The sequence below is a fragment of the Phycodurus eques genome, unplaced genomic scaffold (genome assembly GCF_024500275.1).
Source record: "Phycodurus eques isolate BA_2022a unplaced genomic scaffold, UOR_Pequ_1.1 contig_135, whole genome shotgun sequence".
Lineage (NCBI taxonomy): Eukaryota > Metazoa > Chordata > Actinopteri > Syngnathiformes > Syngnathidae > Phycodurus > Phycodurus eques.
In genome coordinates, this window is record NW_026904132.1 from 12472 (window position 1) to 84560 (window position 72089).

General features: G+C 43.1%; 3 non-coding genes and 1 pseudogene across 3 annotated transcripts; 1 reads left to right on the forward strand and 3 right to left on the reverse strand.

Moving 5' to 3' along the window:
* Positions 1-23962: 23962 nt before the first annotated feature.
* On the forward strand, positions 23963-24034 carry trnae-cuc (transfer RNA glutamic acid (anticodon CUC)). Its single transcript has one exon. It is a non-coding gene; the product is annotated as a tRNA-Glu (tRNA).
* A 12416-nt stretch (positions 24035-36450) lies between these two features.
* trnag-ucc (transfer RNA glycine (anticodon UCC)) lies at positions 36451-36522 on the reverse strand. The gene has a single exon. It is a non-coding gene; the product is annotated as a tRNA-Gly (tRNA).
* A 5645-nt stretch (positions 36523-42167) lies between these two features.
* Positions 42168-42239, reverse strand: trnae-cuc (transfer RNA glutamic acid (anticodon CUC)). Its single transcript has one exon. It is a non-coding gene; the product is annotated as a tRNA-Glu (tRNA).
* A 5192-nt stretch (positions 42240-47431) lies between these two features.
* Positions 47432-48243, reverse strand: LOC133398426 (programmed cell death 1 ligand 1-like; annotated as a pseudogene).
* Positions 48244-72089: the final 23846 nt, after the last annotated feature.

Below are 72089 nucleotides of genomic sequence, written 5' to 3' on the forward strand. Positions count from 1 at the left end.
CTGGGGTTTGATTCCACGAAGGGGAGTTGACATCAGGTGGTCTTTCGCTTTTCGTGGGACTCTTCTTTGTGGGTGTGCGACACCATAGGGCGAAGGCTCATGTTTCCATATCCACTACCAAAACAGCAATAGAAACAGCTGCAACTTACCGAGAGTTGTTTTCTCAAGTTAGAAGTGGGCTGAAATATCCCAGTTTTAGCGGTCACAATTTAAGAGCTGCATGACAAAGCTGTTGTTTTTTTTGGAGTCTGTAAAGTAAACATACTTGCGGGGCTGTTTCCTCCCCACGCCCCAAAAAATTAGTCATTTTGATTGGATCACGAAGGCTACTGTGCGGTCATGTGACTGCCTTGAGTCATCATCTGATTGGTGAATTGGAGTCAAATGACACTCGTGATCACGTTGGATAGGAGCAAAAACGCCCTATGAGGAAGTTGAAGATGGACTCTAAAAATAGACACGCACACGCAGGAATGGATAAATAAAGGTAGCGAACGGCATGTCGATCATTGTAACGGAGTAAAAGTATCGATCCTTCTTCACATACATACTCAAGTAATTGAGTTACCCATCAATTTCTTGTCTATGTGTAATAATATGATAAGGCGATTAAACATTGATATGGTTTTACAATCATAATGGCCCTGAGGAAAACCGTATCTAGTTTGACACCACTGCCTTACGGAAACAGCACAATATATACATTTTCCATGACTCCAAGATAATTAGCACGGCCAGTTAGCGAAGTATAATAATAGATCCGTGACGAATATTTTATAAAACATACGGTTAGAGCGTCAGCCTCACAGTTCTGAGGACCCGGGTTCAATCCCCTGGCCCGCCTGTGTGGAGTTTGCATGTTCTCCCCATGCCTGCGTGGGTTTTTGTCAGGTTCAAGACACCTAAAACAATTGTAAAAAAAACAAGACAGACACCGAGGCAGTTCAGTTTTCAGACTTGCAAGGAGAAACTGACGAGAGTGTGTTTGTCATGGTCTGTATTTTGGTTTGGGTTGTGTTTAGTTTTGTTCCATGTTTTCCTGTGTTCCATGTTTGTCGTGTGCTCATTAAGTTGTTGTGTCCACCTGTTCTCGTCTGCTTTGTGTCGACCAATCAGCTCTCTCCAGCCACTCGTGTCTTGTCGAGGTGTTCCTCGTTGTCTCGTCTATCTGGTCTCGTCTATCTGTTTGTATTTAGTTCCCTGGTTTCTTTCAGTTCTTGTCGGTTCATTGTCGTTGTCACATGTCTTTGCCATGTCATAGTCGTCAGTTGTCTTTATCATTGTGGTATGTCATTGTCAGGTGTCATTTTCCCTTTCTATTCCACGTCTTACTCACAGGTCATAGTTTGTTTCCAGTTTTAGATATTCGAGTGTTTCTTTGTTACTTTGATTTGATTGGTATCTGTTGTGGGACTTTGTTCAGTTTTCCCTTTTCTAAGATTAAATATTATTTTGAGACTCCCGCACTCCTGCCTTGCCTCCCTGCTTCCCTGCAATTGGGTCCACCATGTTCTTACCTTGTGTTACTCGCCCTCGCCCTAACCACGTACGTGACAGTGTTTAGTTACAGTCTCTATACCGCTCTGAGTTCACTCTGTCCGTCCCCTCTCTTTTTATTTCCTTTTGGGCAGTTCCTAGTTACAGAGCTGTTGCTGCTATAAAGTTGGGGGAGCACATAGCAGCATCGTAAACAATCACATATATGACTCTTTGTGGATATGTGTTCTTCCTCAGGGTTGATTGCTTCAACCTTTGACTTCTGACCGCAAAGCCGCTATCTTTGTGATGAGGGCCCAGTCCTCTTCACGGACATCAACTTTTATGATACAATCAACATACTGCTAAATGCATGCTTTGAAAATACTATAAGAGTAAATATGGGATAACAATGTACTTTTATTCTAATATTTCCCTCCTGTTTATCACATATTTGCTCAAATTCTCATATCACCATACAACAGTAACTTCAGTAAGATTTTTTTTTTACTGTCAGATGATTTTTATGAAAACACATACATTTACTCTCAGAGGCAATGTTAATCTTTATTCATAGCCACCTGGATCTGAAAATAAATCAGGCAGGTCATAATGCACGTCATTATCATCATCACTGTCACTACCTTCAGAGTCAGGGCCAAGTAAAGGATACATTTGAGCCATCCGGGGTCTCCATGGGTGAGATTGATGTTGTTATCAATCTATTAATGAGAGAACACAGACAAGGAATACAACAACATCCACACAAGGTCTAAATTCCTGTAAAAACAGCGATTGTTACCAAAATTTAGGACACCACGGCTTTGTATTTTCCAAAGGCATTCATCCAGGAGTTCCACACGGAGGTGTCAACACAATTTTACCATTAAGGGATCGGAGTCCCTCTATGGCCTTGGTGAGACTGCCATCCGTAGCTGTGTTAATGTGCGGTATTGTCCTCCTGAACATACCACATACTCCTCCTCTCTCAACCAACAACATGTCAACAGTTTTGGAATGCCATAAGTGATGTGACTGATAGCTGTTCATGTGCAGCTTCAAACCCACTCTGTGTCCAATTGTTTTGTTTTTTTACATTGTAATGGATGTAGTTGATTCAGTCTACGTTTTTGTTGGTTGTGCACCACCAACAGATCGAGGACTCAAATCCTGCAGCTATTTGATTCTCGAATTTGTACTCACTTGAAACACCATGGGGAACAGCAACGGCGTCAATGTATGTTGGACCATTTTGGTCCTGCCAATCTGCTACTCTTTTCTCTGATGTCGCCAACGTTCTGGCATGACAGTAGATAACCTAGCTGTTAACTCTTATACAGACATAGGATGTGCTGATACCGGTAACAACAAGTTCACTAGAGCACGGAGACCTGTTACATTCTTTTGCAATTCATCAAATAGCATAGCATCTCCACACCACCACCAGATGTTACCTCTTGGCTACGGATTGAAGTTAATTTCTATCACTATTGATACTGTAGGAACCTGAATTTTATCATCACCTATTACTCTCGAGGTTCCGTGAGTGTTCTTTTTCCTGAAAGAGCTACAATTTTAACGACGCGTTAAAATTCAACCAATTTATACCTAACATAGGAGTCTATACATTTTACAGAGTTCTGGGTCCGCAGCTACGCTTATCCTTGCCTCATCAAAGACAGCGCAGACTGAACAAAGCTATCTGTTCTTGTATGGAATCGCCGTCATCTGATTTGTCCATGTTCCCATCTGACGTCCTCATTGTCCTGTAGAATGATGACAATTTGCAGCTTGCTCCAGGCGCGGTCTTGCACAGTGGCTCCTTGCAGCCACTTCCTCTCCGACATCTGTCCTTCATGGTCTTCACATGTAGCCTGGTGGGGGCTTTCCTGCAATAAAATCCTACACCCTTATCTGATTTCCACTTGATACTATACTGCAATAAACACCCTTGTTTACTCCCAGACCTTTTTGGAAAACAAGTTCGTGCTTATCAACTGTAGTCACAGGAAACACGCTGTCCCAACTCATATATGTAATTCCTAGGATAAGTATTATTCATAACATCAATGACACAATTTGGCGGAATGATGGCTGGTATTATCTGTAATAATGGTCTAGGGCCCATGCACACTACACAGTCCTTGTAGGTCACATTAGCAGCTTGTTCTACCATAAGCAACCAATTATTATTCTGTCCTGAAACTCCTGTAATGGACTGAATTTCCCAATCAAAATCACTTTGTGATATTCGTTTTACTACCACCCTTGCTTGGTTGGTGTACTGACTCACTTGGGGGTTCTCTAATAGAGTCATAGTTTTATTTTCGCAAATTATTATTGGGAAATAGGGGTCTGTTCTCGTAGAACATGCCCACAAGAGAAAGCCCCAAAAGGATGTATTGAAAACAGCTGCGTTAGGCGGTCTAAGAGGGTCACTTCCCATGGTCACTTTCATATTTAACATTGATCCTTGTTTTCCAAGTGTTATCTTTTTATGAAAGTACTTAGCCTCGTGACTTTGATCCTATGGACCAATAGTCACCCTCTTGGGTCGTAATTAGAGAATTCCAACTCAAATCTAATGCATGTCCTGTAAGGTACCACCAATACGTCTCATAACCTTTTCCAGTTATCTGTTTGGTGTTTGCAAATCCCTTAAAGTTAGTAATTTGGAGCCTCAATTTAGTTGTTGTGTTTGGTGCTATTGTTACCCTAATTGAATTATTATATGCCCATGAGACTATCCAGGGAATGACAGGAATTGGTGTTCCTGACTGTCCGCTACTATGTCTAACCCTATGTAAGAGTAAGGGTTTAGTGGTTACTTTATGGTCCGCTCGTTTAACCTTGGGTGATTCCCACAAATACTATACTAACATAAAAATCAAATAAACAGATAGCATTGACATCCAACACCCCATAGCTGATTTTAAAGACTTAGGGGTCATTCTGGTTAAAATATCTCCTCTACCTTAGTTTGGTGTCTTATAAAAATCTTCACTGACTTTCAGGTCTTCCCAGATTCTAAACGTCTGAGACCACCCTATTGTCAGACTTTTGCTCACCTCCCTTGTCGGAGTTTTCAACCAAAATTACCTTTTTACAATGTGTCAAATGAATCCAAGTTGACCTCTCTGCTATCTTTACAGCTATGGGGGTTGTCAACAATACTTGAAATGGGCCTTAATTTAGTCATTGTTTTGCTAACATTTTCTGCATGTAGTCTGCTAAATTAGCTTCATCATTTGTTTCCCATTGCTTCTTAAATTGAGGTAGTTTATAAAGCCTTCCAAACAATGTTTCATAGGCTGTTAGTCCTGAAATACTTATTTTTATATACTGCTTTACTAATTCCAAACACTGTGTCCACAGCCTTTCTGTTTCTTCAATGCACTTTTTTAGTGTGTTTTTTATTTTATTTTTCCATTCATCCTTTCCACTAATCCAGCAGTTTGAGGATGGTAAGCACAATGATTCGTTATATGTGAAACATTACTCCTATCTTTTTCACAATTTGGTTAACAAAATGGGTACCGTTATCACTGTATATTTTTTCAGGAATATCATATCTTGGAATGATATCCTTACAAAGTGCTTTTTCCACTGTCAATGCGTCTGGATATTTGGTTTGAAGATTTCTATCAATTTTCAAAAGGTGTCTATGATGACCAAACAATATTTTTTCCTCACTTTGGTTTAATTCAACAAAGTCCATATGGATAATTTGAAACGGGTTTTGAGGTGAGGTTTTGTTTTTTAACAGTTTTCTCCGGGCACTCCGGTTTACTCCCACATCCCTAAAACATGCATTAATTGGAGACTCTAAATTGCCCGTAGGTGTGAATGTGAGTGCGGATGGTTGTTTGTTTATATGTGCTCTGCGATTGGCTGGCAACCAGTTCAGGGTGTACCCCGCCTCCTGCCCGATGACAGCTGGGATAGGCTCCAGCACGCCCGCAACCCTAGGGAGGAGAAGCGGCTCAGAAAATGGATGGATGGATGGACGTTGCATCCCCCACCCTCTCCTACCTGCTAGCTTCAGACAACAGAGGTTGACTAATGTTTTTTTATAGTCTCACCGGTAATATCCTCACGACTCGGTACACACATGGGCTTGATTATCCTTGCCAGGAGCTCAACAGCAATTAGTGAGCCATGACTTCCCTAAGTACGGTACTCCTTTCATGGAACAATATTTGGGCACCCCATGCGTTGTTTCTGGTCGAAATCTTGCAGTATTTTGGTATGCAGTATGGCATTATCACTCTCCATACCTCTTGGATGTTGAATAAACTTCTCGTCTGCCAGGCAGGAGTCAACACAAATCATGTCCCTTCCGGTGGATGGTGCAAAATGTATCCGAACTGTATGTCAAAAATGTTGCTGTAAAAGTAAAATAAATCAATATGGTGGTCTATTTGTATGCTCTTACGGGCTTTGGCCAGCTGAACTAATTAATTACTTCCTATGAAGCCATAATTTTAAGGACAGTGTCCCTTTAAGGCTGAAAGAAAATCATTTATGTGGAAATTCCTTCCATGATTTTTTTTTTTTAAAGTTTGTGGAGTTGTTTTTTTCCCAGAAGCACAATCTTTTCTTCATCTCATGTATTTTCTTAATTTCCCACATTTTCTCTTCTTTTAAATAATCTCTTTTGCTACGAGAAAGACACCTAACCCCGCATTGTTTTTATTTATACATTAATTGAAAATTTTGTCAAAGTAATCCCGCTCATTTGTTCACGTCAAATAATATGTGTCACTGAATTGCTTAAACTGTAAATGTCGTCGCTAGCTGGCATTGCTTATGCATTCCGGTGAAATGAAGTGGGCAAAAGACTCCCCATTAGTATAGTGGAGAGTATCTCCGCCTGTCATGTGGAAGACTGGGGTTTGATAACACGAAGGGGAGTTGACTTCATGTGGTCTTTCGCTTTTGGTGGGACTCTCTTTGCGGGAAAATAAAAAAGTCCATCGGCCTCGTTTCCAAAGAGGGACCATACGTGTGTTCGGCGAACAGAACCACTGCACGACTGAAATTGTTACGCTCATGCTATCTGTCAGCAGAACCAGCCAACTGCCTCGCGAGCTGGCATTACCCATGCGTTCAGGTGCATGGAGGTGTGCTTGATGCTCAGTGACTGTTGGGCAACAGACTCCTCGTTAGTATAGTGGACAGTATCTCCGCCTGTCAAGCGGAAAACCGGGGTTCGATTCCCCGACGGGTAGTTGGTTTCATGTGGTCTTTAGCTTTTAGTGGGGCTCTTCTTTGCGGGAAAACAAAAAAGCCAAACAGCCTCGTTTCCAAAGAGGGACCTTACGCGTGTTCGGCGAACATAATGACTGAAACTGTTACGCTCATGCTATCTGTCAGCAGAACCAGCCAACTGCCTCGCAAGCTGGCATTACCAATGCGTTCAGGTGCATTGACGTGTGCTTGACACGTGGTGAAGGTAAGGTAAAGGACTCCTTGTTATTATAGTGGACAGTATCTCCGCTTGTCACGCAGAAGACCGGGATTTGATTCCCCGATGGAGAGTTGAGTTCATGTGGTCTTTAGGTTTTTGTGGGGCTCTTCTTTGCGGGAAAACAAAAAAGCCCATCAGCCTCGTTTCCAAACAGGGACAAGACGCGTTTGGCAAACAAAACAACGACTGAAACTGTTCCTCTCATGCTATCTGTTAGCAGGACCAGGAAACCGCATCGCGAGCTGTCATTGGCGTTCAGGTTCATTGAGGTGTGCTCGACACTCAGTGACTGGTGGGCAAAAGACTCCTCGTTAGTATAGTGGACAGTATCTCTGCCTGTCATGCGGAAGACCGGTGTTTAATTCCCTGATGGGTGTTGAGTTCATTTGGTCTTTGGCTTTTCTTTGGGCTCTTCTTTGTGGGAAAACAAAAAATCCCATCAGCCTCGTTGCCAAAGAGGGACCTTACACGTGTTCGGCGAACATAACAACCAATAGTGTTTAGACACTACCAAAGCATCCCACCGCACCCCTCATCAGTAACACCGCCTTGCGCATTTCCCACATCCTGTCCAGACCTTTTCTGTCCTCTCTTGTCCTATTGCTTAGTTGTTGTATGTCCTCACCAGGTGCCCCACTGTCCACAAATAAGAACACAATTTGAGTTTTGTAACGTTACTTGTGGTCAAATATCTAGACTGTCGAACGATTTTCTTTGACTGGCAATAAGTCTTTCACATCACTGTGGAGATATTTTGGCCCAGTCTTCCTTGCAGAATTGTTTGAATTCAGCAAAAATGAAGGGTTTTCAACCATGAACACCATTTTCTAAGGTCATGCCACTGCATTTCAATCTGATTCAAATCTGGACTTTGACAAGGCCACTCAAAAACCTTCATTTTGTCGTTTTATGCCATTCAGAAGTTGATTGGGTGGTGTGTCTCGGATCGTTATCCTGCTGCAGCCGTTTTTGCTCAGTCTATTCCTGATTGTGGTGGCACGGTGGACGACTGGTTAGAGCGTCTGCCTCACAGTTCTGAGGACTGGGGTTCAATCCCAGGCCCCGCCTGTGTGGAGTTTGCATGTTCTTCCCGTGCCTGCGTGGGTTTTCTCCGGTCACTCTGGTTTCCTCCCACATCCCAAAAACATGCATGGTTGGTTAATCGACAATTCTAAATTGCCCGTAGGTGTGAATGTGAGTGTGAATGGTTGTTTGTTTGTATGTGCACTGCGATTGGCTGGCAACCAGTTCAGGGTGTACTCCGCCTCCTGCCCGATGATAGCTGGGATAGGCTCCAGCATGCCCGCGACCCGAGTGAGGAGAAGCGGCTCGGAAAATGGATGGATGGATCTTCCTGATTGTTGTGTTATGAACACTGACCTTAACTGAGGCAAGGGAGGCCTGCAGTTCTTTAAAGATTGTCCTGCGTTCCTTTGACAGTACTCAATGAAAAAAAATACTCGAGTAACTTTAAGTAAAAAAAAAAAAAGTTAAATCAGAGCATGGAGATAAAATAAAATTTCAAAAAATAATATATGGGAGTCGACACACACATGCATTGGGCCCTCCAGAAACAACATTTGCTTTATTCACTTAAATGACTTCATGAAGAAGCTGTTTGCGGACCAGACTTAGTGATCGTGTGTGTGTGTGCGACACCATAGGGTGAGGGCTAATGTTGCCATATCCACGACCAAAACAACAATAGAAAGATCTGCAACTTACCGCAAGTTGTTTTCTCAAGTTAGAAGTGGGCTGAAATGTCCAAGTTTTAGCAGTCACAATTTAAGAGCTGCATGACAAAGCTGTTGTTTTTTTTTTGGAGTCTGTAAAGTAAACACACTTGTGCGGCTGTTTACCCCCCCCCAAAAAAAATGTTGTCACTTTGATTGGATCGCGAAGGCTACTGTGCGGTCATGTGAGTCATCATCTGATTGGTGAATTGGAGTCAAATGACACTAGTGATCACGTTGGATAGGAGCAACAGCGCCCTATGAGTAAGTTGAAGATGGAGTCTAAAAATAGACATGCGCACGCAGTAATACATAAATAAAGGTCGCGAACGGCATGTCGATCATTGTAACGGAGTAAAAGTATCAAACCTTCTTCACATAAATACTCGAGTAAAAAGTGTGATGCATTTAAAGTACTCTGACAAGTACAGTTTATCTAAAATGTTACTTGAGGAAATGTAACGGAGTAAATATAGCACGTTACTACCTACCTCTGTGTAAAACAAAACACTTTCTGTACGGTTCATGAATGGATACCACTTACAGCACATGTGTCAAACTCAAGGCCCGAGGGCCAGATCCGGCCCGCCACATCATTTTATGTGGCCCGCGAAAGCAAATCATGTGTCTCAACTTCCATGATTCTTGCTAAAATCTGTTCAAAATTTTTGTATAATATTCATATGTAATAAATAGTAATGAACTATTCAAAGCATGTTTTGCCTCCAAACCCCTTTTACAGTTCCTTGAACAATAGTTGAACAAACAATTATCCTTGACTTCTGATTTCAAAACTAGTTATCCATCAATTTGTTTTCTATGTGTAATAATATGATGAGGCGATTCAACATTGATATGGTTTTACAATCATAATGGCCTTCTGAGGAAAACCGTATCTACAATGTGGTCCGCAACACCACTGCCTTACAGAAACAGCACAATTTATACGTATTCCATAACTCCAAGATAATTAGGACGGCCAGTTAGTGAAGGGTAATAATAGATCCGCGACGAATATTTTATAAAACATACGTTGCATCCCCCCACCCTCTCCTATCAGCTTTTTCAGACAACAGAGGTTGACTAATATTTTTTATAGTCCTCACCGGAAATATCCTCACAACTCGGTACACACACGTGCTTGATTGTCCTTGCCAGGAGCTCAACAGCAATTAGTGAGCCATGTCATGGAACAATATGAGTGCACCCCATGGGTTGTTTCTGGTCGAAATCTTGCAGTATTTTGGTATGCAGTATGGGATTATCACTCTCCGTACCCTCTTGGACGTCTGCCATGCAGGAGTCAACACAAATCATGTCCCTTCCGGTGGATGGTGCAAAATGGATGCGAACTGTATGTCGAAAATGTTGCTGTGAAAGTAAAATAAATCAATATGGTGGTCTATTTGTCAGCTCTTACGGGCTTTGGCCAGCTGAACTAATTAATTACTACTTATAAAGCCATACTATTAAGGACGGTGTCCCTTTAAGCCTGAAAGAAAAACATTTGTGGAAATTCTTTCCATGTTACTTTTTTTTAATTTTTATTTCGTGGAGTTGTTTTTTTCCCAGTCGCACAATCTTTTCTTCACCTCATGTATTTTCTTAATTTCCCACATTTTCTCTTCATTGTGTCCCACCTTAGCTTCTTCTAACGCCTACATGTGGTCAGCTCGTTCCTGACTCCTGATATGGCCAACTGCTCTGTCATAATCTTTGAAGGTTCTTACGTTACTATCACTCTTTGAAAGGTATATTATTTTTATTTGAATATGAACTTTATTTATACAGACAACTGAGAACAGATTCTAATTTCCAAGGCTGACCTGGGAGCAGACAACACTAAAACAAAGCAAAATAAAAGAAAATACAAATACATAGAGGAGAAACTGTCCAGTGTGATATAGTTACATAATAAATTACATTACAAAATATACATCGATTTTATTCTGGATCACATATTTTCCATTTTACCCTAAAGAGTCAAAGTTTCCTCACAGTCTATTTCAATCAATCATTAGCTTGTTTGATATGCACATTACAAAAACATTGGACATTATTGCTACAAGTGTTTAAGCATGAGAGCGAATTTGCAACATTTGTTCACAGGAAGCCTTTAGGAAGGTACACAGAATGTAGATTGAAAATCAGCATTGGGAGATTCAGGTGACGAAGGGGGAGAAGGATGGAATTGGTGGCAATTCACAAAGTTACTGTTAACACTATACGGGACGAAGGTATGTAGGGGAGAAGAAACAGAAAAAGGAAAGAGAGAAATCTGACTGCGAGAGGTATGCAGCAGCATCGAAAAATGCTCACATGTGGTGCTTATGCACCAGCTCTACGTACACACCATACACTCCACAACCGCTTTCATCAACTCACGACTATTTACCTTTTCAATCAAGCAAAAAATGAAAAATTATCATTGTTAGAACAAGCGCATATTCAGTTTACACCTGTCAATACTAACATGGCCGACGGTGTAACTGAAGGAATGCATTTGTGTGAGGAGAAGGATAGAAAAGACAAAGCATGTCGTTCATGATTTATTGTCGGAACTGTTGAAGGAAGGGAGAAAGTTGTTTACGGATGGTTGTTGTTATAGGAAAAACAATGGGGAACTAGTGGCTGGATGGGCTGTAATTGAACGAGTAGTGAACGAAAGGAGTCGTTTAACGTATGAATGCAACGTTAAAACAAAAATTGGCTAAATGCTGTGCACAGTCAAATGTGTCATGGTTGAGAGCTCTCCCGATTGTGCTCATGTCCATCAGAGCATCTGTAAATAGTACACACAAACTCAGCCATTTCGAAATATACCATGTTTATTTCTTTTCCTGGTCCAGTTTCTGGCTCCTCTTTGAGTCACTTTCTTCCTTGTCGCGATTGTCTTACTTTGATGAATTAAGAGGTGTTCTGTCCAGCTTTGCAGGCATCCAGTTGGACGGCGATAATCCACCTGCATCTGTTTGGCTTCGAGTGATAAAGAGGAAGTGGTCTGAACCAAGGTGGACGGGACCGTTCACCGTGACTGCGAGGACTTCACACGCCTACCAACTTGAAGGAAAAGGGACTACCTGGTTCCACAGTTCACAATGTCGTGTTGCCAAACCACTTTGATTGTTTTATAAGTGTTGCATTTATTGCCTTCAGTTGCATTCGGCAAACGGGAAATTTAGTAGACCAACAATTCATGTAGCAGGAGAAAGGGTACCAAGCAAATGTGGAATACCATTTCAAATTACAATTAATCACAAGGAAAGGATCAAACAATGCTTGTGGTTTCGACTTATGCGAAGTGATTAACTGTGGAGGCTATAACAGCTCATATAGAGGAACATACATCTACTTATGTTTCGACCAGATGGTACAGACCCGATGCGCGCAGAATTTGCCATATAGTCATACATGGTGTCAGACAGCGCAAACCACCCATTTTATCCAGGTGGACCCCACAAAAAATGGTGGACAAAGGCATTAAGGGCCAGAAAAACCATAATGCAATAATGGATAGAATAAAATTCAGAGTCCACCCCTCAGGTCAGTCTGGTGGCCATCCAGGCCACCCGAGGTGAGGTGCTTGGCTGAGCGGTTCAGGAGGTCGTCCAGGACGCCAAGCACCAGGGTCTTTACAGGGCCATTCAGGTGGCCGGCCACGGTGTCGAACCCAATGGTAATGCAGGGGCCAGGCAATAGGGTCGGGTGGCGGCCGCTGGACGAGCGCCGCCGGAGCAAGGACGGGTGGCGGCCGCTGGACGAGCACCGCCGGAGCAAGGATGGGTGGCGACCGCTGGACGAGCGCCGCCGGAGCAAGGACAGGTGGCGGCCGCTGGACGAGCGCTGCCGGAGCGGGAGCCTGGCGCAGCTGCCGAGGAGCAGGAACTGGAGCCTGGCGCAGCTGCCAAGGAGCAGGAACGGGAGCCTGCCGCAGCTGCCGAGGAGCAGGAACGGGAGCCTGCCGCAGCTACCGAGGAGCAGAAACGGGATCCTGCCGCAGCTGCCGAGGTGCAGGAACGGAGCCTGCAGTCGCTTCCTCAGCCTGCCGCCATTGAGGTTTGGGAGTAGAAGGTACGGGAGTGGAAGAGTGCAAAATGTCTCGGAAAGGTGAACTAGGAAAAATGGCTGGTACTGAACATGGTGGCTTGGGGGCAGGTTTGACTAGATGTGACTTAATTGGAGCCGTGGAACAACGTGTGGGAACAGGTGAAAAATTAAGTGACTTGTGAACAGGGGAAAAACAATGAGGGGGCAAAATTTGACCTTTACTTGGGCGACCCAAACCAAAACACAGACCATGACAGACTTGGCAATTTTGGGGATTGTATAATGTGTGCAGCAGCACGACCCTACTGTATATTCAGCTCCAGGACCAATGATGGATATTGATTCACTAAATTGCATGATTGAAATATACAAAATAAATAATAATTTTAGCTCTCGTTGCGCCAAGTATGAGAATATGTGGCCAAAATTACCTAGAAGTACAGTACCACTCATGGCCTCATTATGCAGAAGGAAATTACACTTGTTTAAAGCATGACATAATTAACCAGAACAAAACTGAAACTTGTGGGGGTATTTCCATTTTGTCATAATATAATAGATGTCATTACATGGGGAAATATCACAGTGTTGAGCAAAAGATCTTTCGGTGATTTGGCATATATGTCTGAAATTAATGTAGTAAGAGCTGTATTACCTGACAAATGGAAAGGAACATGTACAATGATTTCATATATAGCGTCAACCACTGTAATTTTCGCCAAAGATCGAACGAGTACAAAAACATAAACTAATGTGAGGTCAAAGAGATAAATCAGCAATAATTGGACAGAACCACATACATAAATGGCATTGGAGTGCACAGAGGAGTTCCAAATGAATACAAACTGATTGATCAAATTGCAGCAGGATTTGAAAATATGCCCATCATCTCTGCATTGTTCCCAGTAACTCCAAACAAGAATGTGGATAGGATCAACTTTGTGTATTACCATTTGAAAAGAGCAGTAAACTTAACCAGTGATGCCATTGAAGGCTTAGCTGAACAATTGGCCCCGACTTCCCTAATGGCAATTAAAAACCGCATGGCCCTTGACATGATCCTTGCCGAAAAGAATGGTGTTTGTGCAATGTTTGGTCCACAATGTATTCCCAACAACACATCCCCGGATGGAAAAGTAATGGGAGCCCTACATGGGTTACAAACTTTGGCTGCTGAAATGGCAGATTCAACAGGCGTTTCCAACCCCCTGGAAGATTGGGCTGCGGCATGGTTTGGAAAATGGAAACACTTTGTAATTACATTCATAATTGCTATTGATACTGCTGTTACTTTGTTAGTGCTTTTGGGATGCTGTATTATTCCATGTGAGAGGACACTGTGTGTCAAGATGGTCTCGGGAGTGGTGGAAAAGAATATGAACCAGCCGGAATCACAGATGTTGATGACCTCCGAAGAAGCTCCTACTCCTGAAGTTCTGCTCACACAAGAGGACGTCGTGTCCAGATGGATCAATTATTGATTAAGAATATACAGTGTCTTTTCTCTTAGCATGTTATGGGACTTGTCTTTTTCCCTCCTCAAATCAATATATGGGGAGGTTCTCAAGAGTAGTGCTGCCTTATGAAGAATGCTTAGCTCATGACTACGTAGTTTATATATCCTCTGATAGCCTTCCACATAGAGTAGTACTGCTTAGGGTCTGTTACATAGTTCCACTATGTAAACAGGGGGATTGTTGGATTGTTCTATTTCTTACTCATGAAGCTATGTTCCATTATCTAACAATTAAGTTCCGTTTCCAAAACACTAGGGTGATACATGATTAAGTTTTGTTATCCATGAAATAATGTAGGAGTTTAGATTACTGAGGAATGATGGTTTTAATATGACTCCCCAATTTCTGATAACACCCAAGGCCAGAGATACCTTCTGCCAGTCATATCAAAACCTTCTGCTGAACAGTCATAACGAAACCTTCTGATGTGTATAAAAGGAGTTAGCTCAAATAAACGAGGTGTGTCATTCAGTGAACCTGCACTCTGGTGTACAGTTGATTGAATGCCCCCTGAGACTCAGCACTCTGGTGTCTTATTTTTTCCTCTCTTTTTGGACAAAGAAAACGAACACGAAAGGACGATTGAAGGTTCCATGATCTATTGAACATGGACATTATATTACGTCCTTAACATTACCCTTTAAGTTTAGTTTCTAAATTAAACGATAAGTCACAAGCTTTCAAGGAAGGCGCCATGATCTATTGAACATTGACATTATATTGCGTCCTGAACAGAAGAAAGAAACGAAAAATTAGCTGTTTCCACCCAGCTTCGAACCGGGGCTGTGCGCTCAGAGGATGTGCCCAAAACTGCCGTCATCACCCCGTTCAAGCTGGTTGAATTTCTTCGTATGCCTTTGGCCTGAAGGGAGCACTTCAGACTTCAAAGGAGTGAGGAGAAGCGTGACGGAAGAAGAATGAATCAATCAATGATTGATTACTACACGATTTACCGCCCAAAACAACGTCAAAAACAGTTGTTCCCCACACCCCCTGCCCCCACTCCCCTCCGCCAATCGGGTTGTTGGCTGGAAGCTCCAAATAGTACTGGTGGCCCATTTGGACATATTTGATCAGCTGTATCTATAGTGTAGTGGTTATCACGTTTGCTTTACACACAAAAGGGTCCTGTGTGTGTAAGGAATGCAACGCTACACAGATCTGTTCTGTGTAGCGTACGCTGTCACGCTCGCCGAACAAGTCAACGAAATTGAAAAAAAAACACCCGGACTCACCCCTCATTATTCTCGGGGACTTTAACAAAGCTAAACTCAACCACAAACTCCCTAAATACAAGCAGCACATCGACTGTCCTACCAGGGAAAATAATACTTTAGACCACTGCTACACTACTCTAAAAAACGCATACCGTGCTATACCTCGTGCCTCCCTGGGCTCGTCTGATCACTGCTTAATTCACTTAATACCGACGTACAGGCAAGAACTTAAATGTGCGAAGCCTACAGTGAAAACAGTGAAAAAGTGGACCAATGAAGCAAAGATGGAACTTCAAAGCTGTTTAGACTGCACAGACTGGAGTGTCTTTGAAAATTCAGCTGGCAGCCTGGATGAACATTCGGACACTGTCACATCCTATATCAGTTTCTGTGAAGAGGTTTGTGTACCAACAAAATCATTTCTCACATTCAATAACAACAAGCCGTGGTTCACTGCTAAACTTAAGCAGCTTCGCCAAGCTAAGGAGGACGCATATCAGAGCGGGGACAGGGCCCTGTATAATCGAGCTAGAAACCAGCTGACTAAAGAAATTAACATTGCAAAGAGGATCTATGCAGCAAAGTTGGAAAATCAGTTTAGCGCAAACGACTCCAAATCAGTCTGGCATGCATTCCAATCGCTGACGAATTACAAGCGACGATCCCCCCAAGCTGAGAACAATAGCACACAAGCCAACGACTTGAATACCTTCTAATGCAGATTTGAAAAGGACAGTTTCACACCACTCACACACCCGGCCGCACCCACGACCACAATCACACCTCTGACTTCTGCGTTAACCATCCATGAACAGGATGTGAGACGCATCTTCAAACACCAAAAGATTAACAAAGCGGTAGGCCCGGACCATGTGTCCCCATCCTGCCTCAAAGTCTGCGCGGACCAGCTCCCTCCAGTCTTCACTCAGATCTTCAATAGATCTCTGGAAATGTGCGAAGTTCCATCCTGTTTCAAACGCTCCACCATCATTCCAGTCCCCAAGAAACCTGCAATCCCGGGTCTGAAAGACTACAGGCCTGTCGCTTTGACATCTGTGGTCATGAAGTCCCTTGAACGTCTCGTGCTGGACCACCTCAAGAGTGTCACAGGTCCCCTGCTGGACCCCCTGCAGTTTGCCTACCAAGCGAACAGGTCTGCGGATGATGCAGTCAGCATGGGACTGCACTTCATCCTAGAACACCTCGACAGTGCAGGGACCTACGCGAGGATCCTGTTCATGGACTTCAGCTCAGCGTTCAACACCATCATCCCTGAACTCCTTTCATCCAAGCTTCTCCAGCTCAGCGTCTCACCTGCCATCTGCCAGTGGATTTACAGCTTTCTGAGGGGCAGGACACAGCAGGTCAGGCTGGGGGAGGCCACCTCATCCACATGCAGCATCAGCACTGGGGCGCCCCAAGGTTGTGTCCTCTCTCCGCTGCTCTTCTCTCTCTTCACGAACGACTGCACCTCAGCGAACCCGACTGTCAAACTCCTGAAGTTTGCAGATGACACCACTGTCATCTGCCTCATCATGGACGGTGACGAGTCTGCATATCGACAGGAAGCAGAGCGGCTGGAGCTGTGGTGCGGCCGACACAACCTGGAGCTGAACACGCTCAAGACTGTAGAGATGATCGTGGACTTCAGGAGGCATCCTTCGCCACAGCTGCCCCTCACGTTGTCCAGCTGCCTTGTGTCAACCGTCGAGACCTTCAAGTTCCTGGGAATTACAATCTCTCAGGACCTGAAGTGGGCGACCAACATCAACTCCGTCCTCAAAAAGGCCCAGCAGAGGATGTACTACACCGGAGCTGCTGAGACAGTTCTACACAGCGGTCATCGAATCAGTCCTGTGTTCTTCCATCACAGTCTGGTTTGGTGCTGCAACAAAAAAGGACAAACTCCGACTGCAACGGACAATCAAAACTGTTGAAAGGATTGTCGGTACCCCCCTACCCACCCTTGAGGACTTGCACGCTGCCAGAACTAAGACAAGGGCATGCAAAATCCTCTCGGACCCTCCACACCCCGGTCAACAGCTCTTCCAGCTCCTTCCCTCAGGTAGGCGCTACCGATCAATGCAAACTAGAACTAGTAGACATTCCAACAGCTTCTTCCTTCTTGCAATCAACTTCTTAAACAGCTAACCTATAATTCCATTACAAATTTTTGACTTGAGTTCGTTGTCACATTTCTGTGGGGCCAATTATGTATTACTCGTGCACTCACTGTGGTTGTCTCGCCATGCTGCACTATTTGCATGTACTGGCCACTCATGCCAGAGTAGCATCTGCTCCATTTGCACACTGATTGAGGAGTATCTGTAACATTTGCACAACCAACATTGTCCCAGATGATCGCACTACTCGTCACTTTAAACCGCATCCACTCCTTGAAGTCTCAGCGCCCTTTGCACAATGGTCATTGCACCGGACTATTGCAATATTAGTCATTCGAACTGCTCTAAGTGCTAGAGGACTCTGCATCTTTTTGCACAATTGTTTTTTGTCAATGTCTTTATGTCTCCAGAGTGTTCTGTAAATTGACTGTCTGTTATACTAGAGCGGCTCCAACTACCGGAGACAAATTCCTTGTGTGTTTTGGACATAGTTGGCAAATAAAGATGATTCTGATTCTGATATGGTAGTGTACCTTGCATAACTGTGGGAACCCATATTGCTGAACACAACAATTTTTTTGTTCTTACCTTACTCTGATGACTTACACTGAATGTAATCAGCCAGAGATGCATAATCCGGACAGTCGCTGCTGACAGCTAGCCTCAAGCACACTTCCAAATGATCATCAGTCATGGTGGAACGGTACTTGGACTTGATGATCTTCATGTGAGAAAAGGCTGACTCACATAAATAAGTTGAGCCGAATAATGCTGCCAAACAGGTTGCACGTTTCCTCATGTTGGGGTACTTCTCCTCTGTGAGTAAGCACCAGAACTGTCCATGAGTTTTGGACTTCAGCGCAATATCGGCTTGTAATGTCAAAATCTCCTCCTCTACTACAGTAGAATTGAGGTCAAAGAGTGTTGCCATTTTTGATGCGAGTGAAACAACCTCAGAATCTTCCTGAAAAGGGTAGCACATGAACGTAGCGATTGGCTCGAGTAATGCAAAGTCTTGAAATCGTTTGTCAAACTCTGACAGACGATTATCAATCTGTTCTGTGTAGCGTACGCTGTCAAGCTGCACACATGATTTCCCTTGCGTCTCCAACTCCGAAACAAGGTTTTTGAAGTTTGCCAAATTGTGGCGCTGGAGCTTTGAGGAGAAATGCCGCATTTTTCGTTTGAAAGAATTCATTGAGCTTATCATATTGATCACAGTTTTATCTTTTCCTTGCAGCTCTAGGTTCAGTTCATTCAGCATGTTGGTCAGATCAGTTAAAAATGCTAATTGGCTATATTCTGCATATTTAGCTTCACTGAGAAAAACCTTGACTGAGCCATCTGACATTAGGGTGCAACAGTAACTCAGAGTAGTCACTGTCAGTGTTATCCAGATGTGCACGGAAAAGAGATCTGGCATGAATGGAACAGGCGATCTTCGTTGCTAAATCCATTATTTCCTTCATGTTGAGCATTTTCACGCATAGTGCTTGTTGGTGTATTATGCAGCGGTAATTAAGGCAGTCTGGAAAAGCGTCGTCCTCCCTGCACTTGGCAATAAATCCATCCAAGCGGCCAACCCTCGCAGGTGCTCCATCCGTGGTGATGGACACCAATTTGAACACTGGGAGCTGAGTTTTCTCCATCAAGTTTTTAAAAGACTGAAATGTGTCCTCTCCTCGAGTGTGTTCTATCATGGTTAGGACCGTTAACAACTCCTCTTTTGCGGTCATATCAGAAAACACCATCCGAATAAAAATGCACAACTGCGCTGTGTCACTCACGTCCATAGACTCGTCCAGCCTCAGTGAGAAGCACTCGCAGGTTGCAATATCCTTCCAGTTGCTGGGTCAGATCCTCACCTATGGTTTCACAGCGCTGTGTGACTGTCATTCTTGATAGTTGGAGAGCTCTGATCGAGGACAGTATTTCCGCTTTGTTTTTAAAGTCTTGGAACAACGAGTCCGCTGCTTCAACGAATGCCTCTTTCACCATCTCTCCATCTTGGAAGGATTTCTTGTTCTTAATGATTAAGTGGCTCACCCGGACTGAAGCTTCAGTGGCTGCCTTTGCTTTCGAAGTTTGCTGCATGAAAAATTATTGCAGGAAGCCCCACCTCACACCATGAGGTGGCGAGGACACATCGGACCCTTCGCCGCCGCAGGTCATCCTGCCAGCGCTCCGAGCTACCCTTTTGGGTGCCCGGGCAAACTACATCGGGAAGGAAGCGGGGGCAGCGCACGTCCGCTCCGAACGTCTTGCAAATAGCGACATACAGGCTCGGGCCGCCCTGCCTGGGAACATTTTTTTTTTCCTGCTCTACTTTTCCCCTTCCTTTTCTGCCAAATCCACCTGTTCCCCATGCAGACCAGACCGGCCAAACATCCGGGAAATTGACCAGCCTGCGTAAATTCTGTTCCATGCAAAGTAAGTCCAGCTTGTGGTCGACTGAAAGTACAGATTAGTGCATATTTGTGTTTTGATGAACAAGAAAAGGAACCCCCAGCTATATGTATTGTCAATACACGCTTATTCCACCCTCACATCACAAGCTCAGCCTCTTCCTACCAATGTTTGTCCTTCGTTTGCTTTTTCCTGCCTTGTTTCCTTGTAGATTCCTCCTGGTAGAGCTCAGGAAATTTTCGAGAAAAATTCACTACCTGTATCATTTGTGTGTGTTTGGGTTCGACAAAAGACCTCTGGCGATCAAGAACCCATCTAATTCCTGTAGCAACCTTCAGATTACAAGACAGATAAAAGGTTTGTTGTTGCTTTCTCCTAAATTTTACTCGTAGAAAAAGTGACCCTTTCAAGACAAAATAACAACAGACAGACAAAAGTATTCTTTCCATCTAGCTAGCACACTGCTGGCACCCGTCAACATATTTCCATCTCTATCCTTAATCACCCTAACCTGCTGCACATCCTTCCCATCTCTATCCCTCTGTCTGGCCAGCCTGTATAGATCCTTTTCTCCTTCTTTATTCTCAAACCTGCCATACATGTCATCATATGCCTCTTGTTTGGCCTTTGCCACCTCTACCTTTGCCCTGTGTCGCATCTCAATGTATTCCTTTCACCTCTCCTCGGTCCTCTCAGTGTCCCACTTCTTCTTCGCTAACCTTTTTCCTTGTATGATTTCCTGTACTGTGAGGTTCCACCACTAAGTCTCTTTCTCTCCTTTCCTGCCAGAAGATACACCAAGTACTCTCCTGCCTGCTTCTCTGATCACCTTGGCTGCAGTGGTCCAGTCTTCTGGAAGCTCCTCCCGTCCACCGAGAGCCTGTCTCACCTCTTCCCGAAAAGTCGCACAACACTCGTCCTGTCTCAGCTTCCACCACATGGTTCTCTTCTCTGCCTTTGTCTTCCTAATTTTCCTCCCCACCACCAGAGTCATCTTACACACCACCATCCTATGCAGTCAAGCCCCACTCTTCCCTACCACTACCTTACAGTCGGTAACCTCCTTCAGATGACATTGTCTGCACAAGATGTAATCCACCTGCGTGCTTCTCCATCCGCTCTTGTAGGTCACCCTATGTTCCTGCCTCTTCTGGAAAAAAGTGTTCACTCCAGCCATTTCCATCCTTTTTGCAAAGTCTCCCGCCATCTGTCCCTCCAAGTTCCTTTCCTGGATGCCGTACTTACCCATCACTTCTTCATCACCCCTATTTCCTTCACCAACATGTCCATTACAATCTGTACCAATTACGACTCTCTCTCTGTCTGGGACGCTCAGAACTACTTCGTCTAGCTCCTTCCAGAATTTCTCTTTCACCTCGAGGTCACATCCTACCTGTGGGGCATAGCCACTAATTACATTATAAATATCACCCTTAATTTCAAGTTTGAGCCTTATCACTCGATCTGATACTCTTTTCACCTCAAAGACATTCTGAGCCAACACTTCTTTTAAAATAACCCCGACTCCATTTCTCTTCCCATCTACACCATGGTAAAATCATTTAAACCCTGCCCCTAAACTTCTAGCCTTACTGCCTTTCCACCTGGTGTCCTGGACACACAATATATCAACCTTTCTCCTCATCATCATGTCAACCAACTCCCGAGATTTTCCTGTCATAGTCCCAACATTCAAAGTCCCCACATTCAGTTCTTGGCTCTGTGCTTTCCTCTTGTCTTTCTGCCGAAGAACCTGCTTTCCACCTCTTCTTCTTCGACTGCTACAGTATATACAAAGTAAATACAATGATAAATGATTAAAGAAGATAAAAGTTAATAAAAAAAAATAAAACCCACACAAAAGGGCATTCCTCTGTGTTATGCAAAGATTACACCATCACATTAAAAACGAAATAACATGAGAAAAAACATACCACAATGAACATGAAAAAAGAACATTACGGCCACAAAGGATTTACAGGATTACACACATCCTTTTATACAGTATTACAAACACTGACACACAATATTTTACAATATGTACACACACAAAAAAAAAATCATTAACGACTGTCCATCCATCACTGCTGGCCGGCTCCATCGTCACCGCCGGAACGCTGGCCGTCCGGCTGCCCTCGGTCAGAGTGCCACGAGAGCTGCTTGTCAAGCGGGCGACATCCCGGCCACGGCCCCAGATCCTGCGGCTCTGTCTTCATCCACGTCTCCTGGGGTTGAGAGCAGGTCCGTCTCTTGGTGTCATGGTCAGGTGCAGGTAGAGGAACAGGGTTGAAGGCCTTGTCTGAGGAGATGGAAGAGGGAAAAAAAGGAGTGTGAATTTGCTCGAGGAGACTGGTAGCATAGTTGCGAACGACTGCAAGAGAAAAGGAAGGGGCGCTTGCCGATCTAGACTGATGGGCCAACTAGCAAAGCATTCTGGGATTTGTAATATTAGTGGCGCTATATACTGGCGGGCCAGCTCTAATACACATTTAATATGGTCTTGCGGGCCAAATATAATTACATCGTGGCCTGAGTTTGACATTTGGTCTACAGCCTCTCTGTTGTGATTCCATTTCACTGGCAGCACTATTCATGGTGTCCGCGCAGGAGCTCAAGGTTCAAGGTTTTTGTTTTTCAAGGCAGATGAATTAAAATAATAATGATAAAAAAAAACAGGCCTTTTTCAGACTATGTTTTGAAGCAAGTTCCTTTCACATGTGAGGTGCACATGATCACCAACAAACGATGGTAACTTCCACTCCACTTGAGATTTACGTGACCAGCAAAGCACGTACATCAGCTCCCTGACAAGTAAGAAAGTACAACAAAGTAGGTGTTTCCACCCGGTCTCGAACTGGGGACTTTTCACATGTGAGGCGTACGTGATAACCACTACACTATGGAAACTGTGGTGGCTGTGGTAGCCAAAAGCGGACATGGAGTTATTTATTGACCAGCCCACCAACAAGCAGAATTTAATATTTACAAATGATAAGTCATAATGTAGTATATTTAAGCATTGAAGTCAGAATTCTTTTGAGAGGACCAAGTGTTTTGAGCAGTTATCCAGCCAACCATCTTTTATTTTTATTTCTACAACAAAGGTATTCCTATGGCCATTTGTGTGTTTATTCGGGCCACCCTTGTCTTTTCGGACAATAACCTGTTTTTGTTTTACAACAGGGGTTTGGGTCTTCAAAGTATTTATATTTTTACACATAAGTATATCAAACCTAAATGTTGGATGTCTAAAGCTGTTGGCTGCTGCTGGCAGCAAGGCTGAAATACGAAAACCTGCAGGATGCTGAGCCAGCACGACAGTGAAACTGTGAAAGGTTTGATAGGCATTAAACTGTTGATCAAGTGAATCATAACATTTTACTGTAACTCATAAAAATATGAATCAACATTTAATATACTATTTCAACTGCTTTTAAGCTCACAACGTGTGGTGATGAAATGCGACACGCAAGTCACTATCATATTTTTTTACCTTATAAAATAAATATTGAAGCCATCATTGATTTACAATTAGACAGAATAGAGTAATGATTATGTTTTGAAATTTAACATTATGCAGAATCATTTTCATCCCATTAGATCTTACAGGTAGACTGCAACAACTGTCCCTTCTAATGTTCTTGACACAATTTAAAAAATATAGAAATTCAGACAAAATTGGACAAATTGTTCTGGAAGTGAATTTTTATAAATTGCCATCTTCCAAAACCTGAAGTAATCCTGCTCATTTGTTCACATATCAAATAATATGTTATCCCTTAATTGCTTAAAATCTAAATCACAAAGTCAGGTCACAGAGACAAGTCAAAGATGCTTGCAATACACAAGGACTAAAGTATTTTACAATTTTGTATACCGAATGATTTGCATAACAAATGCATAGTCTGCTCTGTGTAAAATTTCTCACTGTGCCCACATGGAGTTAGGAGTTGTCTGGATTTGCAATCATTGGTCCCTGGTGGTCTAGTGGTTAGGATTCAGCGCTCTCACCGCTGCGGCCCGGGTCCGATTCCCGGTCAGGGAACATTAATTCTTAATCCAATTTGGTCAAGTGTTGTTCGACATTGACTATGATTTGGGTTGACCTGGGTTTGATCCTCTCTGCTTGACAAATATGAGCGTTCATCCAAAGAATCCCATACCGGATCGGTCATGTCCCGGGTTGACAACATCCGGCACCGTTGACCTGCAGGGCGCCGGTGGAAATTCAGCTACTATGGGTCGAAGACAGGTTTAAACGATTTTACCATGGTGTAGATGGGAAGAGAAATTGAGTAGGGGTTATTTTAAATGAAAAGTTAGCTGAGAATGTCTTGGAGGTGAAAAGAGTATCAGATCGAGTGATGAGGCTGAAACTTGAAATTGTGGGTGTTATGTATAATGTGATTAATGGCTATGCCCCACAGGTAGGATGTGACCTAGAGGTCAAAGAGAAATTCAGGATGGAACTCGACGAATTAGTTCTGAGCATCCCACACAGAGAGAGTCGTGATTGGTGCAGATTGTAATGGACATGTTGGTGAGGGAAACAGGGGTGATGAAGAAATAAGGGGTAAGTACGGCATCCAGGAAAGGAACTTGGAGGGACAGATGGCGGTAGACTTTGCAAAAAGGATGGAAATGGCTGGAGTGAACACTTTTTTCCAGAAGAGGCAGGAACATAGGGTGACCTACAAGAGCGAATGGAGAAGCACGCAGGTGGATTACATCTTGTGCAGACAATGTAATCTGAAGGAGGTTACCGACTGTAAGGTAGTGGTTGGGAAGAGTGGGGCTAGACTGCATAGGATGGTGGTGTGTAAGATGACTCTGGTGGTGGGGAGGAAGATTAGGAAGACAAAGGCAGAGCAGAGAACCATGTGCTGGAAGCTGAGACAGGAAGAGTGTCGTGCGGCTTTTTGGGAAGATGTGAGACGGGCTCTCTGTGGACAGGAGGAGCTTTCAGAAGACTGGACCACTACAGCCAAAGTGATTAGAGAGACAGGCAGGAGAGTCCTTGGTGTACCTTCTGAGAGGAGACTTGGTGGCGGAACCTCACAGTACAGGAAATCATAGAAGGAAAGAGGTTAGCTAAGAAGAAATATGTGGGACACTGAGAGGACCGAGGAGAGGCGAAATGAATACATTGAGATGCAACGTATAACAAAGTTAGAGGTGGCAAAGGCCAAATAAGAGGCATATGATGACGTATGCCAGGTTGGACACTGAAGAAAGCGAAAAGGATATTTACAGGTTGGCCAGACAGAGGGACAGAGATGGGAAGGATGTGCAGCAGGTTAGGGTGATTAAGGATAGAGCTGGAAATGTGTTGACAGGCCCACTCCCTTTAAAGAGGATGCGGAAGAGCACCCCCACATCAAACATCAAGTGGAGGAGGACATCACCATATTTCCATCTCCTGGTGTCCCTTTGAAGATTGAAGATGAAAGTCAAAGTTAGGAGAGCAGAGGGGCGGAGCCTCCAAGCAGAAGCTCAAGTCAACACATGACAGCAGAAGGTGATGGAGACCACTGTGGAGGATCACAAGCAGACGGCCTCTTAGCTCCACTGTCAGATCGTGATGACACGATGTCACACCCTCCTCACACTGATGATGATGATGGACAGTGTGAAGGTGATATGACATGTCACACCGAAAACAAACGATGGAAATGTTCTCTGTGAGAAAATATTTGCTTTTCAGAGTAATTTGAAACAACACATGAAAATACAAACAGAAGGGAAAGATTTTGCCTACTCAGTTTGTGGTCAAAGATTCTCTTGGAAGTTGAAACTTAGAAATACACTCAAGAACCCACACTATTGAGAAACCTTTTTCCTGCTCAGTGTGTAGTAAAAGATTCACTCAGAGGGGAAATTAAAAAAGACACAAGAACCCACACTGGTGAGAAACCTTTTGCATGCTCAGTTTGTGGCCAAAGATTCTCTTTTCAGTATCAGGCGAAGACATAGAAGTGTGCTGGTGATATCAGCAGTGATGAAGAAGCTTGAAATGAAAAAGTAAATGTTTAATATTAAAGGAAATTACTATCATACTGATTGACAAAATTCTACATTCTTGTATTCGGTCTGCCATTTTTTATTTTATCAATATTTTAGTTTTCTCTGCATCTGCTAAAAGCCTGCTGTGGACAAATGCTGAGAATTATCACTCGCGTCAAAATACTTTTGTCCAATGTTTTAAAATGAGCAAATGATTGATAGAACTAGATTGTGACGAGACTTTTGACTTTTGGTGGAAAGATTGAAAATTGTAAATGGGATCCTTAATAAAATACAATTCTTCAAACAGTGAGAGTCACTCAATTGTCTTGTATGTCAAAGCCATTTTCCCCTTTGAAAATAATTGAAATGCTTTTAAACGTCATTAAAGAGGTAGCCTTGAGCTGCTCATGCACAGTTTCCAACCCACTCTGAGTCCAATTTCCTAATCTCTGTACATTGAAGTGGATATAGTTTATCCTATCAACATTTTTATTAATCGTACACCACCAGCATATGAAGGACTCAAATCCTCCTGCCACTTGGTCAGCTAATTTGTATTGATTAGGAACCCCACGAGGAACACCTATGGCGTCGATGTACGTTGGATTATTTTGCCCCTGCCAGGACAAAAATCTCTTTTTTGTCTATGTTCTAGATTGGACAAAAACATTGGTGCCCTTTCCATTAAATCTTGAACAGGCATAGGGTATACTGACACATGCAATATCAAAGTGATAATAGCGCACAATCCAGATATATCTTTAGGTAATCTATCAAACAGTCTATCATCTCTGCACCACCACCAGATGTTGCTCCGTGATTCTGGCATAAAATTTGGTCCGACTTTTAAGGTTACTTTACACTGTGTGTCGTTCAGTGGTCCTAATTTTTTGCCTTTACTAATCATGTTTACACAAGTGAAATTATTCGGTGCTACTAAAGTAGAAAACATTGGTTTGTGTTTATCTGCTTTTGTTACGGGATATATAGGATCCCATGATTTACACCTCTCAGTTGGTACAGTAGCGTTCATGAATGGAATCATACAATCTTGTGATAATTGTGCCGGAACTATGCGCAACAAAGGCCTGGGACCCATGCAAACCACACAATCTTTTCTCGTTACATTTGCTGCTTGTTCCACCAATAGTAACCAATTGTTATTTTGTCCTGAAACTCCTGTGACAACAAGGAACCAATCATCAGTAGTTATGTTGTTAACCATTAAAATTTGTCCACCTTTCTTTGAAGTTTTCAATGGCATTTCTGGTTTAACACGGTTCCCATAACACAATGCTACTCGGAATTGGGGATCTTTTCCGCCAGAATATGCCCACAAGCTCATCATCAAACACACTAGGGGACTTGATTTGTATTTCAATATTAAACAATGGGCCGTTTTGCTTATGTTAAACTTCTTTCTATGTTCTTTTGCTGTTTTTAGTGACCAACTGGACCAATCATAAGGTTGGCTTCAAACATTAATTTTGACAATGGTGCAACAATTTCTGCATCGTTTGGAATCCATGCTCTACAATAATTTGTCAGACCTAAAAATGACATCATATGTTTCTTCGTCTGTGGTTTAGGGGCTTTTAAGACTATAGCTTTTCTGTCTTCTAATTAAGTCCTTCCTCCTACACTTAAATTATGGCCTAGATATTTGACTTGCCTTTTACACCATTGCAATTTATTTTTGTTAACTTTATGTCCCTCTTCTGCGAGATGATGCAGTAAGGCCAATGAATTTTTGCATGTCTCTCCATCTGGAGATGCCAGGAGAACATCATCTACATATAGTAAAATTTGGCTCCCTCCTGGGGGAGTGAATTTAGACATGCTTGTTCTCATTACTTGTGAATAAATGGTTGGACTTTCACAGTAACCTTGCGGTAATCTAGTAAATGTATATTTTTTGCCCTCAAATGTAAATGCAAACCAAAATTGACTGTTCTTTTCTATTGGTACAGAAAAGAATGCATTACTTATGTTCACTACTGTAAACACAGTAGCGTCTGGTCTTAATGAATTTAACAATGTGTGTGGATCTGGTACGCATGCTGCTCTCTGTATTACTGCAGTATTTACTGCCTGTAAGTCTCCAACCCACTGAAGGTGGGGCCTTTTTTACGGGAAAAATGGGTGTGTTACATGTTGATTCTGGGCACTCCACTATAACTCCTGCCATAATTAGTGCTTCAATTACCAGTTTGATTTCTTCATGTGCATCTGGTTTTAATGGATATTGACGAATCCCTGGTCTATATTCTGTTTTGGGTCTAATTTGTACTGGTAAAGCCCCTTTAATAAGGCCTACATCAAATGGTCCTGTGGACCATAATTTTTTTGGAACTTGTTTTAATATTTCTTCATCAATTTCAGTGAGGATCATTTGGTCTAATCAAACAGGATGCATGTGTTTCCCCTCATCCCCCTGTATTGTCCTAAACATCGCCTTCCTAATTAGACCAGTTGATGCACTGTATTCCAGTTTGTTTTCTATTTGCTGCCAATCATCTGTCTCCTGTCCTTGTTTTACTCATGTTCCCATATGTTTCCAATCTTCAGCCGGTTAAGCCGGTGTCGAGATGAATTCGCCTAGGTGTGCTAACTGCCTTTAGTTTTACGGAGCCAATCCGGTCTGCCCTCACTTATCACCCCTGGATGAGTAACCACACCGAGTGAAAGGGTAATTAAAATGACTACTCCATTTTTACAGCAGCTCCATCTCTTAAAAATCGTTTGCACTTATTAATGACCTAGTAGATTTAACAATCCTTGTTAGGACCGTATGGATTTGTTTTTGGTATTAAGCCGAAGTGATATAGATGACTTTTTTGGGATAGTGATACGATCCGGTGGTATTGGTATCGGCGAAGTTCAATCACTTATAAGAGGTTGAGTGTTGAAATTGAGACAAATTCTCATTATAAGAATGACAAAGATAGAATAGAATTAAAGCAAGGTATTTATTTCAGTGATTACTTAAGGTTAAATCGATAATATGACAGTAAGGGTTTGTAAAATAAAATAAACAATAATAAGAGTAACAAAAATTGAAAAGAAGTAGAAGTAGTTTAAAAGTAATAAATCATAAAACAAGTATTACCTTTTGAGTGAGCCTTAAGGAGTGATCAAGTCCTACGGAGCCGTGATGCCAATTAATAATAAGATAATTTGGAACTTACGAATCCCTGGACAGCTGACTAGCCCTTTTTCCTGTCCACGCAAAGTCAATAGCGGTTCTATTAGTTACCTTATTATAATATTCTTTTAGTCTTGCCCAATTAAAGAGGAAGATTAAAAAATGAATTCCTCCTGCCAGCCTGTCCCTGATCATTGCGATGGAAAAAGAACGTGTCTCCCTATCTCGAGAGAATAAGGAGCCCCGTTTGTCAGTGTGTGGGGCTTTTATAACCTTGGTTTCAGAACCTCCCTTTTTCTAAAAATAATCCTTTTGTTTACTTCTTCTGACACACGCTCCTCGCTATTATTTTTTCTATTACCCATTCAGTGTCCTGACTTTGACCTGAGTGGGAAGCACCTGTTTCTACATCAGTAGTTTTCACTGTCAGCGTCATCCTGACTTGACCTCTTTTTTGCTCACCCAAATAGGTTCTCAGTACATACATTCAACTACAAGCCTATTTCATATCTTGTAGGTTCTTCAGTAAATTCATTCAATTACAAGCACATTTCATATGTCTTGAACACAACCAATACATTTCATCACACCATGTTAATCTCCAAGCATTCTGCAATACATGTGTATATGTTAAATGTCAATTAAATGTATATACATTCATGTGAATACAATTCTCTCATGCATTCAACAGGTCCGTGCTTCTTTGTCTTTGTTTTACAGCATGTGTTATTTCGTCTGAGAGAGACAACCTTACACAGGTCACAGTTTTTGAATAAAAGCTATTCCAAAGCATTGCATAATAATAATACAAAAGTAAGAATAATATATAACAGACTTACTAGTCTTGATGTACTTTTTATCAATGATTTGCAAAAGAACATCTGTGTTATAACATCAAAGAGAACATCAAAATTATCTCAAGGATATAAAATCAAACAATTGGTTATATACTAGGCTTGATGTACTTTGTATCAATGATTTCCAAAAGAACATCTGAGTTATAACATCAAAGAGAACATCAAAATTATCTCAAGGATTTAAAATCAAACAAATGATTATAATCAGTTGACTTCTGTATGTGTTTGTTTACTATGATAGGGGGTTTAACAGTATTAAGATATTTAAGAAGACTTATGCTTGATCTGGCGACTCATACATCGTGATCTAAATTTGGTTTGTCGACCTCTGGTGGTTGAACCAGGAATTGAAACTGGGGCTAAGCTCAATCACATGAACCCAGCTACATAAGCCAATTACAAACTTTTGTTACATCGCTTTATGTGGCCTGGCCGCCTACTTGACATTAGCGTAACCCAGATGTTTCAGGTGAACGTGTCCAACACAGCAATTTTGTCTCGGGTTGACCACCACATGTTAAACTACAACGAGCTAGCCAGGAGTCGAACCTAGAATCTGCTGATCCGAAGCCAGACGTGTTATCCATTGCACCACTAGCCCCATGCAGACACCACCTCCTCTGCAAGCCCCTATGGAGGATTGTTACTATGCCACCAGAAGCAGCAGCAACACTAAAAAAAATAATCATAAAAATTAAAATAAATAAAAAACATTTTTTTAAAAAAAAGTAATTGGAGGACTTTGTACCTGCCGTGACCCAGATTTCAACCGGGGTTGCTGGAGCCACAACGCATAGTACTAACCACTAGGGGTGTAACGATTCATTTTGGCAGTGACTCGATTCGTATCACAATTCGTGGTGGCTGATTTGATTCAAGGACAATGTTTTTTCTAGAACGATACGATCCAAAACCAGTAATTGGAAATAGATTCAATATTTTTTTTTTAAATGTAACCAGTGTGACTGAAATAAATACTTGGATACTGGACAGTGCAGGTGAAATTTCCTAAATTGGTTTTGTTTTTTGTAAAGATATCAGGTAAAGTTAATTTTGGAAAAACAAAAAAAGCAAGCACTAACCAACCATTCTGGCAAATGATAATAATGGAAAATGCATTCACACTTTATTTGAATAAAATGCAAATGACAGGTTGGATTGACACTCGGTTTACTTGCTACTTCTGATGTTTTGAAAAATGATGAAAATCTTATTGTAATTGAACAACCACACCTCATTTATGCATGTTCTAATCGTATTTATTAGTACTCACTCACTAGTCACGATGTGTGACATCATAGTTAAGGAGCTCTAAGTAGCTTGTGATGTTCAAGTTGCCATCTGTCCAGGGTGAGACACTTTCCAGTCTGCCTGCTCGATGCTCTCTTTGACTACTTTGGTCTGTCTTAGTAGTGTTGGTGTTCGTTTTGCTGAAGTACAGCATGTCCGTAAAGGAATTTCAAATGTCTTTCCCAACCTTTTAGCTCTCGATTGTGCTATCAGGAACAAAACCTGGTTGAAATGTCTCACAAATTGATGGTTGGCCTCGGATTGCTTCTTGCTTGTGGGTGATTGTGGCTTTTCATATTACTTATATTTCACGACTTGTCGACGGCGGCGGTGGTCGGAAAACAGTTAATTGCATGCCCGTCATGTTGTTTTCCTCAATTGTTTTTTACGACTGCAAAACCAAAATGTGTCCATACTTTTCATCACATACGTTACTGATTTAACTTTGATGGACATTCAGTGGCCTGGATTCAACCTTTGCGGATTCCACTCATGAAGTTTTGCGTTCTGCACTGCGCACGTCGCGCAGTGGATCATGGGAGATGTGATTTGCTTCTTAGACTGGCCCATTCAATCGCGCCAGAAAAAAAACAACACAGTTTGATACTACCATGTTCCCAAACTTAATCGAGTCACGCTGAACAATTTATTATTAAAAGTGGTAAAAAAATAAAGAAATAAAAAATTATTAAAAAAACACACATTCATCCATCTCAAGTCTGCCGTACGAAAATGAAATCTAATCTAATCTAATTTAATCTAATCTAATTTTATCTAATCGAATCGAATCGAATCGAATCAAATCGAAGGTAATCTCATCTCATCAAATCTCATCCTGGGAATATGAATCGATACATCGATATTAAAAATGGATCATTGCGACCTGAATAATAACAAAAATAATGATTTCTCCTTCCCTGGCCCTATCGCGACACTCCCGGTATAAATCACAGTGTGCTTGTTTATGTGTGTGTGTGTGCTTTGTGTGGGTGTATTTTGTGATGGGCTGGCCTCTTGAATATTTTTTTGCGATTTTAATTGTCTGTTTTGAAATTTGTTTTAACACTGTATCTACTAATATTGAAACAATACTTCCACGTTTTGTGAAGCTCATTTGTTTGTAATATTTTTCTATTGCATTTAAGCATGGCGGCACGGTTGGCGACTGGTTAGAGCGTCAGCCTCACAGTTCTGAGGACCCGGGTTCAATTCCTGGCCCCACCTGTGTGGAGTTTGCATGTGGCTTTTCTCCGGGCACTCCGGTTTCCTCCCACATCCCAAAAACATGCTTTAATTGGAGACTCTAAATTACCCGTAGGCATGACTGTGAGTGCGAATGGTTGTTTGTTTCTCTGTGCCCTGTGATTGGCTGGCAACCAGTTCAGGGTGTACCCTGCCTCCTACCCGATGACAACTGGGATAGGCTCCAGCACCCCCGCAACCCAAGTGAGGAGAAGTGGCTCAGAAAATGGATGGATGGATGGATGGATGGATGGATGGATTGGTTTAAGCTTGGACATTGGTTCAGTTTGTTCCAAAATCACTCCATGATTTAAAATGCATCAGTGGTTGTACAGCCACATATAGCATGCAGGTGTTGGTGGTATAGGGGTGAACATAGCTACCTTCCAAGCAGTTGACCTGGGTTTGATTCCCGCCCAACGCAAGATTTTTTTTAATGCAGCCCTATGGGGGGGCACAAGTCAGTGCAAACTGCAGGCCGGTCCCAAGCCCGGATAAATGCAGGAAGGGCATCCGGCTTAAAACTTTGCCAAACAAATATGAGCGTTCATCCAAATAATTCCATACCGGATCGGTGGTGGCCCGGGTTAACAACTTCCACCACCGGCACCGTCAACCTGCAGGACGCCATTGAAAATTCAGCTACTGTGGGTCGAAGTCAAAGAAGAAGAAGAGGTGGAAACCGGGTTCTTCGGCAGAAAGAGAAGAGGAAAGCACAGAGCCTAGAACTGAATGTGGGGACTTTGAATGTTGGGACTGACTACGGAAAACTGTGGGGGATGTAGTACCCAAAAGCGGACATGCAGTTATTGGCAGAGCAGCCCACCAAGTAACCAACTCACAAGCAGAATTGAATATTTACAAATGATAAGTCATCATGGAGGATATTTAAGCATTACTGAAGTCTGAATTCTTTTGAGAGGGTTTTGAGCAGTTATCAAGCCAATCATCTTTTCTTCGTATTTCAACATCAATGGAATTCCGACAGCCATTTGTGCGTTTATTCGTACTATCCTTGTCTTTTCGGACACTAACCTGTCTATGTTTTAAAACAAAGTGTCTTACGAGATAAGTGGACCATCTGTTCGGCTGCGTTAATTCCACGCGCAGGTAATTCAACCTTAAGAACTGGCGTCCAGAAGTTTTGGGGAGTTTTTTTTCCTTGTTTTCTTTCCTGCTTTGTAAGCAGCTGCTGTGACACTAAGGCTTGTTCAAGAAATCTCATTGATTTCTCGCGAAAGGTCCCCGGTTCGAGACTGGGTGGAAATGTCTTTTGTGTTGTCTTTCTTGCTTGTCAGATAGTATTGAAATGGGAATCAGGACAGAGAGGCTGGAGACCAAATATGTCAAACTCAGGCCCACGATGTAATTATATTTGGCCCGCAGGACCATATTAAATGTGGATTAGAGCTGGACCGCCAGTATATAGCACATGCGCCACTGATATTACAAATCCCAGAATGCTTTGCTTGTGTGTCGGGCCATCAGTCTCGACTGGCGAGCGCCCCTTCCCTTTCTCTTGTGCCCGTTAGCAACTATGCTACCGGTCTCCTCGAGCAAATTTCCACTTCCCCTTTCCCACAAATGGCCAAACGAAAGATGGAAAACGGTGAACTTCCAAGACAGGTGGGAGGCAGATTGTCTGTTCACTAAAGTCAAAGACAGACCTGTTTGTCGTGTGCGGAGCAACGTGACTGGAACCAAGAATAGAACATCATTGAATTCATGTTTTCATTTTTTTAATGCCCTTTATCAACTCCTAGGCAGGGACTGTTAATAGTTTGAAGTTTGGATTTTTATTGAAGGACATTCTTATTTTTTGGGTTGTTTTGTTGTTGGCCTTTGAAAAAAGATTGACGTCAAAAAGAAAGGCCCAGCAGAGGATGTACTTCCTGCGGCTTCTGAGAAAGCACGGCCTGCAACCGGAGCTGCTGAGACAGTTCTACACAGCGGTCATCGAATCAGTTCTGTGTTCTTCCATCGCAGTCTGGTTTGGTGCTGCTACAAAAAAGGACAAACTCCGACTGCAACGGACAATCAAAACTGCTGAAAGGATTGTCTGTACCCCCCTACCCACCATTGAGGACTTGCATGCTGCCAGAACTAAGACAAGCACGTGGAAAATCCTCTCGGACCCTCCGCACCCCGGTCACCAGCTCTTCCAGTTCCTTCCCTCAGGTAGGCGCTACCGATCAATGCAAACTAGAACTAGTAGACATTCCAACAGCTTCTTCCCTCTTGCGATCAACTTCTTAAACACCTAATCTACAATTCCATTACAACATGCTGGCAATTTTTTGACTTGAGTTCGTTGTCACATTTCTGCGGGGCCAATTATGTATTACTCGTGCACTCACTGGAGTAGTCTCGCCACGCTGCACTATTTGCATATACTGGCCACTCAGGCCAGAGTAGCATCTGCTCCATTTGCACACTGATTGAGGAGTATCTGCAACATTTGCACGACCAACATTGTCCCAGATGATCGCACTACTCGTCACTTTAAACCGGATACACTCCTTGAAGTCTCAGCGCTCTTTGCACAATGTTCATTGCCCCGTGACCGTCTCGCCCCACCCCTGCCAGTCTCCCCAATTTGAATGCAAGGCACCCCAGCACACATGATCACAGTACAGCAATAATGGTTATGTTTCGGAATATGTTTGACAATTATTGCCTTTTGGTGATTATTAATTGCATCCAGTTTTTCTAGTATGCAAGATATCTGCAAACCTTGATCTGTAGAAAGGAGTGTCCTCCCATTGCCACCTACTACAGCAAACACAATGAAAATTCACATCTTTTATTTGATATATGCTGATTTGTTCCACTTTTGTCACCCTGGGATGTGTCACTTGTAGACGGTCCCTAACACAGACTGAAAGCGACATGTCGACTCAAGCGCCATGATTGCCGTTATAACATCAACATTTGGAGTGACAACAAATCCAGCCGCGAGTTGTGTTTTGTAAGGCAAAACTTAGAATCTGTAAATTCTATTTCCCCCCCAGTAGTCCTTATTAGATGTGAATTTGGCCTTTTATTTCCTATATTGCAAATTATGAACTTTGAAAATAACTAATATGATGTCGGACTTCAATGAGTTCTTTACTTTCGGGGTTTCCATAATGTTCGATATTGTCATGGAAAGACCTGACCATGTTGACAGTGTTGCGTGAGTTAACGTAACCCAGACGTTTGAGGTGAACGTGTACAACACAGCAATTTTGGCTCGGGTTGACCACCACATGCTAAACTACGACCGAGCTCGCCAAGAGTCAAACCTAGAATCTTCTGATCCGAAGTCAGACACATTTTTCATTGCGCCACAAGCCCCATGCAGACAAGCCCCAATGGAGGATTGTTACTATGCCACCAGAAGCAGCAGCAGCAGCAGCACTAAAATAATAATAATAAAAATTAAAATAAATAAATAAAAATTAAAAAAAAATTTTTTTTTTAAATAAAAAAAAATAAAAAACATTAAAAAGAAAAACAAAAGTTATTGGAGGACTTTGTACCTGCCGTGACCCAGATTTCAATCGGGAATGCTGGGGCCACAACCCACAGTACTAACCACTAGGGGTGTAACGATTCATTACGGCAGTGTCTCGATTTCGTATCACAATTCGTGGTGTCTGATTCGATTCAAGGACGATTTTTCATCGAGAACAATACGATCTAAAACCAGTATTTGGAAATATCCATCCATCCATCCATTTTCTGAGCCGCTTCTCCTCACTCGGGTCGGGGGCGTGCTGTAGCCTATCCCAGCTGTCATCGGGCAGGAGGCGGGGTACACCCTGAACTGGTTGCCAGCCAATCGCAGGTCACATAGAAACTCTGCATTTATCCAGGCTTGGGACCGGGCTACAGTTTGCACTGACTTGTGCCCCCCATAGGGCTGCATTAAAAAAATCTTGCATTGGCCGGGAATCAAACCCGAGTCAACTGCTTGGAAGGCAGCTATGCTTACCCCTATACCACCAACGCCTGCATGCTATATTTGGCTGTTTAACCACTGATGCATTTTAAATCATGGAGTGATTTATGAACAGTGAAACTGAAACAATGTCCAAGCTTAAACCCATCCATCCATCCATTTTCTGAGCCACTTCTCCTCACTTGGTTTGCGGGGGTGCTGGATCCTATCCCAGCTGTCATCGGGCAGGTGTCGGGGTACACCCTGAACTGGTTGCCAGCCAATCACAGGGCACATAGAAGCAAACAACCATTCGCACTCACAGTCATGCCTATGGGCAATTTAGCGTCTCCAATTAATGCATGTTTTTGGGATGTGGAAGGAAACCGGAGTGCCCGGAGAAAACCCACGCAGGCACGGGGAGAACATGCAAACTCCACACAGGCGGGACCGGGGTTGGAACCCGGTCCTCAGAACTGTCAGGCTGACGCTCTAACCAGTCGTCCACCGTGCCGCCCATTTGGGAATAGATTCGGTAATTGTTTTTAAATGTAACCAGTGTGACTGTGAACTAAATACTTGGATACTGGACAGTCCAGGTGAAATTTCCGAAATTGGTTTTGTTTTTTTGTAAAGATCACAGGTAAAGTTAATTATGGAAAAAAAAAAAAAAAAAAGCAAGCGATAACCAACTATTCTGGCAAATGACAATAATGGCAAATGCATTCACACCTCATTTATGCATGTTCTAATCGTATTTATTAGTAATCACTCACGAGTGACGATGTGTGACGTAGTGGTGACGTTAGTCCCCATCTGTCCAGGCGGAGACACTTTCCAGTCTGCCTGCTCGATGCTCTCTTTGACTACTTTGGTCTGTCTTAGTAGTGTTGGTGTTCGTTTTGCTGAAGTACAGTATGTCCGTGAAGGAATTTCAAATGTGTTTCCCAACCTTTTAGCTCTCGATTGTGCTATCAGGAACAAAACCTGGTTGAAATGTCTCAGAAATTGATGGTTGGCCTCGGCTTGCTTCTTGCTTGTGGGTGATTGTGGCTTTTCATATTACTTATATTTCACGACTTGTCGACGGCGGCGGTCGGCAAACAGTTTATTGCATGTCCGTCATGTTTTTTTTCTTCAATTGTTTCTTATGACTGCAAAACCAAAAAGTGTCCATACTTTTCATCACATACGTTACTGATTTAATTTTGATGGACATTCAGTGACCTGGATTCAACCTTTTCAGATTCCACTCGTGAAGTTTTGCGTTCTGCACTGCGCACTTCTCATCCTACGCAGTGCGCAGTGGATCATGGGAGATGTGATTTGCTTCTTCGACTGGCCCATTCAATCGCGCCAGAAAAAACAAAAACAGTTTGATACTCCCATGTTCCCAAACTTAATCGAGTCACGCTGAACAAATTATCATGAAAAGTGGGAAAAAAATAAAGAAATAAAAAATAATAAAAAAACACACATTCATTCATCTCAAGTCTGCCGTACGAAAATCAAATCGAATCAAATCGAATCAAATCGAATCAAATCGAATCAAATCGAATCAAATCGAATCAAATCTAATCCTAAAAATATGAATCGATACATCGATATTAAAAATGGATCATTGCGACCTGAATAATAATAATAATAATGATTACTCCTTCCCTGGCCCTATCGCGACACTACCGGTATTAATCACTGTGCGCTTGTTTATGTGTGTGTGTGTGCTTTTGTGTGAGTGTATTTTGTGATGGGCTGGGCTCTTGAATATCCATCCATCCATTTTCTGAGCCGCTTCTCCTCACGAGGGTCGCGGGCGTGCTGGAGCCTATCCCAGCTGTCATCGGGCAGAAGGCAGGGTACACCCTGAACTGGTTGCCAGCCAATCGCAGGGCAAATAGAAACATACAACCATTCGCACTCACAGTCATGCCTACGGGCAATTTAGAGTCTCCAATTAATGCATGTTTTTGGGATGTGGGAGGAAACCGGATTGCCCGGAGAAAACCCACGCAAAAACAAACAACCATTCACACTCACATTCACACCTACGGGCAATTCAGAGTTGTCAATTAACCTACCATGCATGTTTTTGGGGAAAAAAGACAAGCAGCCATTGACAGACCAGCCCACCAAGTAACCAACTCACAAGCAGAATTGAATATTTACAAATGATAAGTCAGTTACTGATAGTGTAGTGGTGCACTCGCTTGACTTTGGTGCGGGCGGCGTGGGATCAGTTCCCACTCAGTGACGGTGTGAGTGCGAATGGTTGTCTGTGTCTATATGTGCCCTGTGACTGACTGGCGACCAGTTCAGGGTGTAGTCTGCCTTTTGCCTGAAGTCAGCTCGGATAGGCTCCAGCGCCCCGTGACCCTAACCAGGATAAGCGGTGTTGACAATGGATGGATGGACAAATGATAAGTCATAATGGAGTATGTTTAAGCATTACTGAAGTCAGAATTCTTTTGAGTAGTTATCAATCCAACCATCTTTTCTTCGTATTTCTACATCAATGGAATTCCTCCGGCGATTTGTGATTTGAAGAAAGGAAGGAAACAAACAATGTGAACATATCCAATGCAGCACTCTGAATTGGGTTTCACACCATATGCAAAGCTGTACACGAGTTAGCCAGGATTTGATGCTAGAATCTTCTGATCCATCGTCAGATGCATTAGCCATTGCGCCACTAGCCCCAGAAAGGTATGCAAGTCCCTGTGGAGGATTTTCACTGTCCCAGCAGCACTTGCAGCAAAAAGCAACTGCAGGAGTTCACTCTTGCCGTGACCCGGATTTGAACCAGGCTTGTGGTATTTTATTAAAATTATTAAAAACATTTTTTTAATTCAAAATGGAAAATGTGCTCTCATGGAAATGTACTCTAATCTGAGAATCATTTGAGTGTTTGTACCTCATTCAGCTGTTAAATGTGTAACTACAGTATTTGTGCAGACGACCTCAAGTTTCTTCCTCTCTCCTCCTTTGTTGGGGCTGCCACGTGGGAGATAGAACAAGTGGTCAAAAGGGTTCAGAGAATCCAACCGGATCCCAGGACAGGACATCCAGACTGGCTTTTCGTGCCCAATTTTACACTCTCTGAAGTACTTCAGTGGGCCCACAACTCCAACTACATTTTGGAAGGACATCGGTCAGCCGAAAGAAACAAGCGGTTGGCGGATCTTCATCGCTAACCTACGCCTGTATACAAGGTGGATCAGATGGTTTGGCTCTCCTCCCGTGACCTTTCTCTCCAGACCGAATCACGGCAGGCTTCATTGGTCCTTTTTTTTTCCGGGTTGGCTAGCAGCGCCCCTTAGTGCATGGTGGACCGGTCTGGCCAACATGACCCAGCAGTTTCCATAGTGTAGTGGTTATCATGTTTACCTCACACGTGAAAGGTCTCTGGTTTGAAACTGGCTGCCTTTGTATTTTTTCATCTGCCATGATTAAATATGGGGAGAGATTTGTCTCAAAATGATTTCCACAAATATAGGTAGGGTAAGCGGAATTCATTTGGCTTTGGTTGGTAATAATTTTTCTTGACCTTGTTTCTTTTTTGCCATTGAAGACACAACAATGGGCATTTATGTCCTCAAAAAACATGCGTCAAGTGATGACTGCATGCTGGAGTTGTCCTTGAAGTCATCAAGGTTTTGCAAAACTTACATCCTGTCGTGTAGCACTCGCCGTTGATTTTTGGACTCATTTATGTGTTCAATCTCAAATACCCCAGTGACCTCCGTTACACCTTTGAGGTAATGCAAAATATTATTATGGACATGGATGGGCGTAAACTCTTCAACAGAGCACTTGGACTGAAGAACAGTCTGCTCCTGTAAAAGGAGTCGTAAATGTGCTTCCAACAGAAAAAGTTAAATGTTTCTTGAATTTTTTACATGAAGTTGCCGTTTGTGAATTAACTAGAAATTAATATGGCGACTTGTATTTTTTATGCAGTTTAATTTTGTAATAATTTATTTTTGTATAATTGTACGGTTTGTGTAATTGCATAATTAATTTTTAATATTTGATTTGTATGACTTTCTACTGACCTCTTTCATATTTATTTTATTGCTGTCAATGTAACCTGTGAAGTAGCAGACAAATTGTACTTATTTGTGCCGTTTCTCAGTTTCAAACTGGAATTTTAAAGATGTTTCAAGGTTAAATATTAATTCACAAATACACAAGTTTTGTTTCTCAGTTTAGTCCAAATCAGTTGAGTTATAATATGTGTGGCTTCAATACATTTTGGGAAAGCAAATTTAAAAATATATTTACAGAGCTAAACGGGGTACAATACTTACCCTGTATTCTTTCCATCTATCCAGCACACGACTGGCACCAGTCAAGACAATTCCATCTCTATCCTTAATCATTCTAACCTGCTGCACACCCTTCCCATCTCTAACCCTCTGTCTGGCCAACCTGTAGAGATCCTTTTCTCTTTCTTTTGTGTCCAACCTGGCATAAGTCATCATATGCCTCTTGTTTGACCTTTGCCACCTCTACCTTTGCCCTACGTCGCATCTCAATGTATTCCTTTTGCCTCTCCTCGGTCCTTTCAGTGTCCCACTTCTTCTTAGCTAACCTCTTTCCTTGTATGATTTCCTGTACTGTGAGGTTCCACCATCAAGTCCTATCCTCTCCTTTCCTGCCAGAAATTACACCAAGTAGTCTCCTGCCTGTCTCTCTGATCACCTTGCCTGTAGTAGTCCAGTCTTCTGGAAGCTCCTCCTGTCCACCGAGAGCCAGTCTCACCTCTTCCCAAAAAGCCGCACAACACTCTTCCTGCCTCAGCTTCCACCACAGGGTTCTCTGCTCTGCCTTTGTCTTATTGATCTTCCTCCCTACCACCAGAGTCATCTTACACACCACCATCATATGCTGTCAAGCCACACTCTCCCCTACCACTACCTTACAGTTGGTAACCTCCTCCAGATTACATCATCTGCACAAGATGTAATCCACCTGCGTGCTTCTACCTCCGCTCTTGTAGGTCACCCTATGTCCCTGCCTCTTCTGAAAAAAGTGTTCACTCCAGCCATTTCCCTCCTTTTTGCAAAGTCTACCACTATCTGTTCCTCCAAGTTCCTTTTTTGGATGCCGTACTTACCCATTACTTCTTCATCACCCCTATTTCCCTGACCAAAATGTCCATTACAATCTGCACCTATCACGACTCTCTGTCTGGGATGCTCAGAACTACTTTGTCTAGCTCCGTCCAGAATACCTCTTTCACCTCTAGGTCACATCCTACCTGTGGGCCATAGCCACTAATCACATTACACATAACACCCTCAATTTCAAGTTTCAGCCTCATCACTCGATCTGATACTCTTTTCACCTCCAAGACATTCTTAGCCAACTCTTCTTTTAAAATAACCCCGACTCCATTCCTCTTCCCATCTACACCATTGGAATATAATTTAAACCCATCTTTAACCCACAGTAGTTGAATTTAAGACGTTGCTAACCCTGGCCACGACCGACACTACATAATTCTTTGGATGAACACACATTTGTTTGGCAAAGCTTTAAGACAGATGCCATTCGTGACACAACCCTCTGTATTTACCCAGGGTTGGGACCAGCCGACAGTTTTCACTGGCTTGTGCCCACCAATGGGCTACATTAAGAGAGGATCAAACCCAGGTCAGTGCAAATCATAGTCAATATTGAGCAACACATGACCAAACAGGTTTAAAGATTAATGTTCCCTGACCGGGAATCGAACCCAGGCCACGGCGGTGAGAGCGCCGAATCCTAACCACTAGACCATCAGGGACTTCTGGTGCAGGAATTTCTCATTTTGGCAACACCTTTCTTTCCAAAATGAGAAATAAAGTACAATTTTGTGTGACAGAAGTGAAATATTTAGGTCATATCTTGACGGCAAGTGGGCGTCATGTGGACCCAATGAGAAAAGAAGCCATCTTGTCAGCTCCACAACCTGAAACAAAACGACAGATGATGTTTTTTTTTTTGCCGGGGGGGTGTGTGCAATTCATGCAGGAGTTGGGTAGCTAATTACGCAGAGGTAGCAACATCGTTGCAAATTTTATTTATGAAACACCAATGACAATGACGGACAAAACTCCAATGGACAGAAGGCTCACGAATTGCTGTTGAGCTCCTGGCAAGGACAATCAAGCCCGCGTGTTTAACGAGTAGTGAGGATATTACCGGTGACGACTATAAAAAATATTAGTCAACCTCTGTTGTCTGAAGCTAGCAGGTAGGAGAGGGTGGGGGGATGCAACGTATGTTTTATAAAATATTCGTCGTGGATCTATTATTACACTTCACTAACTGGCCCTGCTAATTATCTTGGAGTAATGGAATGCGTATATATTGTGCTGTTTCTGTAAGGCAGTGGTGTCAAACTCATTTTTGTCGCAGACCACATTGTAGATACGGTTTTCCTCAGAAGGCCATTATGATTGGAAAACCATATCAATGTCAATATCATATCACAGCGGTCATCGAATCAGTCCTGTGTTCTTCCATCACAGTCTGGTTTGGTGCTGCTACAAAAAAGGACAAACTCCGACTGCAACGGACAATCAAAACTGCTGAAAGGATTGTCGGTACCCCCCTACCCATCATTGAGGACTTGCACGCTGCCAGAACTAAGACAAGGGCGTGCAAAATCCTCTCGGACCGTCTGCACCCCGGTAATTTTGGAAAAACAAAAAGCACTAACCAACCATTCTGGCAAATGATAATAATGGAAAATGCATTCACACTTTATTTGAATAAAATGCAAATGACAGGTTGGATTGACACTCGGTTTACTTGCTACTTCTGATGTGTTTTGAAAAATGATGAAAATCTTATTGTAATTGAACAACCACACCTCATTTATGCATGTTCTTATCATATTTATTTGTACTCACTCACTCGTCACGATGTGTGACATCATAGTTAAGGAGCTCTGAGTAGCTTGGGATGTTCAAGTTGCCATCTGTCCAGGGTGAGACACTTTCCAGTCTGCCTGCTCGATGCTCTCTTTGACTACTTTGGTCTGTCTTAGTATCAGAATCAGAATCAGAATAATCTTTATTTGCCAAGTATGTCCAAAACACACAAGGAATTTGTCTCCGGTAGTTGGAGCCGCTCCAGTACAACAGACAGTCAATTGACAGGACACTTTGAAGACATAAAGACATTGACAAAAAACAATTGTGCAAAAAGATGCAGAGTCCTCTAGCACTTAGAGCAGTTCGAATGACAAATATTGCAATACTCCGGTGCAATGACCATTGTGCAAAGGGCGCTGAGACTTCAAGGAGTGTATGCGGCTTAAAGTGACGAGTAGTGCGATCATCTGGGACAATGTTGGTTGTGCAAATGTTACAGATACTCCTCAATCAGTGTGCAAATGGAGCAGATGCTACTCTGGCATGAGTGGCCAGTATATGCAAATAGTGCAGCATGGCGAGACAACTACAGTGAGTGCACGAGTAATACATAATTGGCCCCACAGAAATGTGACAACGAACTCAAGTCAAAAAATTGCCAGCTTGTTGTAATGGAATAATAGGTTAGGTGTTTAAGAAGTTGATCGCAAGAGGGAAGAAGCTGTTGGAATGTCTACTAGTTCTAGTTTGCGTTGATCGGTAGCGCCTACCTGAGGGAAGGAGCTGGAAGAGCTGGTGACCGGGGTGCAGACGGTCCGAGAGGATTTTGCACGCCCTTGTCTTAGTTCTGGCAGCGTGCAAGTCCTCAATGGTGGGTAGGGGGGTACCGACAATCCTTTCAGCAGTTTTGATTGTCCGTTGCAGTCGGAGTTTGTCCTTTTTTGTAGCAGCACCAAACCAGACTGTGATGGAAGAACACAGGACCGATTCGATGTCCGCTGTGTAGAACTGTCTCAGCAGCTCCGGTGGCAGGCCGTGCTTTCTCAGAAGCCGCAGGAAGTACATCCTCTGCTGGGCCCTTTTGAGGACGGAGTTGATGTTGTTCGCCCACTTCAGGTCCTGAGAGATTGTAATTCCCAGGAACTTGAAGGTCTCGACGGTTGACACAAGGCAGCTGGACAACGTGAGGGGCAGCTGTGGCGAAGGATGCCTCCTGAAGTCCACGATCATCTCTACCGTCTTGAGCGTGTTCAGCTCCAGGTTGTGTCGCCCGCACCACAGCTCCAGCCGCTCCGCTTCCTGTCGATATGCAGACTCGTCACCGTCCTTGATGAGGCCGATGACAGTGGTGTCATCTGCAAACTTCAGGAGCTTGAGAGTCGGGTTCGCTGAGGTGCAGTCGTTCGTGTAGAGAGAGAAGAGCAGCGGAGAGAGGACACAACCTTGGGGCGCCCCAGTCCTGATGCTGCGTGTGGATGAGGTGGCCTCCCCCAGCCTGACCTGCTGTGTCCTGCCCGTCAGAAAGCTGTAAATCCACTGGCAGATGGCAGGTGAGACGCTGAGCTGGAGAAGCTTGGTTGAAAGGAGTTCAGGGATGATGGTGTTGAACGCTGAGCTGAAGTCCACGAACAGGATCCTCGCGTAGGTCCCTGCACTGTCGAGGTGTTCTAGGATGAAGTGCAGTCCCATGTTGACTGCATCATCCGCAGACCTGTTCGCTTGGTAGGCAAACTGCAGGGGGTCCAGCAGGGGACCTGTGACACTCTTGAGGTGGTCCAGCACGAGACGTTCAAAGGACTTCATGACCACAGATGTCAAAGCGACAGGCCTGTAGTCATTCAGACCAGAGATTGCAGGTTTCTTGGGGACTGGTATGATGGTGGAGCGTTTGAAGCAGGATGGAACTTCGCACATTTCCAAAGATCTGTTAAAGATCTGAGTGAAGACTGGAGCGAGCTGGTCCGCGCAGACTTTGAGGCAGGATGGGGACACATGGTCCGGTCCTGTTGCTTTGTTAATCTTCTGTTGTTTGAAGATGCGTCTCACATCCTGTTCATGGATGGTTAACGCAGAAGTCAGAGGTGTGGTTGTGGTCGCGGGTGCGGCCGGGTGGGTGTGTGGAGTGAAACTGTCCTTTTCAAATCTGCAATAGAAGGTATTCAAGTCGTTGGCTAGTGTGCTATTGTTCTCAGCTTGGGGGGATCGTCGCTTGTAATTAGTCAGCGATTGGAATGCACGCCAGACTGATTTCGAGTCGTTCGCGCTAAACTGTTTTTCCAACTTTGCTGCATAGATCCTCTTTGCAATGTTAATTTCTTTAGTAAGCAGGTTTCTAGCTCGATTATACAGGGCCCTGTCCCCGCTCTGATATGCATCTTCCTTAGCTTGGCGAAGCTGCTTAAGTTTAGCAGTGAACCACGGCTTGTTGTTGTTGAATGTCCGAAATGATTTTGTTGGTACACAAACCTCTTCACAGAAACTGATATAGGATGTGACAGTGTCCGTATATTCATCCAGGCTGCCAGCTGAATTTTCAAAGACACTCCAGTCTGTGCAGTCTAAACAGCTTTGAAGTTCCATCTTGGCTTCATTGGTCCACTTTTTGACTGTTTTCACTGTAGGCTTCGCACATTTAAGTTCTTGCTTGTACGTCGGTATTAAGTGAATTAAGCAGTGATCAGACGATCCCAGGGCTGCACGAGGTATAGCACGGTATGCGTTTTTTACCGTAGTGTAGCAGTGGTCTAAAGTATTATTTTCCCTGGTAGGACAGTCGATGTGCTGCTTGTATTTAGGGAGTTCGTGGTTGAGTTTAGCTTTGTTAAAGTCCCCGAGAATAATGAGGGGTGAGTCAGGGTGTTTTTTTTCAATTTCGTTTACTTGTTCGGCGAGCGTTAGCAATGCGACGTTCGTGTTAGCTTGCGGCGTAATATAGACTCCAGCCAGTATAAACGATGCAAACTCACGTGGCGAGTAAAATGGGTTACAGTTCAAAAACAGCGACTCCAAATGCGGGCTGCAGTGTGTGCTGAGCACCGTGACGTCCGTACACCATTTTTCGTTTATATGGAGGCATATCCCGCCGCCCTTCGTTTTTCCCGATGATTCCATGTTGCGGTCCGGTCGATGAATGTTGAAGCCGGGAAGCATGACGGCGCCATCGGGTACAGCGTCGCAAAGCCAGGTCTTCGTGAAGCACATGGCCGCGGAACGTCCGAAGTCTTTAACAGAAGATGAAGCTCGTCCATTTTGTTGGGTAGGGAGCGTACATTCGCGAGGTGGATCGACGGGAACGCCAATCTGTGTCCTCTCTTGCGGAGTTTCACTTGAATGCCGGCTCGTTTTCATCTGTGGCGCCGCTTCCGCATCCATGCGCCGAAAACCGCGGACGCCGCTCCGGTGAGTAACTCGGGGAAAAAACTGAGCGGATTTTCGAAAGTTGGTGACAGAAAGTCCGGAGTAGCCTCCTTGATGGTTTGCAGGTCTCCCCTTGTGTAAGTGAGTCGTGTAAGGTCTCCAAAGACGGACGAAAAACACAAAAACAAAGACAATACTAGAGAGCGCGTTACCGAGGCGACCACACTGGTAGGCGCCATCTTGAATATGATTGAACTTCGACGATACCAATACCACCGGATCGTATTACTATCCCAAAAAAAGTAACTCATCTTTATCACTTCGGCTTAATACCAAAAACAAATCCGTACGGTCCTAACAAGGATTGTTAAATCTACTCGGTCATTAATAAATGCAAACGATTTTTAAGTGATGAAGCTGCTGTAAAAATGGAGTACTCATTTTAATTACCGTTTCACTCGGTGCGGTTACTCATCAAGGGATGATAAGTGAGGGCAGACCGGATTGGCTCCGTAAAACTAAAGGCAGTTAGCACACCTAGGGGAATTCATCTCGACACCGGCTTAACAGCTCCTTGTCCCCTCGCGCGTACTGTGTTGGGGAAAAAGTGGGGAGCTTGACCCTTTAAACAGAGAGTCTGTCAGGACATTTCTCCCGATTAGTCCTGCGGGTAAGCGAAATCTGACATGTGGCGCCCAACGTGGGGCTCGAACCCACGACCCTGAGATTAAGAGTCTCATGCTCTACCGACTCTACTGGGCTAATTATTCTTTCCAAGGCCTTTTTGATGCAAATAAATTAACACTATAATGAAGCCAATCAGTGCAATACATGTGCCGACTGCTGCTACAATTACATTGTACCTGTTCTCCTTCTGTAGCTGTGTGTCTTCTGGAATGAGAAAAGTTGCAGAGGAGCCGCTACTGTCAAAGCCACACGTGTAGTTGTTTTTCAGCGATGATGCCACTCTTATCTGAGTGGTGATTCTGAAAGTGAGTCCTATGTCAACACAACGGTGGTGCTGGCGTTGAGATCTCGCTGATGAGTGTCCTCCCAGGTCACTGTAAATACCGGGTAGCTCTCGGACTGGCAGGTTAGCACGAGCTCGCCTTCTGTTGCTGATTTGTAAATGTTTTTGGTGACCGTTTTATAAGGTGCAGTCACAGATAACTTAATATCCTTATAGTCAGACCTGCTTTTTGTCCCTATTACACACTGGTAGGTTCCCGTGTCATTGATGCGTAGCCTGGACACTTGCAACTTGGCCCAGCCATCTTTAATCTGCTCGGTAAGAAGCCTGGCACGACCCCGGAAGTCTGAATGTTGTGAGGAGGTTTGTTCCTGCCCTTTTTCCATTTGGTACACTTCCCGAGACCGAGCCGGTGAGGTCCAGTGCCAGGACACCTCCAAGTCCTTGTAGGGAGGCTGAGACAAAGGAAAGAACCGGCAGCCCATTAACACGTCTCCACCCAACTCGGCTTTATATGAGGTCCGCTCCGCAGTGGTGGTTAACATGACTTGGAGACATGGCTGGAACATGACTTGCAAAATAAAGATATTGGTCCACTTCATTTAGATCTTTTATATTTTCTTCCGTAAAAATAGTTATTTTACCTTCTTCTGCTTCCTTTGTTGGGGTATTTTGCTCCTTTCTCATAGCTTGAATATTTGTCAGGTCTACGGAGTCCATCGGGCAAATATTCTTTTCAGCAATCCAGTTGTTCTATCACATCCAATTTATGGGATAGGTAAGTCACATCGGCAGTTAGAGCGAACAGCTTCCCAGTAGTTCTTGGTATGAATTCTTCCAATTTATCGAGAAGGGCTTTTTGTTCTACAAATGCTGCCTGATGTTTCAACACAAGAGCTGTAATCTCCTCCTGTCCTTTTTGTACTACTTGTAGTGCTGTTAATGTGAGCCTTAATGCAGCTGCTGTATTCGTCGCTTGTTCCTCCAATGCAGCCGTACGAGCTCTCAGGGCATTCGGCTGATCCATTCTTCTCTTTCCTCGTTCTGCGGGGTGAGACTGCGCAGTTCTCAGTTCACTTGCTTCAATCCCACTGTATGTTTACTCTCACATTGGCCCCACCCCCTGAAGGGGGTGTTCCTTATAATTCAATTGTCTTTAATCTAATTATCTCTTCTTTATCGTATAATTCTTGCAACGCCAACAACACCTTTCCCAATACGTCTTATATAGAAACCTTTTTGCATTTTCTAAGTAATTTTAATTCTCTTTCGAAGAGGAAGATGACTCTTCGATTGGTCTATTCCACAGATGAGAGAGCCATACCTTAACTACTTTGTCACCACCATCAATCGTTTGTGTGCGGCGGCCTTCCTCTGGTTCTTGTGCCTCCTTCTCTGGGGAAGCTTTCCCCTCTGTAGGCCGTCATCGCCCACTCCTTCTGATCTTCTCGGGCTCCCAGTCTTCATCATCTTTTATAGCGTTTTTTTTCCGCTTTCATTACTTGTCCTATTTTCTTCCATCTCGTACTTCCATAACTTTTGGGCCATTTTTCGTTATATCTTGGGCATCCTCTCAGAGACTGATGTTTTGTCCTATTTGGCAGTATATGCCCGTCCCCATTACAACCATGGTGGGGGCACCTTTTTCTCCTTAATTTAAGGCGTTCTTTTAAACTATTAATCTCTTTGTCGCTACCATCTGAGTCGTTTGAGGCAGTTTCGATCGGCTCTTGCCAATTTTCTAATTCCTCTGTTGCCGCTTCTGCTAGCGTTAATAATTTTGTTTTTCCACTTAAACCACTTAAGACCCTCGTCGGGCTATCACTTTGATCTCTTTCCTCTCTTCTGACAGTTGTTCTCAATGACAACTTCATTCCTAGGGAGTATATTCCTTCATAAGGTACCAAGGCTACCATAACCCTGACTTCGACCCAACTGCTGTCTGGGCTGGAAGCACCAGATGAGGTGTCATGGGACTCATCTGTAGTGTAGCAACTTTCTCTTTATACTCCATCTTCTTGGTGGCTTTGTCCAACAACGTTCGATAGGTATACAAGCCGTTTCCTCCTTCTTCTCGCTCGTGCGGAGCGTTGGGTAAGGGGGTTACTGGGATGCGTTCATTGGCTAAAATGTTACCTATTATCACTTCCCAGGATGTTCCAATCCTTGAGGTGTACAGTGGATCCAATTGCATCTTTGGTACTGATTGTTCTATTAATTATGCGGGGCGTTCGTTTTCTGCCCGCTCCAGCCAATTCGTGTTGAGTGAACTCGAAAGTCCCAAATCTAGTCTTTCTTTGCTTATCTCCGTTTTTGTAGGGTGAGTTAAAATGGGAGGCAACCGGCTTATTGGTGTCTCCGCTTTTGGTTACTTGCCATCCCTCGGCTTGACCAGCTAACACCAATGTTCCTGCCTGGACCCTATTCCAGCAGTGGTCACAATATAGTAGCATTGTTCCATTCCACCAACATTCACAGTTTTTCTGTCCTTCATTTTCTTGTGGGTTCCAATCCCATTGGGCATAGAATTTTAATCGAGGCAAATCTCTCACTCTGCAAATTTCGCAAATGTAAGCATCAAGTACCTTTGCTGGTCCCAAGTCTTCCAAGGTCGGGGATCCGGCGATCCAATCCCGGCTTGTCCCATGTCTTCTGTTCGCCTGTGTTTCGTTTTTTCCGCAGGAGACACAGCCTTGATTCACTTGGTGCCAACACAAACTCTCTATCCCCTTGGATAGATATCCTCTTCTAGCATTCTCCAAAAGTTTAAATGCTCTTCCAGCCATTATTCCACTCGTAGTCCTCTGTGTGACCACAACACCCTTTATCATGGCCAACTTAACAAAAGGCGGAACTTCTTCTTCCATCTCAGTACCCATATCTTTCTTCTATTTCGGCTTCTAACTAAATCGACTGGTATTGGTTTAAGCTGCTCTACCCCTTGGATCCCTCTCTCCTTGAGGCGCACTGTGTTTCTGTCCAACAATTCTTCTACGATGTCAGGATTTTCATATTTGGTTTTTACTGCTTGCTTGTCGGATACGCCATGTGACTTGACCCACACTCTCTGTCCCACTTGTATCGGGCACTTCTCTTTCTGGGGACTTGCGTCCTCTTTACTCTGCCAATGTCAGGGGCGACAAAGGGGCGTTGATTAAATTCCTCTGAGGGGGACGGTCTTCCCGTCCTGCTCCTCCCATTCAAGTCATTGACCAATTCCACCAACTTTCCACTCCATTCTTTCCCGTTAGCATTTCTTCCTAGCCAATTTTTAGCCAAAGCAATGGTCCTTTCGGCCACACCATAAGCTTGGGGGGTGTAAGGCGGTGAATAAACTCTAGTTATTCACCATTTTTGACACCACCTGTCCACCGCAGTGTTTTTAAAATGGGTTCCATTATCATTTCTTAACTCTTTTGGTATTCCTAGCCACATGCATCCTTCCTCTAGTGTCTTGATCACACTGTTAGCATTAGCTTTTCTCACTGCTTTTGTCCCCAAAATGTCCTGACATCGAATCAACTGACACGATTAGGTACTTCTCACCTTTCGCGCCATTCACTCCCATGGGGCCTGCTACGTCCATGCAGACTGATGCCCATGGCACAATGCTCTTGATAGTCAATCCTTCAGCTCGCTGTCCTCGGCGTCCTGCGTTGTATCTATTACACTGCTCGCAGTCCCGCAACACAGCTAGAATTTTCTTATCTGAGATCCAAAGTTCCAGTCTTCCCAGTTCTCTCTTTGTGGGTAAGGTACCTCCATGGCCTAGCGCTTCATGTATGGCCGTAGTAATCTCACGCACAAACTCGTCTGGGACCACTTTTCCTCCAGGGGTCTTGTCCCATTCGTCTGCTCCTACAACAACTAATTTTCTCTCTTGGACGTATCTATCAACTTCATCATTTCCTCTCCAATGGGCCCCGTCCTTAACGTGGGCTCTCTGGTGGACAACATCTATGTTCATATTTAACCTCAACTCAGCTATCTTTTTCCATAATTCTGTATGGGCTACTGATTTGCCCTTTGCTCCTTCATATCCATTTTCTTCCCAAATGGACAGGTCTTCTTTAAGAGCTTGTGCACAATAGTGGCTGTCCGTTATTATCTTTACATGTCGCACGTGTAGCCTTATAGCTTCCAACAGTCCTTCCAATACTGCAGTAACCTCCCCGGCTTGGGCACTGCCAGGGGTTACACCTTTGCGACGGCTCTTTTCTTCTCCTTCATGTCTAAGAATGAAGCCCCAGTGGGCAGACTGGTCTTCACCTTTTTTTGATCCATCAGTATAGAGAATCCATTCGTATGGTTTTTCTACTTTTACCTCTGGTTTCACTCGTTTCTTTGACGAGGGGGTTATTGGTCCTATTTCCAAATCGGGGTCCAGTAGGATATCCTCCCATCTCCCCCATCTCACATTGGTTGCTTTAGTGCTTTCGAGGGTGTCTTTCCGCAAAAAGCGATGGACTTGGCTCTGTGTGATGACCTTTATTCCTTGTCCCTGGGCTAAATTCTTCAACGTCCCCCAGTACCTGGCTAGGACTGCCAGTTCCCTTTCTTCCCGGGGAAACTTCGTTTCCACACTGCTCAGGGTGTAAGTCCATAAAGTCACCAAGCCAGCTCCTTCGTTACTGACGCTCACCTCGTCGCACTCCACTTTAGCGATCAATCTTGTATCCAAACCTCTTGGTTCTAGTTGTACAGCGTTTCTCTCTGCTTTCTTCAATTCTTCTAGGTTCTCTTGGTCTTTTGCTGACCAATCCCAGCTTTTAAACTTTCCTTCTTCAGGATTTTTCCACAGACGGGCATAAAGGGGCTTTGCATATTTTTGATAATAGGGGACATGGTCCCGAACATAGTTACACAGTCCGAGTATCCTCTGTAATTCTCTCTCGGACGTTGGGGGTAGGATTTGTTAAATCTTCTGCCGATAAGCATTTAAAAGTCCCAAGTCATCTGACACTTGGAACCCCAAGTAGTCTACTTGGAATCTAGCAAATTGGCATTTTTTCAGATTGAGTTTCAGTCCTGCTGCTGTCACTCTTCGAACTACAGTTTGTAAGAGGTTCAAATGCTCTTCTTCTGTATCATTCGCAATGAATATATCGTCGAAATAAATTGTGACTGGCAGTCCTTCCAAAACGTCCATTACCGCTGATTGAAACACATTTGGGGAATTCTTGTATCCCTGGGGTAATCTCTGCCAGATGAACAATTTCCCTTTATGTGTGAATGCCGTCTTTCCTTGCAATGCTTTGGCAATCCTTAAGGAGAAAAATCCATTCGCTAGGTCGATGCATGTTTTATACTTTTTCACTCTCAGTGTTTTTAAGGACGCCTGGGGGTTTATGAGGCTGGCTCGATTAGCCACCGTTCGGCGGTTCAAAGCTTTAAAGTTGATAACTGGCCTCCATCCCCCTCCTACCGACTCAGGCTTTTTGACAGCCTGAATAGGGCTGTTTGTTATTGGATTGGGTTCTTCACGAATTATTCCAAGCGCCAATCGTTCTTTCACTATCATCGCCATTTCAGCCACAGCTCCCGGGTTAAGAGGGTATTGTCTCACCGCCGGGTGCACTCCTCCACTTATGGCTTCTGAGAAAGCACGGCCTGCCACCGGAGCTGCTGAGACAGTTCTACACAGCGGTCATCGAATCAGTCCTGTGTTCTTCCATCACAGTCTGGTTTGGTGCTGCTACAAAAAAGGACAAACTCCGACTGCAACGGACAATCAAAACTGCTGAAAGGATTCTCGGTACCCCCTTACCCACCATTGAGGACTTGCACGCTGCCAGAACTAAGACAAGGGCGTGCAAAATCCTCTCGAACCGTCTGCACCCCGGTCACCGGCTCTTCCGGCTCCTTCCCTCAGGTAGGCGCTACCGATCAACGCAAACTAGAACTAGTAGACATTCCAACAGCTTCTTCCCTCTTGCGATCAACTTCTTAAACACCTAACCTATAATTCCATTACAACAAGCTGGAAATTTTTTGACTTGACTTCGTTGTCACATTTCTGTGGGGCCAATTATGTATTACTCGTGCACTCACTGTAGTTGTCTCGGCATGCTGCACTATTTGCATATACTGGCCACTCATGCCAGAGTAGCATCTGCTCCATTTGCACACTGATTGAGGAGTATCTGTAACATTTGCACAACCAACATTGTCCCAGATGATCGCACTACTCGTCACTTTAAACCGCATACACTCCTTGAAGTCTCAGCGCCCTTTGCACAATGGTCATTGCACCGGACTATTGCAATATTAGTCGTTCGAACTGCTTTAAGTGCTAGAGGACTCTGCATCTTTTTGCACAATTATTTTTTTGTCAATGTCTTTATGTCCCCAAAGTGTTCTGTAAATTGACTGTCTGTTGTACTAGAGCGGCTCCAACTACCGGAGACACATTCCTTGTGTGTTTTGGACATACTTGGCAAATAAAGATGATTCTGATTCTGATTCTGATTAACCGAGGAATGCAAAATGATGATAGACAAGGATGTTACAATCTATACTGATAGCCAATATGCGTATTCCACAGTTCATGTTTTTGCACAATATTGGGATAACAGAGGAATGATTACGTCAACAGGGAAACCAGTAACACATGCTGAATTACTTAAACAATTGTTACAGGCAGTGCAGCATCCACGAAAATTGGCAATTTGTAAATGTGTTGCACATACATACATCTCATCACATACATACATTTGCTGACAAAACTGCGAAAAAAGCAGTCTATAAACCATTTTTGGGTTTAATAAAACAAATTGAACAACAAACCTTAGATGACCAAACACTAAAAGATATGCAACAACAGAGTCCACAACAAGAACGCAATTATTGGGTAAAACAAGGTTCAAGGCTACAAAATGATGTTTACATTAGCACAGAAGGAAAACAAATACTTCCAAAGAACCTATTTAAATGGGCTGCTATATTGAGCCATGGTGTGTCACATGTCTCAACAGGAGGGATGGTGGCACAGATACATCGACACTTTACAACCTATGGTTTCAATTTATATTCAAAGAATTATTGTAGAGCATGCATGATCTGTGCACGACATAATCCTCAAGGGCAATTGCGACCTACTAGAGGTAAATTTCCAGTGCCTACATACCCTTTCCAACGCATGCACATGGATTACATAGAATTAAGTCAAAGTGAAAGAAAGAAGTACTGTTGGGTTATCATAGATGCATTTTCTAAATGGATCGAATTATTCCCAACAAAATCACCTGATGCTCTGACGGTGGCAAAAGTACTATGTAAAGACATCATTCCAAGATATGGCATACCTGAAACCATTCACAGCGATAATGGGACTCATTTTGGAAATCAAATAATCAATAAAATAGGAATCGTGCTCCACATTAATTTGAAAAACCATTGTGCTTACCACCCTCAGAGTGCAGGTCTCGTGGAAAGAATGAATGGGACAATAAAAAATAGATTGAAAAAATGTATGGAAGAGACAGGAAGGTCATGGACACAGTGTCTGGACCTCGTTAAAATGTACATCAACATTACAAGTACCACAGGTTTAACACCTTACGAAACATTGTTTGGAAGACCTTATAGACTTCCGTTGTTTAAACAAAAATGGGAACTTGATAACGAAACAAACTTAGCTGATTACATGAGAAAGTTGTTAGAGAAACAAAATGATTTAAAAGTATCTGCTGAAAGTAAACATGTTTCCCAGCAGGAAACCAAGTTGGTTGGACCGGGAGACTGGGTCCTAATTCGTAGCATCAAAAAGAAGCACTGGCATTCACCGAAGTGGGAACAACCGTATCAAGTGTTATTGACAACTCCAACAGCCCTAAAAATAGCTGAAAGAAATACGTGGGTTCATTTAACACACTGTAAAAGAGTCATTTCAGCTGAGTACTCAAATAGGGAAGGTGAGCAAAAGTCTGATAACGGAGTGGGAGCAGATGTGTAGATTCTGAAAACGCTTGCTGGTCAGTGAAGAAAAAAGACACCAACCCGTTTAGTGAGAACTCAGCAGAATGGCACACCCACGTTGGTTACGAGATTCGATAAGCTGTTACGCAGCAACTTTGGCTACTATAGTGTTGGTTTTGTTTATGTGGTACATGGGACGTCCCACCCTCAATGATACAACGCATTTTTTAGATAGGAAATCACCTACCAACTGGACCAATATGACCAACCCAATAAAAAAAAAATTTTGAATCATTAACTCGTACCAAAAGGAGTACAGTTGATGATCAGAACTGTGGGCATGGCTTCCAAATGCGGCAAAACAGGTTAATATTTTGTGCCCCCCGAAATCAAGATACTTTAATCATTATTCCATATGCGGCTCTCTCCAATGATGCTCAAGAGAATGGGCAGAATTGGGGATATGAATATGACTGGTATGCATCTATAGGCTTTGGATGGGAATACCTCATTGGTGAAACAGGTTATGATTGGTCCAGTTGGTCATTAAAAGCAGCAAAAGAATATAGAAAGAAGTTTAACCTAAGCAAAACGACCCATAGTTTAATATTGACATACAAATCGAGTCACCCAATGTGTTTGATGGTGAGTTTGTGGGCATATACTGGCGGAAAAGATCCCCACTTCCAAGTAGCATTGTGTTATGGGAACCGTGTTAAACCAGAAATGTCATTAAAAACTTCAAAGAAAGGTGGACACATTTTAATGGTTAACAAAATAACTACTGATGATTGGTTCCTTGTAGTCACAGGAGTTTCAGGACAAAATAACAATTGGTTACTATTGGTGGAACAAGCAGCAAATGTAGCGAGAAAAGATTGTGTGGTTTGCATGGGTCCCAGGCCTTTGTTGCGAATAGTTCCGGCACAATTATCACAAGATTGTATTATTCCATTCATGAACGCTACTGTACCAACTAAGAGATGTAAATCATGGGATCCTATATATCCCGTAACAGAAGCAGATAAAAACAAACCGATGTTTTCTACTCTAGTAGCACCAAATAATTTCACTTGTAGAAACATGATTGGTAAAGGCAAAAAATTAGGACCACTGAATGACACACAGTGTAAAGTAACCTTAAATGTCGGACCAAATTTTATGCCAGTATCACGGAGCGACATCTGGTGGTGGTGCGGAGATGATAGACTGTTTGATAGATTACCTAAAGATATATCTGGATTGTGTGCTATTGTCACTTTGATATTGCATGTGTCAGTATACCCTATGCCTGTTCAATATTTAATGGAAAGGGCACCAATGTTTTTGTCTAATCTAGAACATAGAGAAAAAAGAGATTTGTCCTGGCAGGGGCAAAATAATCCGACGTACATCGACGCCATAGGTGTTCCTCGTGGGGTTCCAAATCAATACAAATTGGCTGACCAAGTTGCAGGAGGATTTGAGTCTTTCATATGCTGGTGGTGTACGATTAATAAAAATGTTGATAGGATAACCTATATCCACTTCAATGTACAGAGATTAGGAAATTGGACTCAGAGTGGGTTGGAAGCTGTACATGAGCAGCTCAAAGCTACCTCTTTATTGACATTCCAGAATCGCATAGCTGTCGATATGCTCCTCGCAAGAAAGGGAGGTGTTTGTGGTATGTTTGGAGAACAATGTACATACATTCCAAACAATACTGCTGCCGATGGCAGCTTGACCAGAGCCATCGATGGTCTACGGACCCTCAATCACAAGATGAAGAGCCACTCTGGGGTAGACACTTCTTTGTGGGACAGCTGGATGGACGTTTTTGGTAAATATAAAACCCTAATTTCACCAATATTGATATCAATTGCTGTTTTTGCAGCCATTCTGACATTTTGTGGATGTTGTTGCATCCCATGCATTCGGGCTTTAATCAGTAAATTAATCACCACAGCCATAACCCCCATGGAGAACCGTATGGAGCTGATGTATCCATTGCTGTTTGATGATAAAGATAATGATGATGATAATGATGATGATGATGATTATGCTTTAACTGATTTGTTTCCTGATCCAGATGATTACGATGTTTAAACTATAACATTCATGTATGACAAATTTACTCTGGGTGTAAATGTATTTGTTTCATAAAAATGATTCTACAGTTAAAAATCGAAATGAAGTGACTGTAAGATGATATGAGAATTTGTGCAAATACATGATAAACAGGAGGGAAATGTTAGATATATTTTAGAAGTTATCATTTATTTGCTTTGCTTGCATTAGTATTTTGCATTGTAGCTTGCATTAGTATTATGGACAATATTTAGATAGAAAGATGTCTCGCCTTCAAGAAGATGACTGAGCAACATCCGATGGAAGGGCGCCTTGACCAAGGACGTGATCGGATGTGGTCGGGGACGTGACAGGTGTTGTCTGGTCCTATGTTTTGTGTTGTGTCTTAATGCTTAGAACATTATGTCTTGTAGAACCCTCCTATTTTCAAATAAATGTAGGAGCGACGGGGGAGATTGTTTAGAGCGTGTTGAGAGGCTGTAACCTGAACTATCTCCCATGCGCCCTCCTCATGAGTAAAATGACCAGCGTCTTCATTCCTTTTGTGTTTATTCATTATAATGTTTGATAAGATAAATCCAACAAGTACCCATGCAGTTATTGGCAGAGCAGCCCACCAAGTAACCAACTCACAAGCAGAATTGAATATTTACAAATGATAAGTCATAATGGAGGATATTTTAGCATTACTGAAGTCCGAATTCTTTTGAGAGTGTTTTGAGCAGTGAGCAAGCCAACCATCTTTTCTTCGTATTTCTACATCAATGGAATTCCTACGGCCATTTGTGCGTTTATTAGTGCTATCCTTGTCTTTTCGGACACTAACCTGTCTTTTACAACAGGGGTTGGGGTCTTCAAAGAAGTCTGTTTTGTGTCTTACGAGATAAGTGGACCATCTGTTTGGCTGCGTTAATTCCACGCTCAGATAATTCAACCTGAAGAACTGGCGTCCAGGAGTTTTGGGGAGTTTTTTTTCCTTGTTTTTTTCCTGCTTTGTAAGCAGCTGCTGTGACACTAAGGCTTGTTCAAGAAATCTAATTTCCCCAAAAGCCACGGTGTCTCAAAGTCTTCATTCATTCCTGCCCGACGGAAGCCGGTGTTCTCCCGGGGGACCGGCGGCTCAGAACCACAAGCGGAAAAAAATCACCTCACATAATAAATGCAAACAACAAAACATATAAAACACGTGTAAATCGCGGGTATATTTGTGGATTTGAAAAACGTTTGTAAGTCAAGGATATCCATCCATCCATCGATTTTCCGAGCCACTTCTCCTCACAAGGGTAGGGGGCGTGCTGGAGCCTATCCCAGCTATCATCGGGCAGGAGGCGGGGTACACCCCAAACTGGTTGCCAGCCAATCGCAGGGCACATAGAAACAAACAACCATCCACACTCACATTCACACCAATGGGCAACTTCGAGTCTTCAATTAACCTACCACGCATGTTTTTGGGATGTGGGAGGAAACCGGAGACCCCGGAGAAAATCCATGCAGGCACGGGGAGAACATGCAAACTCCATTTGAACCCTGGTCCTCAGAACTGTGAAGCAGATGCTCTAACCAGTCGTCCACCATGCCGCCACATTGTGACTTAACATTTGTAAATATTAAATTCTTCTTGTGAGTTGGTTACTTGGTGGGCTGGTCTGTGAATGACTCCATGTCCGCTTTTGGGTACTACAGCCACCACAGTTTCCATAGTGTAGTGGTTATCACGTTCCCCTAACACGCGAAAGGTCCCTGTTTCGAGACTGGGTGGAAACAGCTTGTGTGTTCGTCTTTCTTGCTTGTCAGGGAGTGTTGAGGTGGGAATCAGGACAGAGAGGCTGGAGACCAAATATGTCAAACTCAGGCCCACGATGTAATTATATTTGGCCCGCAAGACCATATTAAATGTGTCTTAGAGCTGGCCCGCCAGTATATAGCACATGCGGCACTAATATTACAAATCCCAGAATGCTTTGCTCGGGCCATCAGTCTCGACAGACGAGCGCCCCTTCCCTTTCTGTTGCGGTCGTTAGCAACTATGCTACCGGTCTCCTCGAGCAAATTTCCTATTCCCTTTCCCAAAAAGGGTCAAACTAAAAATGGAAAACGGTGAACTTCCAAGACAGGTGGGAGGCAGATTGTCTGTTCGCTAAAGTCAAAGACAGACCTGTTTGTCGTGTGCGGAGCAACGTGGCTGGAACCAAGAATAGAACATCATTGAATTCATGTTTGGATTTTTTTAATGCCCTTTATCAACTCCGAGGTAGGGACTGTTAATAGTTTGAAGTTTGGATTTTTATTGAAGGACATTCTTATTTTTTGGGTTGTTTTGTTGTTGGCCTTTGAAAAAAGATTGACGTCAAAAAGAAAGGTAGTTGGAGATAGATAAATAGAAGATGGAGAGACAGAATAATTCATGTTCGCTATTTAAATACAAAACAACAACAAATACCACTGATGCCTTTTATCGCAAATTTAATTTCTCATGTTTACAATATTAAAGTTTGTTTATTCCAGATTCAGTGTTTAAGCAAAATTCAAGTTTGTTGTCAATGATATACTTTAACATTACATTTGTGCAGAAAAGAGAAACTTGCACCTTGCAGTGATTTTTCATGAAATATTGAGTTTGGCCCTCAACGGCCCAATTTTTAATTTTGGGCCACCGTGAATTTGAGTTTGACACCCCTGCAGTGTTGACTGAAAGTGTGCATATTTTTTAACTTATTTATTTATGTTTTTTCTTGTTTAAATTTGAATGAAAGGCCAATATACAATTTTTAAACATGGATATTATATCTATGTGTTAATTTCCAGTTTAAATGTGACAGTGTAAGATATGCTCCTTCTAATTAACATGACAAGATGCCCTCTGGAACAAATGTCGTGCCGCTGTTGATTGTTTCCTGTTTCTCCTTTTTTTTCCTCCCTCTTCCATCTCCTCAGACAAGGCCTTCAACCCTGTTCCTCTACCTGCACCTGACCATGACACCAAGAGGCGGACTTGCTCTCAACAAGTAGAAGACAAGTGCTGAATACACATGCAAAGACATAACAATATAGTGCTGAATTGTTGAGTTGGAGTTTATGCATCTTTTTCACCATTTGAATTTTCCTGAGTGTGTCTTCATCAGTGTGAGGAGAGTCTGACGTCATGTCGTCACTATCTGATAGTGGATCTTAGAGGCAGTCTGCTTGTGATCCTCCACAGTGGCCCAGATTTGGATTTTTTTCACTTCGCCCTTGTCGCTTGGGCCATTTCTCGCTTTAAGGTGTGAGCATTTTGTTTTTGGAAGGTTTCCAATGGATTAAAGACATTTCAGTTCTTTTTAATGGGTGAAATGGATTTGATAGACAAGCAAATTGAGTCACTCTCACTGTTTGAAGAGGTGTATTTTATTAAGGATCACATATCCACTTTACAGTTTACCACCAAAAGTAGAAGTTTATTTACAGTCTATTTTAATCAATCAGCCTCTTTGTTGATATTGACATCACAAAACAGACAAAATGCATGCACTAACGAGTTCATTTGATGTATTTTTTGCTAAAGAAAGTTAAACGGTGTCATTTCCAATAATGATACGTTTTGGAGCAATTGGTAAATAACTAATTCCATTTGGAACGCCCTTTTTTCATTGCCAAAATCGAAAATTGAAAAGCACTGGCATAGCAGGTGTGGGGAAAGGAGTGTATTATACTATCTAGTGGCAGTAATTAGTCATATATTATATATCGTAGCTGTCAGGTAGAATCCTCTCACCTTCAAAATGACAACATTTCAGGAAATAAAAAAAAACTACAGCTTGCTGTAATGTGCGGAAAAAAGACGAAGTCGGAGGATGTCATCATTAAAGTGATAATTCTCAACAGTTGCCTGCGGGAGGCTTTTAGAAAATATATGGACAAGAAGAAGATTATTTACAGTCTATTTCAATCAATCAGCCACTTAGTTGATATTGACATCACAAAACAGACAAAATGCATGCACTAACGAGTTAATTTGATGTATTTTTTGCTCAAGAAAATTAAAATTAAAATTTTAACATACATTTATTGTTAAATTCCATTTATTTTAATTATGTGTGCTTGTTTCTAGGTTGCACGGTGGATGACTGGTTAGAGTGTCAGCCTCACAGTTCTGAGGACCTGGTTTCAATCCCCGCCCCCGCCTGTGTGGAGTTTGCATGTTCTCCCCGTACCTGAGTGGGTTTTCTCCGGGTACTCCGGTTTCCTCCCACATCCCACAAACATGCATGAATTGGAGACTCTAAATTGCCCGTAGGTGTGAATGTGAGTGCGGATGGTTGTTTGTTTGTATGTGCCCAGCGATTGGCTGGCAACCAGTTCAGGGTGTACCCTACCTCCTGCCCGATGACAGCTGGGATAGGCTCCAGCACGTCCGCGACCCAAGTGAAGAGAAGTGGTTCAGAAAATGGATGGATGGATTATTATTATAAATCTTTCATGAAAAGCAGCTTCACCAAAAAGTGAAGTTTGCAAAAACCTTCTCACCGTGGGGGAATCGAATCCCAGTCTCCTGCGCGGACACCGTGAATGGTTCTGTCAGTGAAGGGGAATCAGGATTGAGAGGCTGGAGACTGGAGGGCAGCCAGACGGCCAGCGTTCCAGCGGTGATGGAGCCGTCCGTCACGTGCTGACGTGACAGCCCTCGCTTTCACACGGCCTTCCCGCATTGCATTGGGATTTTAGTGATGAAAACTGAGTTTTCCAAAAATTCCACAAAGTTTTTGGAGTGAGAAAAATACAAGCAAATTTGGCGTGAATTTTTGGAATGTGTTGAAAATAGAATGGTGTGACTCAAATGAAAATTGTGAACGTAGAAGAATGTCAAAAAAGTAAGCGGAATTCATTCGGCTTTGGTTGGAAATAATCTTTCTTGACCTTGTTTCTTTGAGGCCATTGAAGACATGACAATGGGCATTTATGTCCTCAAAGAACATGCCTCAAGTGATGACTGCATGCTGGAGTTGTCCTTGAAGTCATCAAGGTTTTGCAAAACCTACATACTGTAGTGTATGCACTATGCATTTTGGACTCATTTATGTGCTAAATCTCAGATACCCCAGTGACCTCCGTGACACCTTTGAGGTCGTGCAAAAGATTATTATGGACATGGATGGGCGTAAACTCTTCAACAGAGCACTTGGACCGAAGAACAGTCTGCTCCTGTTGTGTGCTGCCAACAGAAAAAAAGTTAAATGTTTTTTGAATTTTTTCCATGAAGTTGCCGTTTGTGAGTTCAGTAGAAATTAATATGGCGACTTGTATTTTTTATGTAGTTTAATTTTGTAATTATTTAGTTTTGTACACTTGTACGGTTTGTGTAATTGTAAAATTTATTTTGAATATTTGATTTGTATGACTTTCTACTGACCTCTTTCATATTTATTTTATTACTGTCAATGTAACCTGTGAAGTAGCAGGTTGTACTTATTTGTGCTGTTTCTCAGTTTCAAAGTGGAATTTTAAAGATGTTTAAAGGTTAAATATTTTAACAAATGCATAAGTTTTGCTTCTCAGTTTACTCCAAATCAGTTGAGTTATAATATGTGTGGCTTCAATACATTTTGGAAAGCAAATTTAAAAATATATTTACAGAGCTAAATGGGCAATGTGCAATCACTTTAAGCCGAACAAAGGCTATGAGTTGCAATGAAACCGAGATAGAACTTCTTCTTCTTTTCCTTTCGGCTTGTCCTGTTAGGGGTCGCCACAGCGCGTCATCCTTTTCCATGTCAGCCCATCTCCTGCATCCTCCTCTCGAACACCAACTGCCATCATGTCTTCCCTCACGACATCCATCAACCTTCTCTTTGGTCTCTTGCCTGGCATCTCCATCCTCATCATCCTTCAACCAATATCCTGAATATTTCTCCTCTGGACGTGTCCAAACCATCCAAGTCTGCTCTCTCTAACTTTGTCTCCAAAACATCGAACCTTTGCTGTCCCACTGATGAGCTCAATTCTAATTTGATGCAACCTGGTCACTCCGAGAGCACCTCCAACTCTGCTTCCTGTTGTCTCTTCAGTGCCACTGTCTGTAATCCGTACATCATGGCTGGCCTCACCACTGTTTTATAAACTTTGCCCTTCATCCTTGCAGAGACTCTTCTGTCACATAACACACCTGAATCCTTCCTCCACCCGTTCCAACCTGCTTGGACCCGTTTCTTCACTTCCTGACCACACTCACCATTGCTCTATTTAATGTCCTCCACCCTTACTATCTCTTCTCCCTTCCCCCGCAACCCCTCTCATTCATGCACATATATCTGTTTTACTTCGGCTAATCTTCATTCCTCTTCTTTCCAGTGCATGCCTCCATCTTTCTAACTGTTCTTCCAGCTGCTCCCTGCTTTCACTGCAGATCACAATGTCAACTGCAAAAATCATGGTCCACGGGGATTCCAGTTTAACCTCATCTGTCAGCGTATCCATCACCACTGCAAAAAGGAAGGGGCTCAGGGCTGATCCCTGATGCAGTCCCACCTCCACCTTAAATTCGTCTGTCACACCTACAGCACACCTCACCGCTGTTCTGCTGCCCTCGTACATGTCCTGTATTATTCTAACATACTTCTCTGCCACTCCAGACTTCCGCATGCAGTACCACAGTTCCTCTCTGGGTACTCTGTCATACGCTTTCTCTAGATCTACAAAGACAGAATGTAGCTCCTTCTGATCTTCTCTGTACTTTTCCATCAACATCCTCAAGGCAAATAATGCATCTGAGGTACTCTTTCTAGGCATGAAACCATATTGTTGCTCGCAAATACTCATTTCTGTCCTGAGTCTAGCCTCCACTACTCTTTCCCATAACTTCATTGTGTGGCTCATCAACTTTATTCCTTTATAGTTCCCACACCTCTGGACATCACCTTTGTTCTTAAAAATGGGCACCAGAACACTTTTCCTCCATTCCTCAGGCATCTTCTCACGCACTAGAATTCTATTGAACAAGCTGGTCAAAAACTCCACAGCCACCTCTCCTAGATGCTTCCATACCTCCACAGGAACGTCATCAGGACCAACTGCCTTTCCATTTTTCATCCTCTTTAATGCATTTCTAACTTCCCCCTTACTAATCATTGCCACTTCCTGGTCCACCACACTTGCCTCTTGTACTCTCCCTTCTCTCTCACTTTCCTCATTCATCAACTCCTCGAAGTATTCTTTCCATCTCGCTAGCACACTGCTGGCATCAGTGAACATATTTCCATCTCTATCATTAATCACCCTAACCTGCTGCACATCCTTCCCATCTCTATCCCTCTGTCTGGCCAGCCTGTATAGATCCTTTTCTCCTTCTTTAGTGTCCAACCTGCCATACATGTCATCATATGCCTCTTGTTTGGCCTTTGCCACCTCTACCTTTGCCCTGTGTCGCATCTCAATGTATTTCTTTCGCCTCTCCTCGGTCCTCTAAGTGTCCCACTTCTTCTTAGCTAACCTTTTTCATTGTATGATTTCCTGTAATGTGTGGATCCACCACCAAGTCTCCTTCTCTACTTTCCTGCCAGAAGATACACCAAGTACTCTCCTGCCTGCCTCTCTGATCACCTTGGCTGCAGTGGTCCAGTCTTCTGGAAGCTCCTCCTGTCCACCGAGAGCATGTCTCACCTCTTCCCGAAAAGCTGCACAACACTTGTCCTGTCTCAGCTTCCACCACATGGTTCTCTTCTCTGCCTTTGTCTTCCTAATCTTCCTCCCCACCACCAGAGTCATCTTACACACCACCATCCTATGCTGTCTCGCCACACTCTCCCCTCCCACTACCTTACAGTTGGTAACCTCCTCCAGATTACATCATCTGCACAAGATGTAATCCACCTGCAGTGCTTCTACCTCCGCTCTTGTAGGTCACCCTATGTTCGTGCCTCTTCTGGAAAAAAATGTTCACTACAGCCATTTGCATCCTTGTTGCAAAGTCCACCACCATCTGTCCCTCCAAGTTCCTTTCCTGGATGCTGTACCTACCCATTACTTCTTCATCACCCCTATTACCTTCACCAACATGTCCATTACAATCTGCACCAATTACGACTCTCTCTCTGTCTGGGATGCTCAGAACTACTTCGTCCAGCTCCTTCCAGAATTTCTCTTTCACCTCTAGGTTATATCCTACCTGTGGGGCATAGCCACTAATCACATTATACATAACACCCTCAATTTCAAGTTTCAGCCTCATCACACGATCTGATACTCTTTTCACCTCCAAGACATTCTTAGCCAACTCTTCTTTTAAAATAACCCTGACTCCATTTATCTTCCCATCTACACCATAGTAAAATAATTTTAACCCTGCCCCTAAACTTCGAGCCTGACTACCTTTCCAACTGGTCTCCTGGACACACAATATATCAACCTTTCTCCAAATCATCATGTCAACCAACTCCCGATATTTTCCTGTCATAGTCCCAACATCAAAGTCCCCACATTCAGTTCTAGGCTCTGTGCTTTCCTCTTCTGTTTCTGCCGAAGAACCCGATTTCCACCTCTACTTCTTCTTAGACTTCGACCCACAGTAGCTGAATTTTCAACGGCGTCCTGCAGGTTGACGGCACCAGTGGCGGAAGTTGTTAACCCGGGCCACGGCCGATCCGGTATGGAATTCTTTAGATGAACGCTCATATTTGTTTGGCAAAGTTTTAAGCCGGATGCCCTTCCTGACGCAACCCTCTGCATTTATCCGGGCTTGGGACCAGCCTACAGTTTGCACTGACTTGTGCCCCCCCATAGGGCTGCATTAAAAAATCTTGCATTGGCCGGTTATCGAACCCAAGCCAACTGCTTGGAAGGTAGCTATGCTCACCACGATACCACCAACGCCTGAGTCCTATACATGTGGCTGTTTCATTAAAAACCCAATAAAAAGATATTACAAACAAATGAGCTTCACAAAACGTGGAAGTATAGTCTTAATATTAATAGATACAGTGTCAAAACAAATTTCAAAACAGACATTTAAAATCGCAAAAAAATATTCAAGAGCCCAGCCCATCACAAAATACACCCACACAAAAACACACACACATAAACAAGCACACAGTGATTAATACCGGTAGTGTCGCAAAAGGGCCAGGGAAGGAGAAATAATTTGTATTATTATTATTATTCAGGGAGGTTGAATCCAGGCCACTGGTCCTTTGATGGAAATATCCATGGGTGGATATTTCCATCAAAGTTAAATCAGTAACGTATGTGATGAAAAGTATGGACACATTTTGGTTTTCCAGTCATAAGAAACAATTGAAGAAAAAAACATGACGGGCATGCAATAACCTGTTTGCCGACTGCCGCCGTCGTCAAGTCGTGAAACATAAGTAATATGAAAAACCACAATCACCCACAAGCAAGAAGCAAGCCGAGGCCAACCATCAATTTCTGAGACTTCTTCATGATAGCACAATCGAGAGCTAAAAGGTTGGGAAACACATTTGCAATTCCTTCACGGACATACTGTACTTCAGCAAAACGAACACCAACACTACTAAGACAGACCAAAGTAGTCAAAGAGAGCATCGAGCAGGCAGACTGGAAAGTGTCTCACCCTGGACAGATGGGAACTAACGTCACCACTACGTCACACATCGTGACTAGTGAGTGAGTACGAATAAATACGATTAGAACATGCATAAATGAGGTGTGGTTGTTGTATTACAATAAGATTTTCATCATTTTTCAAAACACATCGGAAGTAGCAGGTAAACCGAGAGTTAATCCAACCTGTCATTTGCATTTTATTCAAATAAAGTGTGAATGCATTTGCCATTATTATCATTTGCCAGAATGGTTGGTTATCGCTTGCTTTTTTTTTTTTTTTTCCAGAATTAACTTTACCTGATATCTTTACAAAAAAACAAAACCAATTTCGGAAATTTCACCTGGACTGTCCAGTATCCAAGTATTTATTTCAGTCACACTGGTAACATTTAAAAAAATTACGAATCTATTCCCAAATGGAGGCACGGTGGACGACTGGTTAGAGCGTCAGCCTCACAGTTCTGAGGACCGGGGTTCAATCCCTGGCCCCGCCTGTGTGGAGTTTGCATGTTCTCCCTGTGCCCGTGTGGTTTCCTCCCACATCCCAAAAACATGCATGCTAGGTTAATTGAAATCTCTAAATTGCCCGTAGGTGTGAATGTGAGTGTGAATGGTTGTTTGTTTGTATGTGCCCTGCGATTGGCTGGCAACCAGTTCAGGGTGTACCCCGCCTCCTGCCCGATGATAGCTGGGATAGGCTCCAGCACGCCCGCGACCCAAGTGAGGAGAAGCGGCTCAGAAAATGGATGGATGGATGTTTCTTTGTGCTTAACTGACTGAACATTAGCCGTTGGCTTGAAGAAACGGCTGCCAGTACAAGCTATCCCCGCAAGGACGTCAGGTTAAAATCAATTACGAGTACGATTCACTGCGTAGTACGTCGTTCATTGCACAAACGAATCACTCATCGTACGAGTACATCACTCCTTAGTGAAATGAAGTTTCAACGACTGATTCACTCGTGTCTTCCGGATCGCGAACGAACAAAGATCAATTAACGAATCACTCATCAGTTCTTCAGTCCAGCAGTCCATTCAGTTGACTTAAGTCCCTCCACCGCCTGCACCGCGGTGCCTGACACTGGCCCGGCCGTCCAATATTTTTGGTGCGTACATTTGTAGCCGCGTTGCTTGCCAGACATTTGCAACTGATGGTCGATGAAGCCTGCCACTTGAGCGTCATCCATCTTGCTTCGTCTTCCCCACAATTGGTTCTTCTGTCGCTTTCTTTCCAGGGTCCGGAGGCTGACTTGATAGTATAAGATTCCTCCAGAACAACTAATATTCACAGTCTGTGAATCCACGCCTAAAGTAGTCTTCAATCATCTATTCCATACTGCAAAGCTGTCTCGCCTCCTTCCAACTTGTGGCTTTGGCACTACACATGAAAAATCACTGGCATTTTTTTTTTCAATCCCACTGGTGGAAAATGGTGTCTCCCAGTCAAAATAAATAAATAAATAAAAAATCACCGGCTCGGCTTCCTGCCCTGATTATAAAACAAAAAACAAAAACATTTAACGTTTTTGTCATGTTATCAGATAAATGTTGATTCAAAACTGTAATGTTGTTGTGTATACACGACAACTTCTCTAGCAGTTTAGAGGTGACGGATTGAAATGTAATGGTTACTGTGTTTTTTGCTTTCGTAACAATGGCATTTATCTTAAAATATGGGGAATGCCTCTGTCTCTTCTTTTAATGCCACACATAGTTATTCACGTGTAGCATTATTTTTGCGACGTGATGGTGTTATTTAGAGGTGGATTAGATCATTGAAGAACGAGGTCCCAAACTCACAGCCCGCCACTGGAATGTTGTCAAGATAACCACTCCGTTGTGTCATGACCTTTTCAGATGTCCTCCCACCAAAAGCATTTGATACAAAAAAAACGACTCCGGTTGCTGTGTGTATTGTGACGCTTATAGTCGAACCAGATCTGTGGACGTCCTGTTAATGCACGGGGATTTTGAATACTGTAAACACTTCAAAATAGTCAATTATGCTGGTGCATTTTGGGTAGGATTGAATACAGTTGGCATATTGCGTCGTAAGCAATCCTTTTCTGGCCACTAAATTAGGAAAGCCAGTTTCTCTGCTAAATTTGATGTTTTGAAGTGGTATGCTAGGTCTTTGTGGCGTATAGCTTTAGTTTCAACTTCTTGTGAATGCAGGGGTGTCAAACTCAAATTCACGGTGGCTCAAAATGAAAAATTGGGCCGTCGAGGGCTAAACTCAATATTTCATGAAAAATCACTGCAAGGTGCAAGTTTCCCTTTTCTGCACAAACGTAATGTTAAAGATTATCATTGACAACAAACTTGAATTTTGCTTAAACACTGAATCTGGAATAAACAAACTTTGATATTATAAACATGAGAAATCTAATTTGCGAGACATCAGTGGTATTTGTTTGTTGTTTTATATTTAAATAGAGAACATGAATTCTTCTGTCTCTCCATCTATTTATCTATCTCCAACTACCTTTTTTTACGTCAATCTTTTATCAAAGGCCAACAACAAAACAACCCAAAAAATAAGAATGTCCTTCAATAAAAACTCAAAACTTCAAACTATTAACAGTCCCTGCCTAAAAGTTGATAAAGGGCATTAAAAAAATCAAAACATAAATTCAATGATGTTCTATTCTTGGTTCCAGCCACGTTGCTCCGCACACGACAAACAGGTCTGTCTTTAACTTGAGTGAACAGACAATCTGCCTCCCACCTGTCTTGGAAGTTCACCGTTTTCCATTTTTCGTTTGGCCATTTGTGGGAAAGGGGAAGTGGAAATTTGCTCGAGGAGACCTGTAGCATAGTTGCTAACGAACGCAACAGAAAGGGAAGGGGCGCTCGCCTGTCGAGACTGATGGCCCGAGCAAAGCATTCTGGGATTTGTAATATTAGTGGCGCATGTGCTATATACTGGCGGGCCAGCTCTAATACACATTTAATATGGTCTTGCAGGGCCAAATATAATTACATCGTGGGCCTGAGTTTGACATATTTGGTCTCCAGCCTCTCTGTCCTGATTCCCACCTCAACACTCCCTGACAAGCAAGAAAGACGACACACAAGCTATTTCCAACCGGTCTCGCACCAGGGACTTTTCGTGTGTTAGGCGAACGTGATAAACACTACACTATGGAAACAGTGCTGGCTGTTGTACCCAAAAGTGGACATGGAGTCATTGACAGACAGCCCACCAAGTAACCAACTCACAAGCAGAATTTAATATTTACAAATGATACGTCATAATGTGGCGACACGTTGGACGACTGGTTAGCCTCACAGTTCTGAAGACCAGGGTTCAAATGGAGTTTGCATGTTCTCCCCGTGCCTGCGTGGGTTTTCTATATGGTCTCCGGTTTCCTCCCACATCCCAAAAACATGCGTGGTAGGTTAATTGAAGACTCGAAGTTGCCCGTTGGTGTGAATGTGAGTGCCAATGGTTGGTTGTTTATTTGTGCCCTGCGATTGGCTGGCAACCAGTTCAGGATGTACTGAACCTCCTGCCCGAAGATAGCTGGGATAGTCTCCAGCACGCCCGCAACCCGAGTGAGGAGAAGTGGCTAAGAAAATGGATGGATCCGTCGGTCCCCCGGGAGAACACCGGCTTCCGTCGGGCAGGAATGAATGAAGACTTTGAGACACCGTGGCTTTTGGGCCAATTAGATTTCTTGAACAAGCCTGAGTGTCATAGCAGCTGCTTACAAAGCCAGAACAAGAAACAAAAACTCCCCAAAACTCCTGGACGCCAGTTCTTAAGGTTGAATTATCCGAGCGTGGAATTAACGCAGCCGAACAGATGGTCCACTTATCTCCTCAGACAAAAAACTGACTTCTTTGAAGACCCCAACCCCTGTTGTAAAACAAAGACAGGTTAGTGTCCGAAAAGAGAAGAATAGCACGAATAAACAAATGGCCGTAGGAATTCCATTGATGTAGAAATACAAAGAAAAGATGGTTGGCTTGATAACTGCTCAAAACACTCTCAAAAGAATTCAGACTTCAGTAATGCTTAAATATACTCCATTATGGCGTATCATTTGTAAGTATTCAATTCTGCTTGAGTTGGAAACTTGGTGGGCTGGACTGTCAATAACTCCATGTCCGCTTCTGTGCACTACATCCTCCATAGTGTAGTGGTTATCACGTTCGCCTAACACACGAAAGGTCCCTGGTTCGAGACCGGGTGGAAACAGCTTGGGTGTCGTCTTCCTTGCTTGTCAGGGAGCTGTTGTATGTGGTGTGCTGGTGATGTTCTTTCATCGAAGTTACCATATCTTAGTGGTGTGCTTGTGCACCTCATGTGTGAAAGGTTCCTGGGTCAAAACTTTGTATGAGTGTTGGATTTATCTCACCCAACACCAATAAAAATGCACAAAAGGAATAAAGACGCTGGTTTCTCTTTGTCATGAGGAGGGCGTATGGGACATTGTTCAGTTTACACCCTCTCAACACGCTCTAAACAATCTCTCCCGTCGCTCCTGCATTTATTGGAAAATAGGAGGCTTTTACAAGACATAACGTTCTAAGCAGCAAGACACAACACAAAACATGGGACCAACACCTGTCACGTCCCCGACCACATCCGATCACGTCCTTGGTCAAGGCGCCCTTCCATCGGATGACGCTGAGTCATCTTCTTGAAGGCGAGACATCTTCCTTTCTAAAAATCATCCATAATACTAATGCAAGCTAAGCAAATAAATGATAACTTCTAAAATATATTTAGCAATGAGCAAGTCCTGTTTAATGTTGTTATTATTTTTTAAATTAATCTGCCTTGAAAAACAACTTCGACAAAAACCTTCTCCCCGTCGGGAGTCAAATCTTTTGGTGGGGCTCTTCTTTTCGGGAAAACAAAAAAGCCCATCATCCTCGTTTCCATGTTATGTTCG